Here is a 71,040-nt window from a genome sequence, read left to right as displayed (position 1 = left end):
CGGTGCGAGAGATTGCTACGTACTGGTTCGAGGACCAGCGAACGTGTAGAATTATCTCTCGAACACCAATGGAGGTTGCGGTGCGTGAGATTATCTCTCGAACACCAATGGAGGTTGTGGTGCGAGAGATTGCTATGTACTGGTTCGACGACCAGCGAACGTGTAGAATTATCTCTCGAACACCAATGGAGGTGCTAGAGTTGGTTTGTTACATGTGCGTCTCATGTGGCCAGCATGACTCACACATCCAAATTTTAGCATATCCGGATGTCCGTTCGTAATCATGTCGGGTGATCAAGCCGACGGTGTTCACGAGGAATTATCCATTAACAACCTTTTCTCGAGTAGTCCAGCCATGGCCGGCGCTATGAGATAGGTCGTCGGTCTTCGTTGGTAGGTCGGGGGCGACGACTCTGCATTTGTCGAGATCGTTCTCGATAATGGGGTGTGCTCGACCACAACCTACTCGGGTGCTCAATTGTTCCTGAAGAATATTTTCTAGAAGGCAAAACATATAGCAGAGAATGTCGAGTATGTCTAAAAAGACTGCATGGATCTTCTAGCATTATCAGGATATAACGAGCAGATGTAAATATCAGGCATTATGTAAACCGTAAACAAGCATGATTTATACGGAAGAAAATAGAACGAGCCCCAGCGTTAAACCGTTGTCAGCCTAACACCGGAAACACTAGCATAATAGATATTGTATAAAAAACATGCTCTAGGTAAATATAATAAATTATAGATCTGACAATATTGTATAGATTGGAAAAATAGGTACGATAAATTGTATATAAAATATTGCGTACCTTTGTAGATACATGCCGGATGTATCTACGGAATTAGTAGATTAATTTAAAAAATTAGTCCACTAATTACCTTTGTATTCGTATGGTGGCCTGATGGACGGTGCAATGTGAGATCGATCTCGATTGTTGCCACGTGTGTATATACTCTTGTCTGTTTAGGTGATCTATTTACTTGTCACTTATGTCCTCGGAACGAGCGGTCAGGTTGCCGACTAGGAACTGAATTCTACTAGTGCAAACACATGGACTCCTCAATTCCGATTTAGAACATAGGCCAAGGAACAGATCAATGCCGTGGTCAACTCCAGGTCGTCAGATTGTCGGCAAACGATGAACGCACGAGCAGGTCTGCTATCTTGGAAATCACGCGCTGCATGCAGTCATGCGTAGTCCATGCCGATCCTCGCAGTTGATGATATTAAATCGATGTCTTCTGCTGCGACGAAGGTCTTGAAGCTTGATCGATCTCGCCGGATCGAATAGTTGATGACGATGGTTCCGATTTCGTCAGAGGACATACTCCAGTCGGGTTGAATCTCCCCACAGCCGAAGTCGCCGAGTAGCTTGTTGTCGGAGAATCCATCTCTTGAACCCATCTCGTCGAAATCCTGAAGCACCAAAACCCCCCTATCTGGCGCGCCACTGTCGACGTTTGATGTCGCGATTCCGGTATTTGCATAGTATGGGGATCGTTGGTACTAGGATATACGCGAGACTGAGGTAAAAGAGATAGAGACGAGGATTTTTATACTGTTGTCGACATGGCGGTCTGAAGGTCTGACTCGTAGTTGACAACAGGGTTGTCTTCCTCCTTGAGTTCGTGCCCGGCGAGATCAAAGACAGCGCTAGATCCCAACGTTCGGCCTCTGTATGTACCGCATAGGATCGATCCAGGCATATCTCTGATGTCGATATCCGGCGGCTTGTCTTGGCGTATGTTGGCTTCTATGTTGTGGCTTCTGTATGTTGATTGAGGGTGTGTGGATTGTCCCCTCTCCTCCTAGGGAGCCTTGTATTTATACCCATAGGTGTCCCCTTATCCAAGTAGAACTAGGGAAACCAATATGGATACAATCCGAATAGTCCTTGTTGTTCCCATGTAGAACTCTGGTCGTCTTTCCTTATCCGGAACTCCCCCTATATCCGCAGGTTGTTTCCGTATAGGACATAGTAAGTGGTGGGTCCTGCCGAGATTTAGTCAACTACTATTAGGTATGTGATATCCATAACCCTGACAATTTCATTAATTAGTTAATCAATAAATTAATCAATTAATGATCTAATTATAATTATGTTAAATGATTTGCTTGTTTAAAAATCCTTAAATTATAAATTGTTGTTTAAAAGGAATTATTAGAAATGATCTTAAAAGCCTAAAACAGAAGATCAAATTTTAGTTTAATAAATTCCAAATTTTTTTTAAATACTCCTCTTGTTTCTATAGTTCCTGGATTTTTCTAGGATTTATTTGAGCAAAGGAAGTATTTTTCGTAAATGCAATTTCATTTCATTAAAAATTTAAATAGAAAAAGGTTTTAATCTCCCTTTTGACTTTGGGCTGAAAATTGGCCCAAGTCTCTCTCTCTCCCCGGCCTGCTCGTGCCCGGCCTGAGCCGGCCTAGTCCACCGCGCCCTCCCTTCCTCCTCTCTCCACCGCTGACAGGTGGGACCTACCTATCAATGCTGTCTTCAACCTCCAGCTGCCCTAGCCGTGCCGCAAGCCGCTGATCCCCTTCCAAATCCGGCCGCCTCCTTCCTTCTCCGGCCGAATCAATTGAGAGGAAATAGTCTCCTCGATCTCCTCTTCCTTTTCTCTTTTGGAATCCCGAGCTAATTCGTTTGGAAATCATCGGATTCAATGCCGATTTGGTTAGCTTCTCTTTCCAAAACCCTAGACCTTCCATCTCCTTGCCGCCGGCCATGAGCCTCCATCGCCGTCTCTTAGCCCCTATATAAGGATCCCCCGACCTCCTCTTTTCGCCGCCACCTTCGCCCTAGCCCGCCGTCGCTTGTAGCGCCGCCTCTGCGTCAGCCCGTGCGCCGCCGTTGCCGCGGCGAGTCCAGCCGAGCGCCGCGGCTACTCCAATCGTCGCCGTCGCTCGGGAAGGCTGTCGCCAGGTTCGCAAGGTCGCCGCCGTCCTCATTCCATCCTCCGATTCTCCCGAAGATTGCCGGGAGCACCGCCGCCATCGACGACCCGAAGCGCTCCGCCACTTCAGCCTCGCCGCCGTCATTGATCGTCGTCGTTCGTCGTCGTCCGAGCCATCGGTGAGTTCCCCGTGTCGCGTTCTACCCGTTGGTGCTCTCCGTTCGCGCCGTCGTGTCGTCGTTCGCCGGCAAGCGTGATGTCCCGAGCCGCCGCCGCCGTGATGACGTCATCGTGACATCATCGCTGATGTCAGTTGTTGCCTTGTGGTAGACCGGATCGATCTCGGCCGTCCGATTCGGTCAATTTTAGGTCAATTAAATCTAGACCGTCGGTTCCGTGAACCACTTCTGTGAACCCGGTTTACGGTGGACCGTCTTTGATGACGCAATAAATATCTTTTCCTTTTCAAAAATAATTCTTTATTGCGTCATAATTCAATTAAAATATCTATAAATGATTTAATCCAGTTTAATCTTTAAAAATTCATAACTAATTCATTGTAACTCGGATTAATGTTGTTCAAGTTGCAAAAATTGTATAAAATAAAGATCTATATATTAAAATTATCCATAAATTGTGTTAAATTTATTTAATCCTATTTAAATAGGCTTTAATTATATTAAATCTTGTAAAATTCGTAATTAAATCATATGAAATCGGAATGAGGCTGTTCAAGTCTCATAATTCATCTAAAATTATGATCCTCATGTTTGTTTACTTTCATTACTGTTTATTTGGTTTTTATTAGTCGTTTTCCTCGTTTTGCGTGTTAGCTTATCGTTTCCGTCGTTTTGGAGGTTCGCATGTGCGTCGGAAGTATTCCAGAAGACTTATTGAAGACCGATTATTGCAAGGCAAGTCACACAGATCCCAAACACAATTCCTTTGAGCATGTTGATCCTATATTTAAATTCTCTATTTATTCCAACTGTGCATTTATTTTTGAATGTCATCGGGTAGTGTGAACCTATTCCTTTGTTATGGCCAATTTGCATTGATTGCCCTATTTCTTGATTACCTTGGGTTATAATTTGACTAGTTGGATTTATGTATTGATTCAACTAGATGTATTAGATCTAATTGCTTAGCCATGCTTAGAAACATTAGCACACTATTGGGATAATTAATGTTTCACTATTACTTAATGATGTACATGGTAAAGGTAGCTCACGATGGTCAATCGTGATTGGTTAATTAATTAATGTGCCAACTAAAACTTGATAATTGTGGGTTGTGAGCACATGGTTTTGATGGTCGTATTCATGACAATTAAGGACCGGTTCGCGAGATTCGGTTGTGAAACATTAACCGTGCCAACCACAAGCCAGAATGGGCAACGGCTGGACACTTTGTATAGCAAGGCTCATTGTGGTGTGTCATACTGAGAAGTGGCTGTCACGCCCAGAAATTCACAAGTAATTTCCGAACTAATTTGTGCATTAAAACCCTCGTCCAGGAATCAGCCGAGGTACACAAACTGACAATTTAATATATAGATTCATCAAAATAACTAAAACGATAAATACTTACATAAGAGGCACTTATCCTCACCATGAAGAAAACTGCAGCGGAAAATAAAATCTAGCGAAGCTTCAGCTCCACGCCCACAGGCAGCTCAACTGGGATCTAAGCCAAAGGTCTTCTCCTTCTGGATCCTTTTTCTTCAACTGAGGTTTGATGATTATTGCAAGGTGAGTACATGGAATACTCCACAAGCCACACAGCAAGTATGCAAGTGCACATGGATACCAAAGAATGGCATAATATAGGGTTCACTTGCGAAAGCAGCATTTAGCAAAGATTTAAGAGTAGTAAAACAATAGAGTAATTGATCATCAATATTAATCAACACTGAACAGCACACCCATGCTGCTCAGGCCCAACCAAACCTGAACAACCAACCCCGGTCGTACAGATCAAACCTCCAAACCAGGAATTTACCATTCCAAACCAGGAGTCAAATTAATTATCACATTATTAACATTAATGAGTAGTGTGGGACTAATCATGAAAAACATTGTTAGACCCGCCCATAACCGCAGGCACGGCTATTCGAATAGTTTTACTCTAGCCAGAGATGTACCATTGTACCCACAAGACACGATTCCACACATGTTGCCATGCCCCGAAGTACCACCACGGCACTGCAAAGGGGGAAATCGTGACAGTACCCTTTGCACAACACAACTCACCACAGTGCACCATTCCTGGATCATAATCACCCCCTCAAAAACCAGAGGCATGGACTCCCCAGCGACCCCCATAGACTTCTCGCCACTTCTCAGTCTGGCACCCCGTAATGAACCATGCTATACAAAAGATAAAACTGTTGCCCACGCTGGCTTGTGGTTGGCACGTTAATGTTTCACAACAATAGCTCGCGAACCGGTCCTTAATTGTCATGAGCACGACCTTCAAAACCATGTGCTCACAACCCACCATTAATCATATTTTAATTATCAATTAATTATCATAACACGATTGACCATCGTGAGCTACCATTAAATATAACCATAAGTAATAGTGAAGCATAATTTATCCCATTAATGAGCTAATGTTTCTAAGCATGACTAAGCAACTATAAATAACATCTAGCTGAACCAATCCAATATATAAGGTCCATGCTAGTCAAATTATAACCCATAGGAAAATAAAGTCATCTTCGGCCATAATTAAATGGGAAAGGCTCACCACCTGATGACATTCGAAAACAATGCATAAGTTGAAATAAAACAATAGCTTAAAATGGGTTCAACATGCTCAAAGGGTTGTTTGGGATCTGTGTGACTTGCCTTACAAACAAGCGTCTTCAATTCGTCTTCAGGAACTTCTCCAACGAACGAACGATCCTCCGAAACAATGGAAAACTAAACCTAGAATGCAAAATGAGGAAATACACTAATAAAAACCAAATAAACAGTACAATTAAAGTTCATAAATGGGTAGAGCTTGAATTTAGATGAATTATGAGACTTGAATGACCTCATTCCGAGTTCGTATGAATTAGATATGAATTTTACAAGATTTAATTCCCATTAAACCTATTAAAGAAAAGACTATTCCAAATTAATTAAATCATTTACAAATGATTTATAATGGAGATAAAAGATTAAAGCAACCTCCAGAAAAGATTAGATCATATTTGGTAGATGACATATATTAAAAAGGAATAATATGCCATTGAAAAGAGAGAACGGATTTATATCAATTTTGGACGGCTGAGATTAATCTCGACCGAGTTGACCAAGATCAGATGGCTTGGATTGATCTGGCAAGCGAGCCTCACGAGATACCAACTCAACGAGTCAATTCTACGTGACACGGGATCACCCAAATGATCAACCGAAACCGGCGGCTCTGAACAGCTCTAAACTAAAGGACGACTCCACACGAACGAACAAAGCACGGGAAACACTTCGTTCGTACGAACGAGCGAACGACTCAACAACGGCTTAGCGAGACGGCTAAGCGGCAAGCAGCAGCACACGACTAGGGTTAGGGCGACGGCACAACCTGTAGCGATGGTGCACGGGCTAGGGCAGCAGAGCTGCGAGCAACAGCGCAACCGGCACGGCTGCGGCTGTGGCAAAGCGGTAAACAGCGGCAGCGATAGCGATGCACGACAGCGGCGCGGCGACTGCAGTACGTGCACTAGGGCAGCGGCTACGCGGCGGCTAGCAGCGGACAACAGCGGGTGCGGTGCACGGCAATGACTGGCTCGACGCTAGGGCCAAACAAGATTAGATTAAATTGGATTAAGTCCCTAGGGATAAACTACACCGGTAAACGACATGGGAGAGAGGAGAGCTCACCGGAGAAGACGACGACGACGACCAAGACGACGACGGCGAGAGGTGATGGCTAGCGGCAGCGGTGAGCTAGGGCAGCTACGGCTAGGGTGCTGGAGAAGGCAGCTAAACAGGAGGAGGAGGAGGCTAGGGGTGGCTGCAACACAAAAAAAACAGGAAACAGGAGGGAAGAGGATGGCTTATATAGGGGAAGATTGAATAGGATTAGGTGGGGCCAAGGGAGGCACGGCAGAGGGGGAAGGGCAGGGGAGGCGTGCGCGGCTGGGAGAGGGGAGAGGCGCACGGCTGGGAGGAGGCCGAGAGGAGGAAGGGAAAAAGATACGGGAGGAGAAGGTTGCCTAGAAAGGAAAGGTGGGGGAAACAGATGCGGTGCCATTTTGGGAAAGGAAGAGAAAACGGAACCAGAAAGAGAATAGGACTCGGCTCGTCATACAAAACGAAACCGCGGTGGCAAAAGGGGTCGGCGGATACGACGAACCGTGGTCAGGGAGAGTGAACCGGGAAGGATTGACAACCAAAGGAAGGAAAGGAAAGAATTATTAATTACTGAAATGATGTTTCATTTATTAAAAATACTTCCAATACTCAAATACTTCTGGGAAAAATCCAAAAAATACTTGGGCACAGAAAGTATTTGATGAAATTTTATCTAGCTCATGTTTAAGTTCAAATTTTTCATAGATTTTATTCACACACTTTCTTTAATTATTAAAAAATTTCTAAAAAAATCCTTTTTCACAACAATTTATAATTTAGCGATTTTCAGGGTGTCACAGTGGCGGAGGTAAGCCCACGAGAGTCGCTGGGAAGTCCATGCCTTGTTTTATAAGGGGGTGATTATGATCCAGGAATGGTGCACTGCTCTGAGTTGAGTTATGCGAGTGGTCTTGTCACAATCACTCGCCATGGTGATGTGTCTAGCCGGGCACGGTGACATGACGGTGGGTTGTGTCTTGAGGGTACAGTGGTACACCTCTGGCCAGAGTAAAACTATTAGAATAGTCGTGCCCGCGGTTATGGGCGGGTCTAACAATGTCTTTCGTGATTAGTCTCACACTGCTCACCATAATAAATGATGCTATAACTGGTAATAATTTGATTAGCTCCTGGTTTGGAATGGTACATTCCTGGTTTGGAGATAGATCTGTACAGCTTGGTATGGTTGTTTAGGATGGTTGGGCCTGTGCAGCATGGGTGTGCTGTTCAGTGTTGGTTAATATTGATGATTAATTACTCTACTGTTTTACAATCTCAAATGTTTGCTAAATGCTGCTTTTGCAAATGAGCCCTATAATATGCCATTCTTTGGTATCGTTGTGCGCTTGCATATTTGTTGTGTGGCTTGCGGAGTATTCCATGTACTCACCTTGCAATAATCAATCAAACCTCAGCTGAAGAAAAGTTGCGAAGGAGAAGACGTTTGGCTTATACCCCAGTTGAGCTGCCTGTGGGAGTGGAGCCGGAGCTTCGCTAGACCGTAATTCCGCTGTTGTTTTCTCTTTTCTTTTGTAAGTATATAACATTATTATTATGATGAACATGTATATTAAATTGCCATTTTGTGTACCTCGGCTGATTCCTGGACGAGGATTTCATGCACAAATTAGTTCAGAAATTACTAGTGAATTTTTGGGTGTGACAGGAGGGGAGAATGGAGCGGAGCGGAGCATGAGCTCACCAGCACATGGATGAGGCGGGCCGGGAGCTGGAGACTGAACTCGCTAGTGCATGGAGGAGAAGGCGCTCAGGGAGGTTGCGGGCTAGGAAGCCGGAGCTCGAGCTCACTGGCCCATAGAGGTGGAGGCATTGGGAGAGGCGGAGTTCGATATTGCCGACGTCGCTGATGGGCTCTGGGGTAATGGCCGGGCGGCTTCGGTTTCTCCGTCATGTTTGGGGCAAGCTCTGCATTCTCATCAATGGCGGGAGGAAAGAGGAAGAAGTGGGAGAGGGGCGGTCAGGTGGCTTCGGCTCCACGGTCTTGCTCGTCACGGGATAGTGCATACCAAGGGTAATACCACGAAGAAGAAGAAGTATGCTACCAAGGATTCTGCCTTTGCTCATTTCCTACCTTGCTTGGTGTTGACGGTCGTTAAGTACCAATTTCGACCACCAACTAGCACAATGAATAAAGGAAAAATTAGCATTTTGTTACACATATACCAATAATAAATAATATAATGTAGTTGTATTAGGATTAGAGAATTAACTTGGATATAGGAATTATGCACCAAAGTGAAAGAGAAATAAAACCAGCATGCAAGGAAACACACTTCCAGCGAATCATATGTGAGCACATGGATTGAGTGGCCCATAAGTCGGGCTAAACTGACCTAAAGTGGGGCCACCCAGGAACCTTCATATGGGCCCACCTGTCATCCACCGACCAAAGTTGGTGGAGACTGATGGTTGGCCTGGTTTCACCGAACCCTGGCTGGCGCCGCTCGGCGCGATCCTCCATGTGTCGCTTCCTCCTGCGCTCCTGATGGCCAGTATGCGCGGTGAGCGGACCATTAAACCATCATAAGGATCTTATAAATATAAATAGAGGAGCTCACTTCACTTCACAACATATACCTCAACAAGCAATTTCCTCTTCCACTTTGTATTCTCTGTAGCTCTAGAAGGAATAAAGCTTAGGAGCTTCGGTCCTATCGTCTTCTCGGAGTTTCAAGTATGTCTTTAGTACTTTACTCTTCTTGTAAGACTATAGTCAAATTAATATAATTATCTTCTCTAATTATTTATGCTCATAGCTTATATATTTCTTTATTGAATATATATTCTATGAGTAGTATATATTTTGTATATCTGCTTCATCCTAGGCTAGTCGATCCATGCTGCGGTAATGGTCTAATGACCTTTATAGGTTGCTCTAGCTCCAACTTGTTCATTCATAGGGTGAGAGTCCCGGGAAAGTTACTGATATTATTTACTAGCATAAGCATGATGCTTGGGCTAAATACATGCCATTGGATGCGGGTGTGCCCCACAGCAAGTGAGATAGGCAGTAGGTGGTGAAAGCCATGTCCATCATTTGTATTCCTCCACGTTCGTGTATGACATAAGAATGCGTAATTGCCATAACCACGGTAGAAGACAAGCAGGGATTGGTCTCTCGGTAGTACCTGGGTGCCTAGAACTAAGTCCTATGTTGTAAGCTTGTATATGTTAAGTACATACTAAATATGATTAGTTTATAAGTACATGTGTAATGTAGTTTCCTAAAGCTACCTATCAATTATTATTCTAACCCCTTTTTAGTCTATGGTGAATTATTATAGATTGATTAAAGAGATACAAATTATATATTTATGCTGCCGCCTTCCCTGCGGAAATATAAAAATGATACCCTTGGGAATACTCACGGGTGAAATGCTACAGCGGTATTCATGCGCTTGCGGATTTTTTTGTGAACGTAAGAAATACCAACACTTGGCAGGTGAACTTGATTTCCTTGGTCGTTTTAACCTTCTCTCTGTATCTATTGGGACCTTCTTTGGCTTGTCATCTTGTCCCCCAAGCATTGAAGTCTTCAATGCGCTCTTCTCCTTATCATCACAGTTCTTCTTCTCTTGCAATTCAATGGTGTGTTTAGGAAAAGGTTGTTCATCTCCTTGCATAGCCACAAACTCCAACCATCCTTCATCAATGGCCAGTTGAACTTATCTTCTGAATATGTAGCTATCATTAGTGGCATGAGAATATGAATTGTGCCACTTACAATATGCTCATCACTTTAACTCCTCTAGCAGCGGTATGACATGGCCTTGTGAAAATTCGTTTTGCTTATACTCTAACAGATAATCAAAGATCTTTGTTTCCTTATGTCGATTTTTAGGAACAACAGGCTTAAGGATAGAGCAAACAAATGGTTCAGACTTACAGGTCCAAGCTTATTTAGTTGTATGCACGTCAATCGGTTGATCGTCCAAAGATATAACATCATCAACTATATTGTCGTGGGGATGATTAGACTTGACCTTTTTTAGATCTCGGCTTTCTTGACTTGACTTTCTTTAGCTGGATCAATTTTGATTCTATATCTACGCCGAACATGTTTTTGATAACTTCAGCAATCTCGTCTCTAAGGCTTTGGGGTTTTGTACGTGTATTAATCATATGATTACTAGGAACGGTCAATGTAGGAGTCGATCCTAAAAGACTTTCTGGCTATAGCCTGGGCAGCATTGCCCTCCCGATTGGACCGACCACCACGTCCGATCTGACCGGCAATGTTGTAGCGGTTTGATCGGCCTCTACTACCAGTCTGACCGGCGGTGTCGTAGCGATCTGAGTTGTATTGTGGCGTAGGGATGAATTTAGAATTGTAGGTACTTCTCATAGGCCAATCTTGTTGTATAGGTACTGATGGTATACTATAAGCTGATGAAACACCATACATGCGCTCATTATTGTAGGAAGTAGATGCACCACCAAGGACCGGGTGTTTAGCCGATTCTCTAACTCACCCATGCAAGCATCCATGGTTTTCTTCATGGTAGTACCTAAGGTTTTCTCAAAGAAACTAAAAGAGGTAAATTGATTATTTAGACTAGCAATATTAACATCATCTATTATTTCAGCGACATTATATGCAAGAATGGAGGTATTGCTATGGTCGGTTGTTACCTTAGATGTGGTGTAGACGAACAATGAGAATTCATGTTGTTTGATGACGCCTTGCCTCATCTTCCAATAGCATGAAGCCATCTTTCACTGCAAATCTTCAAGGTGAGCTTCAAACGCTCAACGATCGACTTCCGACTCTCTATAATCCCTAGCCATGATGTTATTTTGATCTAGATTGGTGTGAGAGCACATGGTGGAAAATTAGAGTTTCAGCTATAGCAGCCGAAATAGTTCCCCAAGCGGAGTCGTCAAAAAAAGTATGTTGGCACTAGAATCGTGATGAGGACACAACTAGCTCGGATATGACCATGACTACTTTCAGAAATCTAGAAGGAATCTTGGGGCCCATGAGTACTTGTTAGAAATCTTATGGAGTCTACTTTCAGATGGTTTTGGTCTCACGTCAAAATTCCCACCGAGCTATCAGGAATCTACAAAATAAGACACGTACCTCATCCAGTCCGAATCTGATTTAGGTTTTGGGCCTTGTAATTTTGTCGTGGGCTAAGCCCAATGGGGTGTGCGTCCTAGGGTATCCCTAGGACGTCCCAAATCATATTTATTCAGTAGCCTTCATAGTCTAGAGTCGGGTTTTGCTTAGATTATTTGTGTCATTGCAGTTTCGCCGCTAGATCGGTTTGTGGAACCCCAAATTCGAGTGCTTGATCGTTCATATGCAATTGTGTTGCAATCTATCTTGTTCTTGCTTGTGTTCTTCGATTCGCAATAGCAATTAGCCTTCTCAGCGAGGTCAACCGAATTTTCGCACGGTTGATAACCAGAGGAGACGTGGTGCTGCGATTGCAAGGTTCGCATCGTGTTGATCAGAAGCCGGATTGTGTGTGTCAAGTTTCCACCAATTCGAGAGTTATCAATACTTATCGGTAGATCGGGACCTAGTATCATCATCAAATCACGCCACACACCTTCAGCACATTATGTGCAACCCATAGCACCAGCCGGAGACATGTCGCTGCTGGAAAAGGTAGATGCCACTGAACGAACACCCAGGAGGGACCCCATCAGGGTGAACACACGTCGGTTTGTCCTAGGCTCGACAGGCCAGCTAGGACGTCCTCTAACGCCGTAGAGACGAGTAACGGTGAGCAATTGAGGGATTGAAGGATAATAGACTTGGGAACAGGTAGCATCAAGGAGAAAGATGTATAATATGGAGGATAGGGGTAATAGATTGATTGGTGGTTGTCTCAATTGACCTTGGTCCCTATATTTATATTTATATTTATAGGAGAGGTGATCTTGTGTCGCTCTTTTCCATGTTCTAGTAGGTTTAGAGAAGCTTTATGATAAGGAAACAAACACGAGGAAACTTTAATTGGATTTAGCCTCTATGCTGGACCACCCAAACACATGTGGTATGATCGCAGTTCATTGTCCGGTCAGACTGGCCGCACAACAGCTGTCAGACCGGCCTTTGTGGAAAAGACTGGATAGTTTCAAAATTTTGCAAGAACTTTCCATAAATCCAAACTAGTACCAAATTTGAGTGTAAACGGAAGTTCTGTTTCATTTCATTGACAGAGAACACATTGACCCAAGAAAACGATCGCACCAAGTATTTCCATTTAAAATAAAAAATAAAAAATCTTCAAACTACGTTTCTTTTACTAAATCTTGAGCTTTAAAAATATCAAGATAAATTTAGAGAGTATTTTAAGTCATGTAGAATTTAAGAAAACTATCTGCATACAAAATTATTAAGGAAATATATATTATAATCTCAAGCTATGCTGGCTCAGTCTTCCGGAGATGCTCGTAGAGATGCTCATAGGGGTAGGGTGTGCGTGTGTGGTTCGTAGGGATGAGTGCGCACGCGTTATGGGCGCCTGTGTTTGTACTGTGTTTCTAGAAAAATATTTAGGAAATATTATTTCCCTGACACTTGTAATTGATTTACTAATTAATTAAATAACTTATTAATTAACTTTTAATCTCCTAAAAAATTAGGGTGTGAAATAAATCTCTATCTCTACTACTTAAAAAATAAGAGATGCTTCCTTCGTCCGTCAAAAACAAAAAAAATAGCGAAAAAAAAGGCCCGACTCCTATTCCTCTGGTACGACTCATATTCCTCTCAGAAACAAAAAAAAAAGAGTCCGTCCGTCAATAAAAGAATAGCGAAAAAATAAAAAAAAAAGGTCCGACTCCTATTCCTCTTAGAAAAACTCCGACTCTATATCCGATTCCCCCTTTTAAAAATGAAAAAAAAAAGGCACCACTCCTCTCGGTTTGAGTCCGAGATCCCAGGCACCCTCCTCTTGGTTTCAATCTATACCATGATATCACATACATCTTGGTGAAAAAAATTGATGTGTTGGATTGAAGATTTGTTTGCAAAAATGGAACCTACATGTCGAGAGCATTCCATTTTTATATGATTTTAATTTTGGGGTTTGTACTTTTGCATTCGAGTTCCTGTAATTTTTATATTTACAATTGAGTCCCTATAATCTTGCAATAAGGTACTTGAGGTTGTTTTTGTTAAAAAAATGATAAAAGTGAGAGAACAAAGGCAGAAAGGTGCATAAAAAGAAAAAGAAAAGCCGCAAAAAAAAAAAAGAAAAACAGCAACAACAAAAGTATGTTTCCCCTAAGTTAAAAAAAAACGTAGATCCGAACGGAAAAAAAATCGATTCCTATAAAAGGCAAAAAAAATGGTGAAAAAAAACGCTAGATCCGATTCCTTTAAAAACAGAAAAAAAAGAGAAAAAAAGCGATTCCTTTAAAGGCGAAAAAATCCGAAAAACATCTAAAAAAGTATGTCCGATTCCCTATGAAAGTGGCGAAAAAAATAGTTCGTAAAAAATAATAAGCTAGTTTGTATAAAATAAAAAATACATGTGAGAAAAAAATGGAAAGGGCGAAACAAAGTCCGATTTCTAATCAGTATATATCTCTTCTCTATCTCTAATCTAATCGAACTATTTAAAAATAGAAAATGCATGAGAAAATAAAAAACTGTTCAAAAAACGCGTGAGAAAAAAGTCAGAAAAAAACGCAAAAAAACACGCTAAAAAGGTTTTACATCTTCCATAAAACAAAAAAAAAGCACGAGAAAAATTATTTCCATCGCTGGTAAAATTTTTTTAAAAAAACATGCGAGGAAAAAACTGTCAAAGAACGCGCCATTTCTAAAAAAAAATGGTTTGAAAAAACCGCGCAAGGAAAAGAAACACCATCTATTAAAAAACAAATTGCTCTAAAAAACTGTCAGAAAAAAAGTAAATTGATGGACGCTTGAGTCGGATATAATCCATCGATTTTTTTTTTCATCTACTACACGGCTTTTATTTCATCACATATTCTCCTATATTGGAAAAAAGAAAAAAAGAACATTTGAAAAAAAAACAAGAAAAAAACGCGCGAGAAAATGATTGTTAGAAAAAACATGCAAAAAAACACGCGAGAAAATAAAAGCAAAAAAAAGGGAGAAAAATATGGTTTTCATCGTCAGTAAAAAAAGCAAAAAAAACATGATAGGAAAAAACTATTACAAAGAAATGCGCCATTTCTGAAAAATAGCTTGAGAAAATCGCACAAGAAAAAAACACCGTTTATAAAAAAACAAGCCGCTCATCAAAATACAAATATATATTATCATTAGATTTTTTTTCACCCGTTGCAACGCGTGGGTATTTTTTCTAGTGATATTGAAATCTAAGTATCTCACGGGGACATGTCTAGGATGAAATATGTACTACTTTTCAGGGCCATCGATGGGCACGTGCAACGTGCTCGATCGTGATGGGCCCTTAAAAAATTGAGAGCCCCAAAAATTTTCATTTGTCAATCTAAGCCAATGCATCTTTATACGTGTTTATACATGTTTTCTTTCGCTCTGATTTGTGCTCGGTGATATGATGTGGGAATTGTAGTTTATAACGATGATGTGGGTGTGCGTATTCCATTTTATAGTAAATAACATTAAATCACTATATTAGGACAACTATTTTTCCTAACTAGGTATGAACACCCTGACACATCACTTTACAATTTCTGGAATGATGCTAGCCCCCTTTGAAGTTCAGGGCCGGAACAACTTGTTCAGTTGTGCTCCGTTACTCAGCTTTGCTTAATAGAAGCAAACAGATCCTTGAGAGGACGATTGTGAGCTTCAGCTCGGGTGACAATCTCGACAACTTTGTAGGAAGATTCCTCTCGGCATAACAATGCCTCCACAGCTACTTCTGCGACTTGCTGTCTCGATATGGAGCCCTCGTAAAGTGTATCCTACAGATCGTTCAAAACAAATATCACATATATTGTAGGAAGATAGAAATTTCAACATAATACAATTGTATCAAATGAAAACCTTCTGAGGAGCGCATAAATTACATCAGATGTCCCTATATTAGTAACAGTTTATTAGCCAAGTTGCTAAAAGGACTTTTCGGGCATGTTTCTCAAAAATAAAATAATTGGGCCATTTGATGCCCAAACTAAAAAAAATGATAATGCCAAAATTTTGGTAAAGATATACCAAATCGCAAGCAATTTACCATAATTTTGACAGCAAAACAAGCACCCATGTTTTACCAAATTCTTGGCATTGACCAAATTTTAGCTAAACATAAGGTTCAAATTGGCAATGAACCAAAGAACTCGTTTTGTCATTTTACCATTGGTTGAATATGATTAACAAACAGTGATGCACTGATGTGGAATGACACACGTAGGGACATAGGTGTGGCAATACATCGCGAAGACAGAATAACATGCCATAAAACATACTAGCACACACTATAGATGTGGCAATACATGTTTCATGCCATATATACGTGTAACTAAACAATATTAATTCCATGAAAGAAACAAAATTCATCCGTCCCAAAATATAAGAACTTCTAGCATTGAAATTTGTCTCAAAATATAAGGACTTTTGGCTGCATTCGTTTCCACAATTGGGAACTAATCCCTCCAACACGCAAAACGGAGCAACTCATTAGCAAATAATTAATTAAATATTATCTAATTTTTTTAAATAGATTAATATGAATTTTTAAAGAAACTTTCGAATAGAATTTTTTTTTAAAAAAAAACACCATAATATTTTAAAAATCTTGCGCGCGGAAAACGAGAAAGATAAGTTGGTAAAGGAGGGAGAAGAACACAGCCCTAGAGTACTACTTCCCCACCAATCACTTTTCCGACTCTAACCACCCCTCATTTAATGAAGGCATCATAGTCTTTTCCCTTTATCCTTAATCTCTCCGAAAGAAACTAGAAGTTCTTACGTTTTCGGATGGATGGAATAACAGAAATATGATGATAATAGCTTTGCAAATTCACAAACATCTTAAGAAAATTTAAACTAGATCCAGGTGACAACCAGATATTGATGAAAGCGTTAAGACGCAAATTTATTTTACCTCTGGCTCCATGACTATATTCCCTGTTGGTGGTTGTTCAGTCAGGCCTCCAGGCCTTATAATGGTGTAATTTATTCCTGATGACCTGATATGTTTCTCCGCCTGCAGCTTTGCGACCAGCACTAAACCAAACAAGTTGAGCACAATATATGCTGGATTCAACAGTTGACCCATCGCAGCCCCATTGACCAAAATGGAACTTATGAGTATGAATCTTGTAACCCCAGCCTTGCGGCATGCTTCAACAAGGTTTACTGTGCCAAAGTTGTCCACCTGCAATAAGCAAAATCTTCAACTGGCTACCGCTTGTAAAACTAAAAGAGCACAACTGCATTCACAAGTAACATGACAAGTAACAAGGTAACAAATGTGCATAATTGTCATAAGTTGAAGGAATTTCTTTCTTATCAAAAGTGAGAGTTTTTTCTTTAAAAATTTTTGGCATTGAAGATGCTTTTTGGATTTGCTTCACAAAACACCACAAACCATTTGTTGTTTGCCAATGATTTTCATCAAGGGGGAGATTGTAGAATCAAGGAGTTGATTTAGATTTCGCGATGAAAATATTGGTGGTTTGCTAATGTTAATTTGGAGAGTTTATAAGATGATTGATTTTGTGAAGTGTGTTGTTTCGGTTGACCCTAGCGGTCAGACCGGCTGAGTGCCGCCGGTCAGACCGTAGGTGTTGCGGCGGTCAGACTGGCCAGCCCAACGGTCTGACCGGCAGGATCCTGATCAATGTCGGTTTCGGGTTGTTTTGTTGGATTTGGATATTTCCTTCGGGGATTTGGTTCTAGATGGTTTCTATGCGTAAGGATACTGTTGTTATACTAATGTGAGTCAAGTTGGGACGAACTTGGGCTCGGAATATGGTTTCTTGGTTGTTGCATGTGCAGGTGTTGCTTGAGGCCTCGGGAGAGTGTTGCCGGTGATAGATCGGAGTCAGCTTGGGAGAAGTTGATGTCCAAGGATCATGAGATCATGCGGGATACTAAAGGCTAGAGGTCAATGCACGTGGTGATGAAGAAATCCATATGGTATACAAGAGGGATTGTGTACATATGGAAAGAGGAGTCGAATTTGGAAGGGAGTCCGAATTCGGAAAGTTTGATTGAGATAAGGAAAGAGATAAGATGTTTACTTGCAAGAGAGGGTTTCCTACGTAGTTAGGAGTCCTAAGTTGTGTTAGATTCGTGGGCTTTGCACAGCCTACCTCATGTATAAATAGAGAGGGAGGGTGAGGCCTCCCGGTATCGAGTTTAGAGGGACTAGAGTTGAGAGAAAGTTAGGGTTTCGAGTTTAGTTCGAGATTTTGGTGAGGAGTGCTGTTGGTGCACTTTGTAAACACTAGTTGATGCAATAAAGTCGAATATTTTCAATCTACATCTTCGAGTTTGTCATCTACCGGTATTTCTGTGTCCCGACGGTCTAACCGCAGGTGTGCCTGCGGTCTGACCGGTGGGATAGCGGCGGTCTAACCGCAGGTGTCCGGGCGGTCTGACCGGTGAGGCTTCGGCGTTCTGACTGGCGGCAGGCAGGCGGTGTCACTGGTGGCGACGGGGCTTCGACGTCTACTTCATTCGAGGGTAATCTTTAATTCCGCAAAAGATTTTGGGTTTTTGATTTTCCCTACCATTCACCTCCCCCCCCCCCCTCTGGTAGGTTTGTTTGGTCTTGTGTGATCCTACAACTAGTATCAGAGCCACGTTTTTCTATTTGATCTTTACCGATTTGTTGCCATGGCTGAAAAGTTTTCAAGCAAACCTCATATTTACAATGGAGTTGATTTTTGATTATTGGAAGAAAAAGATGGAGTCTTATATTACATCTCAAGGCTATGATATCTGGATGAAAGTTGCTAGAGTTTATGAGATTCCTGAACGTATTGAAACTATTGCCCAGAAAGCTGATTTTGAAAACAATTGCAAAGCACGAAATATTCTTCTTAGTGGGATTTCTCGTTCTGATTTTGATCGTGTTTCACATCTTGCAACTGCTAATGAGATTTGGAAAGCTTTGAATAATTTTCATACTGGATCTACAAACATTAAGGAGTTGCGAAAAGATGCTTTCAAAAAGGACTATTTAAATTTGAGATGAGTTCTGGTGAATCTTTGGATGATTATTTGGGCCGTTTCAATAAAATTTTGAGTGATCTTTGATCTGTTGATGATTCTTATGATGTTAACTATTCTCAATCTGAAATTGCTCGTCACTTTATGAATGATGTTGATATGAGAGTTTGGGATGTTAAAGTGACTTCTATTCAGGAATCTGTTGACATGAACACTTTGACTTTGGATGTTCTTTATACTAAATTGAAAACCTATGAGATGAATATTCTTTCAAAAAGAACAGATTCGAAATCTACTGCTTTGGTGTCTTCATCTGGATCTTCTTTGGATACTTCTCCTAAGGATGTACTTGCTGTTTTTAATGCCTTGTCCGATGATCAACTGGCTGAAATCAGTGAGGAGGACTTGGTTTTGGTTGCTAACAGATTTTCTCGAGCTATAAGTAATGTCAGGTATAGGAAAAGAGGAGGACCACCTCGTTGCTTTCATTGTGGAGGACTTGGTCATCTTCGATCTCATTGTCCCAAGCTTGGAAGGAGTCCAAAGGAAGAACCTCAAGATGATACCAAGAACACCAAGCAGAACAAGAAGCAATTCAAGAACATGAAGATGAAGAAGTTCTATTAGAAGGCGCTTGATGAAGCATTTGCAGCTGCCCAAGAATCAAGCGATGTTGAATTTGAGAGTGATGAGGATGATGAAGGGGAACAAAGGCAAGAATGATGTTTGTCTCATGGCTAGAAGCGTGGATGAAGATTCTGATTGTGATAATGAGGTAACTCAAATTCCTAGTGTTGAATATCTTCAAGAATCTATTGCTAGACTTGGTTATAAGATTTCTAGATTTGAGAAAAAGATTAATCAATATGAAGCTACTATTGAATCTCTTAATGCTGAAAATTCAAGAATAAAATCTCTTGTTTCTGATAATGATGAGTGTAAATCTTGTGAGGTTTTATTTGAGGAAATTGAAGCTGTTAGAGATGTTAATAGGTCTCATGTTAAAAAGATTAAGAAATCTGAATCTTGTCTTGATATGAGCTTTGCCATGAACACTAGATTGGTTGATGAATTGTTTTTGACAAAGAGAGCTTTGAATAAAGGGAAAATTGCCTTGTTTGCTAGTTCGATGTTTAATGTGATTAGCTCTAAAAGGATTAAACAATCTAGTGAAAAACCTTGTTTGATATGTGTTGCTAATGAGATGAAACAAGCTCCAAGGGCATGGTATGATAGATTGAAAAACTTTTTGCTTGCTAAAGGTTTTACAATGGGAAAAGTGGATAGAACTCTCTTTGTTCTTAAGCATGGTGATGATCAACTTTTTGTTCAGATTTATGTGGATGATATCATCTTTGGTTGTCCATCTTACCCTTTGGTTGTGGAGTTTGCTGAGACTATGCGCAGGGAATTCAAAATGAGTATGATGGGAGAGTTGACTTACTTTTTGGGACTTTAAATCAAGCAAATGAAGCAAGGTAAGTTTGTGCATCAAATCAAGTACACCAAGGATCTCTTAAGGCGCTTCAAGATGGCGGATTGCAAGCCAATTTCTACACCGATGGGATCAACCGCTGTGTTGGATCCGGATGAAGATGGTGAAGTTGTGGATCAAAAGGAGTATAAGAGCATGATTGGATCTTTGCTCTATCTCACTGCTTCCAGACCGTACATTCAATTTGCTGTGTGTTTGTGTGCTCGTTTTCAAGCTTCTCCACGAGCTTCACATCGTCAAGTTGTTAAACGCATCATGAGGTATTTGCAACATACTCTAGAATTTGGAATTTGGTATTCTACATCATCTTCTATATGCTTGAGTGGTTATTCGGATGTGGATTTTGGTGGGTGTAGAATTGATAGGAAAAGTACTAGTGGAACATGTCATTTTCTTGCTACTTCTTTGATTGCTTGGTCTTCTAGGAAACAGTCTAATGTTGCTCAATCAACTGCTGAGGCTGAATATGTTGTTGTTGCTAGTTGTTGTTCTCAGATTCTTTGGTTTATTTCAACTTGTAGAGATTATGGTCTTACTTTTGAGAAAGTTCCTCTTCTTTGTGATAACACTAGTGCTATTAATATTGCTAAGAATCCTGTACAACACTCACGCACGAAGCACATTGATATGCCATTGATATTCGCTATCATTTTTTGAGAGATCATGTTGAGAAGGGAGATGTTGAATTGGCTTTTGTTGATACACAATTGCAATTGGCAGATATTTTCATGAAACCGTTGGATTCTTCTCGATTTGCTTTTCTTCGAGGCGATTTGGGAATTGTTTATCCTTTTGGCATCAATTGAGGGGGAGTTTTGGTTCTATGTTGCATTCATGTTTTCTTTTCTTCTTTTGATTTTTCTTTTTGCATACATGTTTTATTCATGCATGGTGTGATAAAAAAAATGAAAAACATAAAAAAATAAAAAATTGAAAAAGAAGAAGAGCTTTGTTTCTGCCTTAGTATATTCCGGTATATGCTAGCAATACATGTTAGGTGATGTGATGACTAGACTAGCTTGTGTGCATGTTAGTTTTTATATGAGCTTTTGATATTGTCTTTGAGTGATTTGATACATGACATATAATTTTTCACTTGAATTAAGTAAACATGCAATATTGATGCTAGCATATGGTTTGATTTTTAAATGCTTTATATATATGCTGTATTGAATTATTATTCCTCAAATAGCTTTGTAATTGCTCATTGTGCAAGAGAATAAAAAATCTATAAAAAAATGAATACCGAATCCTTGGCAACAGTCTTGGGACAAGGACGTATTCGATGTGAGCAAAAATAATGGGTGCCGAATCCTTGGAAACAGTCTTGACGACAAGGACGTACCCGGAATAAATAAAAAAAAAGAGCAAAAAGGCTCAAATCAAAGTGAAAAAAAATTCTTTTGATTGTTTTTGTACTAAAGCTAATTTGAGAAAGAGTGATAAATGCAATAGGTATATATGTATAGTGTTTATTTTTCAACCTAGGTGCTTGTGAATATACTGCATTATAAATCGTTTGAAGTCATGAATCTTTAGTGTTGATTTGATCTTTTTGACAATATCTTAGGTTCATGTTTACACTTCTATGCATGCTTGTTAACTAGATTGTCATGCTGTCTACCTTGTTGATGCAACACATGTTCTTGAATTACTTTTGGTATAGCAAAGCTCTCCAGAAAAAAAAATATTGATGAACTCATTGTCAAAAGGGGGAGAACAAGGTAACAAATGTGCATAATTGTCATAAGTAGAAGGAATTTCTTTCTTATCAAAAGTGAGAGATTTTTCTTTAAAGGCATTGAAGATGCTTTTTGGATTTGCTTCACAAAACACCACAAACCATTTGTTGTTTGCCAATGATTTTCATCAAGGGGTGAGATTGTAGAATCAAGGAGTTGATTTAGATTTTGTGATGAAAATATTGGTGGTTTGCTAATGTTAATTTGGAGATTTTATAAGATGGTTGATTTTGTGAAGTGTGCTGTTTCGGTTGACCCTGGCGGTTAGACCGGCTGAGTGCCCCGGTCAGACCGTAGGTGTTGCGGCGGTCAGACCAGCCGGCCCAATGGTCTGACCGGCAGGATCCTGATCGATGTCGGTTTCGGGTTGTTTTGTTGGATTTGGATATTTACTTCGGGGATTTGGCTTCTAGATGGTTTCTATGCGTAAGGATACTGTTGTTATACTAATGTGAGTCAAGTTGGGACGAACTTGGGCTCGGAATATGGTTTCTTGGTCGTTGCATGTGCAGGTGTTGCTTGAGGCCTCAGGAGAGTGTTGCCGGTGATAGATCGGAGTCAGCTTGGGAGAAGTTGATGTCCAGGGATCATGAGATCATGCGGGATACTAAAGGCTAGAGGTCAATGCACGTGGTGATGAAGAATTCCATATGGTATACAAGAGGGATTATGTACGTATGGAAAGAGGAGTCGAGTTTGGAAGGGAGTCCGAATTCGGAAAGTTTGATTGAGATAAGGAAAGAGATAGGATGTTTACTTGCAAGAGAGGGTTTCCTACGTGGTTAGGAGTCCTAAGTTGTGTTAGATTCGTGGGCTTTGCACAGCCTACCTCATGTATACATAGAGAGGGAGGGTGAGGCTTCCCGGTATCGAGTTTAGAGAGACTAGAGTTGAGAGAAAGTTAGGGTTTCGAGTTTAGTTCGAGATTTTGGTGAGGAGTGCTGTTGGTGCACCTTTTAAACTCTAGTTGATGAAATAAAGTCGAAAAGTTTCAATCTACATCTTCGAGTTTGTCATTTATCGGTGTTTCTGGGTCCCGACGGTCTAACCGCAGGTGTGCGCGCGGTCTGACCGGTGGGATAGCGGCGGTCTAACCGCAGGTGTCCGGGCGGTCTGACTGACGGCAGGCAGTCAGTGTGACCGGTGGCGACAGGGCTTCGACGTCTACTTCGTTCGAGGGTAATCTTTAATTCCCGTGCAGATGCATTACACACACATGCATGCACCTTGGTCCCACACATGTATGCATGCATCTATACGATCTTTCTTTTTTCTTTTATGTTTTCATCTTAACTAATTTAGGATGTAGTGAAAGTTATCAAAATTTCTATTATAAGATATTTTTAATAAAAATATTGTATATAATTCAAATTTAAAAACTCAAGTTGAAAGTTTTCAAATCGGAGTTGAATGTTTTCAAATCTCGAGTTGAAAGTTTTTAAATCTGAGTTGAAAGTTTTCAAATATCTAGTTCAATGTTCTCAAATCTCGAGTTGAAAGATTTTAAATCTGAGTTGAAAGTTTTCAAAATTTATCTTACAATTTTAAATTTCAAGTTGAAAATTTTCAAAGTTTGAGTTGAAAGATTTCAAAATTTGACTTGAAAGTTTAAATCTTAAGTTAAAAGTTTTCAAATCTAACTTGAAAGTTTTCAATCTATTAGAAAAAAGAAAAAGTTCTTGAAGGTACTAATTATGGTTAGCATTAATCACTAATCACATCATCATTAGTGCTAATCACATGGTTAGCGACGGGCAGCGCACGCGTCGGCCATCGTGTACGCGTGCGTTAGGAATCCCCGACAAAGATATTATCGTACAGACAATTTCCATATGCCAACACTGCGGCCCGACAAAAATTATCTTTATCGGGCCCAAATCTAACCCTGTCATCGATGCGTGTCATCGGTGACGGGCTCAAAATTAGGCCCGACAAAGATGACGGTTTTAGCCCGTCACCGATGTGTGTCGTCAGTCACAGGCTTAGACTTTAGGCCCGACAAAGATAACTATAAAACCCGTCACAGCTACTGATATAAATAATGAGAACCAATCAGGCACAAAAGCATTGGATAACCCCAACAAAAGGAAAAGCATTGGATAAGACGAACTTCAATCAATTTGCGGGCAAACCTTCCATGGAGCAAGGGGATCGAACGACCGCCGGAACCCCGTCGCACAGACGACGGCGTCGGCGCCACGGATCGCATCGACCAACTTGTCTGTGCCCTCCATGACGTCAGCCCTCACCTTCAATTCAGACCACACACATGCATTTCTGCTATCATCACCAACAAATCAAGAACAACAGCACAAGCTGCACGGAACGGAACACTAGTACGTCTCTGCGCAACTCACGAGCTGGAGGTTTGGGTCCTGGGGCAGGCTTCTGCGGGCGCGGCCCACGTCTGTCGTCCCGGCGACCACGCCGAAGCCCCTCTCCAGAAGCTTCTCCACGACCCGCTTGCCGGTGCGGCCCGTCGAGCCGGCCACGAAGACGGTGGTCGTCTTCTTGGCGTCCGACGAACTAGCGGGCGCGGAGTCTATGGTGGAGGCCGCCGTGGAGGTGAGGCTAAGCTTTCTGGTGGCGGGGCGGGGGCCGGGGCAGAGGCAAGCGAACGCAGCGAGAGGAAGGCGGGGGCGGGCGGCGGCGATGGTGTGGAAAGCGGTGGCCATTAGATTCGTGTGGCTCCTGTTCTTTGCTGGTTAGAGATGTTTCTACTATTTTCTACACCTAATTTCTAGTAGTGCTGTGGTGGTAGTAATAACTAAAAAATTGGCTCGCCTTCTAGGTAGCCTGTACGTGCATATGACTTAAAAAAAAACATTTAATCAATATAGCCTCTTATATTAATGAGCTTGTCTACCGTGCTTTCTACTGGTAGTGTTCTACTACAAGTCGAAACGATCTGAACCATCCATTTGGAAGGGCATATTAGTACTTACAAACTATGTGCTTAAGGATAATTTGGGTATTTGTATTTTCCTTTTGTTTTAGTCTCGTATTGCTCCAACCATCTCACCGCATCCATCCGCCGTCCGTTCCTGCACAGCCCGATTCCGGTGGTGGCGCCCATTTCGATCAGCCGGCGTTCATCCTGCTGCCGCCGTTTTATCTCGCCGTCGGTGACCTCGATTATCCTGCCATCCTCCGCCCCTGGTATTCCCGCCGTCGCTGATCCCTGTCTAGCCACCACGGCCGTGCCAACTGACTCCTTGCTGGCGACCACGCGCATCTGCGCCGATCTCCTCCCTATCGACCACGGCCACGCCGATTTCTTCTGCCCTGACGACCGCGTCCACATCCGCGTTGACCTCCTCCTCCAACTGAATAGCTAGTATTTATTTTCGATTATCATGGTACTTGTGCGTTTGCTCCAAATCGAATTTGATTTCTTCGTTGTTGATAAGAAGAGGAACCTGCTACTGCTACTGCTGCTAGATTGCATATAGCGTTGTATACAAGTTCCAATTCGAGTTATTGGATGTCAATTGATATGGATGGATGCTGAATTTTGATTCGGGCTGGATGCAATATATTAATTCTGAAGATGTAATGTGCTAGCTATTATAATACTGTATTATTTGAACAAAATACAGTTCTAACTGAATCTCTGAACTTCAGAGTATGTATAAAATACTATTTTGACTGTTAATATCTGTTATGGTATATTTCTAAAAATCTAAAAGTATTGTTTGAAAAGAAAATACTCACAATTTTAGGATCGTTGACACAGTTCCTGAGTTTTCATTTGAGGGAACATTTCTGAATTAGAAACTCAGTTCCTGAGTTATTTTTTTGGAGCAGTTCCATATAGTTACTAACTCATAGTATTAATTACTAATTTGTCCATGAATGTCCACAAGCATGCTCATAAATTATCATGATATATATTCTTTAACTGCTGGTATATCTATTATATTATTAAAGGAATAGAAAAAAGAGCCTCCACGTTCGCTCTCATAGCCTAGAAATTCTCACATTAATCGGAGAAAAAGAAAAAGCAGAATCCATATAGAAATACAATTAGAAAATAACTGAAGTTCAGAATTAAAAAATAAGGAATATTAGAAGAGGAGACTAGAGTCCATATAGAAATACAATTAGGAAATAGTTGAAATTCGGAATTAAAAAATAAGAAATATTAGAAGAGGAGACTAGAGTCAATATAGAAATACAATTAGAAAATACCTGAAATTCAGAATTAAAAATAAGAAATAGTAGAAGTAGAGTATAGAGTCCATATAGAAATACAATTAGGAAATAATATAAATTTTTAATTAAAAATAAGGAATATTAGAAGTAGAGTATAGAGTCCATATAGAAATACAATTAGGAAATAATATAAATTTGTAATTAAAAATAAGGAATATTAGAAGTAGAGTATAGAGTCCATATAGAAATACAATTAAGAAAAAAATAGAAATTCGGAATTAAAAAATAAGGAATATTAGAAGTAGAGTATAGAGTCCATATAGGAATTTAAAACTCCCTGAAATTTGGAATAAACATAATAAAATTAAAAGTAGAGTTTAGAGTCCGTATAAAAATACAATTTACAAATAACTAAAATTTGAAATTAAGAAAAACATGGGAAGAAGAGTTTAAGGTCAATATAGGAATACAATTTAGAAGTAACTAAAATTCGAAATTAAAAATTAAAGAATATTGAAAGATGAGTTTCGATTCCACATAGAAATACAATTAGAAATAATAAAAATTCAGAAATAAAAATAAATAATATTGAAAGAAGAGCATAGAGTTTATATAGAAATACAATTTACAGAAAATTCGGAATTAAAAAAAAAATATTAAAAGACGAGTCTAGAGTCTATATAGGAATATATATAATTTACAACTAACTAAAATTTGATATTAAAAATAATTAATAACTAACACGTATATAAAATATAATATGAATATTACACATTAGTAGTTTTGTAAAGTTATTGCAAAATTTAAAATTATGTTGTCATTTCAATATATTTGAATAATATAATGAGAAAACATATATGCTATTATATGAGAGAAAATATAATGATGCTAGCCGTGTAATCTGCGCGGGACACCATGCTAGTTTTCATTATGAGATGAGATTTTAAAACGGTCGCGATTGCCAGATTCACTTGTATCATAGAATTTTTCACTTTCCTGCACATGTTTGCAACTTGCGAAGTAATCCCCAAGCCAGAGCTATGAGAGGGAGCGTGTGTAAGAAGCATCAACACAATTGAAGGTTGGGGATGGATGTCACATCCTGATTTTTGTCTTAGGATTTATAAATTATTTAATAAATTATTATTAGAATTTATATTAAATGTTCATTAATTTACAAGTGAAGTTAAATGTGGGAAATAAAATTTCCTAAATGTAAAGCATGGATGGATTTAATTTTTATTAAATTCTCCATGGTTAATTATACTATCTGGAATTTTCTCGGATTTTTCGGAGCTCAATTCTTAATTTTAATCATACAAAGAGCAGTTCAGCAATTATTTAAATATTAAATTAATCATTAAATGATCTTAGTTTTAATTTTTTTAAATACTTTGAGTGTCCAAGTATTTTCAGGATTTTTCTTGAAATCATTTGAGCATTGGAAGTATTTTTTAACAATTCAAAGATCATCTCATTGATTAATTTATTATTTTGGAAGTCCTTTATTGTTCCCTTCCGGCCCAGCCCAAAAAGTCTACTTTACCTCCCCGTTACTGTTCATCTTCCAGCTCTAGGCAGAGCCCGAGCTGCCGTCCTGTGCCTGTGCCGTCGCCTCCTCCTCCATCAAATCCGGTGCATCCGTTGCTTCCCTTCCAAAATTGATTGCAAAAACGGATTCCTCTCTATCTCCTCTACCTAATCCCGAAGAAACCCCCATCAAATTCGTTATCTATCTCACGAATTTTTGCCGTTTTTATTCGGGTGAACTCGGATAAATCCTAACTTCTTTCACCAAATCCTCTCGTTTGGAGTCCGATCTCTCTAATCCAAGCCTATAAATAGCACCCCCTAGTCGCCCTCTTTCGTTTGCCCCATCTCCCGAGCTCTCTCGTCAACCGTAGCGCCGCCGCCACGTCGTCTTAGCCGCTGCCGTCGCCGGCCGACGAACAGCCGCCTCGCGCCGTCGTTTTAGCCGTCGCCGCCGCCTCCTCTCGCTGCCTTCAGGTGCGCGTGGAAGAGGGGAAGCTCGGCCGCCCCTTCGCAGCCGCCGAAGACCACCGGAGAGCCGTCGCCGCCGTCGACCGAAGCCGCGCCGCCACTAGAGCTCGCCGCCGGCCGTCATCCGTCGTCGTTCGTCGCGTTGGTGAGTACCGTGCAGTTCGTCTCGTCGTCCTCTACGCGTAGGTACCCTTGGTTAGTCCGGCCGACCACCCTAGCTCCGGCGAGGTCGCCACCCGTGCCGTGCCTGCCGTCGATGACGTCATCATCTCCTCTTTTTCAGTTTTTTTTAATAGATTAAAACTTCGGAAATTCATAACTAAATAACCGTAGCTCCGATTCGAGTGGTTCAAGTTGCTAAATTTTTCTAAAATCGAGATCTACATGTTAAAAATATCCACATGTACTGTTTATGCTTGTTTTTGTACTGTTTTGTTGATTTTGTTCTTTCGCTTTAGTTTCCGACGTTCCGGAGGAGAGCGTTTTCGTTGAGGAAGGTTCGTGAGTGCGTCGGAAGAGATTCAGAAGATTAATTGAAGACCAATTATTGCAAGGCAAGTCACACAGATCCCAAACAACCCTTTGAGCATGTTGAACCCGTTTAAAGCTATTGTTTTATTTCAACTTATGCATTATTTTCGAATGTCAGGTGAGCCTTTCCCAATAATTAATGGCCGAAGATGACTTTATTTTCCTATGGGTTATAATTTGATTAGCTAGAACCTTATATATTGGTTTGGTTCAGCTAAATGCTATATATATATAATTGCTTAGCCATGCTTAGAAACATTAGCTCATTAATGGGATGAATCATATATACTACATTATTATTTATGGTTATATTTAATGGTAGCTCACGATGGTTAATCGTGTTATGTTAATTAATTGATAATTAAAACTTGTCAATGGTGGGTTGTGAGCACATGGTTTTGAAGGTCGTGCTCATGACAATTAAGGACCGGTTCGCGAGATACTGTTGTGAAACATTTACCGTGCCAACCACAAGCCAGCGTGGGCAACGGCTTTATCTTTTGTATAGCATGATTCATTATGGTGTGCCAGACTATGAAGCGGCGAGAAGTCCGTGGGGGTCGCTGGGGAGTCCATTGCCTCTGGTTTTGAGGGGGAGATTATGATCCAGGAATGGTGCACTATGGTGAGTTGTGTTGTGCAGAGGGTATTGTCACAGCCTCTGTTCGGGTACTTTCTAGTATCGCGACGCATGGTAGACATGATGTTGAGGCTGTGTCTTGTGGGTACAGTGGTACATCTCTGGCCAGAGTAAAACTATTCCAAGTCCAAGTCCAAGTCCAGTTCGACCTCCGAAAACAACACTGACTCCAAACAGATCTAGCGCCTTCATGCCAACTCCAATTTGAGTGATTTTAGACTTGATGGAAAGCTTATCTCGCTACCTTTCAAACGCAACCGGTCTCATATCTAAATTCATTCCGAGTCAACGGGAATCGTCAAAACAAAGCAGTGTTGTTGCTGAAACTGAACTTGTGACTTGGGCCTTGTAAATTGTAATAGATTGGCCCATGTCGGAAGTGTCTCTCTCCACCTTGTAGGATCGAACACAAGAAACCAAGCCTACCAGAGGGGGGTGAATGGTAGGAAAACCAAAAACCCAAAAACTTTTAGCGGAAATAAAAGTTACCCTCAAATCGATGGAAATCTCGACGTAGTCCTGTCGCCGTCGCCGGTCGGACCGCTCGCACGCCGCCAGTCGAACCGCTTGCACGCCGCCGGTCGAACCGCCGTCTTGTCGCCTGTTGAACCGTCGGTATGTCACCGGTAGACCGCCGAACCCGATGAAACACAAATCGAAGAACTCTCAAAGTAGATGACAACTTTATTGCTTCTCTCTGTGTTTACAAAGTGCAACAACATCACTCCTTACAAAAATCTCGACTAAACTCGAAACCCTAACTAAACTATCAACTCCACGCTCTGAAAAGCGATACCGAAAAGCGATACAGGAAACCTCACGCTCCCTCTCTATTTATACATGAAAATCCCCTACTCAAAGTAGGTGTAGAACTCCTATTCCCAATAGGAGTCAATCCCTCAATTCCGTTCTTTTTTCTCCGAAACTGCAGCCGCACCCAAGTCAGACTCCTCCTGCCCTCGCTGCTGCTGCTTGCCGCCTGAGCCGAGTCGGCTTGTCACCACCGAGCCCAACTCGGTCGCCCAGGCCAGACCAACTGCTGCTGCTTTTGGACCACGTGCACAGCACCTGCGCACACCCAAGCCCATATGCATGACAGCCTTCGTCCATCCAATCGGCCACACATACGTGCCCAACCAATCTCAGCACATACATACGCATGCATGTACTGATCACACATGTACAACACACGTACATGTATCCTGCTACAGTACATCGCGTACTGTAGCACATATTTTCTTCTTCCAGTTTTCTACCTCCAATTTCCTTCGCGAACACCGACGCTTTCACGCACACCTCGTAAAGCCCGTTGCGAAGATCTCTCCCATACGATGTCCATCTATCGTATGCTATCTCGTATACAACTTCGTCACCCGGTATCCTTGACCGTCTGGACCTCAACTTCTCCCTGAGTTTTGTCCCGATCCCCACCGTTGACCGAAGTTGACATCCAAGAATCCGGACTCTAGTCACCTTCTCACATGGTATCCCGACCGCACTAGACCTCTGTTCCTCCCTGAACATAGTCCCGGTCCTCACCATTGACCAAGGCTGACCTCAAGTCACCTGCACACAATCAGACAAAACAACCGTTTCTGGGCACAGATATCACAACCTGACCCACATTAGTCACACGCACTCACACCAACATCCACACATCTTTTCAAACCAATTCACTGATTAAATCATTTGCATAGCCATGTGTTCATCACAAATATTAATCATGACAATGATTTCACAATCTCCCCCTTGATGAACACATTGGCAACATCTCAAAATGCAAATTTGTGTTTTAGAAAAATAAAAACAAAAATCACAAAAGTGAAAAAAAACTCTCCCTCTTTTTAAAAGAAAGAATTTCTCCCATCAATTTGCAACCAAAGCACAAAATCGACTATTTTTTAAAATCGAAACAATTCAATTCTCCCCCTTTCAAGAAGCATGCATTTTGTATATTTCTCCCCCTTTGACAATGATTTCATCAAGAATGCAAAAAAGAAACAATAACCAATAAAGCACCAATGCAATGATGTCATGATCACCACTTGAAATAACCAATTTTTATTTTCCATATTCTTTTTTTTCCGAGAGCTTTGAAATGTACCTAAAGCAATTCATGATCATGTTTTGTAAGATAAGGGAGATAAATTCATCGGCTAGTTAACAAGCATGCATCATAATATAAACATGAATCAAAGATATTACAATTAAGCTCAAATCAGCAATAAGGATTCATGATTTCAAATGATTTATAATGCAATATATTCACAAGCACATAAGTTGAAAAATAAACACTATACATATATACCTATTGCATTTATCACTCTTTCTCAAATTAGCTTTAGCACAAAACAACCAAGAGAATTTTTTACTTTTTCTTGAGCCTTTTGCTCATATTTTTCTCTTTTATTCCGGGTACGTCCATGTCGTCAAGACTGTGTTCAGGGATTCGGCACCCATTATTTTGCTCACATCGAATACGTCCTTGTCGTCAAGACTGTTTCTAAGGATTCGGTATTCATTTTTTCATATTTTTTATTTTCTTTTCACAATGAGCAATTAAAGCTATTTGAGGAATAACAATTCAATAAAGCATATACATAAGCATTTATAAATCAAACCATATGCTAGTATCAATATTGCATATTTTCTTAATTCAAGTAAAAGAATTAGTGTCATGCATCATCTCACTTAAAAGCAATATCTAAGCTTCATATAAAGACTAAAATGCATACAAGCTAACATAGCAACAAATAGACCTCAATTATTTTGCTAGCATGCACAAGAATATACTAGAGGTATAAAACAAAGCTCTTCTTTTTCTTATTTTTATTTATTTTCAGAATTAGAGCAAATGCATAAAAATAAACATGAATTCATGAAAAAGCACAAACTCCCCCTCAAATTAACCTCCAATTCTCCCCGAAGAAAAATCAAGAAGAAATTAAAGATTTTGAAAAAGACATCCAATTGCCAATGATATCACCAAGGTTCTCATGAATTGACATGTATCCACTTATATTAACAAAAACTACTACCTCAAACACTAGCATATGAAAAGCTAATAATCGAGAGAGTAGAACCAAAAATATGTCAATCCAAAAGTAAATTGATGTGACCATGAAAAGCAATCGTCATCTCAACGTTGAATGCACATGGGAAGTATGCCACCAAAATACCTACGAACGAGAAGATGTCGAGGCCTCCGTGTTGGGGTTAGAAATAAGAAATTTTGGAATCCAACACTGAGTCACACGACCACTAGAACCAGTAGGTACATATGCACTAACAAAATCAGAACCAGACTTACCTGAAAACTTACCTTGTCACATCACAAAAGTCCGATTTGAATTACGTGCAAAATTGCCCCGGGGCCGGTCTGACCGCCGCTGTCCCTGCGGTCTAACCGGGCCTGGCAGCCGGTCTGACCGCCGGTTTAGCTGCGGTCTAACCGTGATCCTTGAACAAAAACCCGATTTTTGCCACCGTTGTTTCGCAAAAGCAATTTCTCTTTCCTTTTTCTGTTTGCGGGCAAGTCGAAAACAAAAACCAACCAAATGTCCATCTTTTCCACAAAAAGAACAAGTATACTTCTCACGACAAGTTTGTGAAGTAGATGGTTTTGAAATCAATGGTTTTGCATCAACAGAAGGTTTTACATTCATAACATTTGATTTCGAAGAAGATGCATTCAAAGAAGACATGATGCCAGCAGATTTAAACACAGTGTTCTTAGGCTCAGTTTCAATTAAAATTTCACCTCTCCTAGCAGCACCCAAAACAGTAGGAGGATGTCTAGCATGATAAGCATAAGAATCAAAACCTAAACCACGATTGTGTGTGCTAACTTTAGATTGATCAAGAATCATGTTGAAGTTCTTTTTATCATCAGAAAATCTTTGCAAAGAATTTTTCAAATAAGAAACCTCCTGAGTAAGAATAGCACAATTTTTGCAAGCATCCAAAAGACCTTTTTGTTTTCTACAAGTTGAGCAAGAAAACACCTCATCTTGTTTAACAATCTCTTCCATGTATTTAACATACTCTAAAGCATCTTTCAACTTCAACTCATTCAAAACACACTTTGAACAATCTTGAGAAATAAAAGCACCATTGTTTTGTTTTGCTTTATTTGCACATGAAGCATTGACTAAAGAACTTGCACAAAAAGCAACTTTGTATTTTTTCAAAACGTTCTTTGTCAAAATCAACTCATCAACAACACGAGCATGTAAAGCAAATCCAAGAGCAAAAGAAGATTCCAACTTTTAGATTTTTCAATCTCAAATTCCAATTTTTTGCAATTAACATAATTGACATCTCACAAAGCATTAATTTCAGAAAACAAAACTTCACAAGATTGACAATTATCATCATTAGGAATCAAAGATTTTAATCTAACTATTTCAGCATTAAGAATCTCAATAGTATGATCCTTCTCCTCAAGCTCAATAGAACATGTTTGAATTTTCTTAGCAAATTTATAAGCAGCATATTCTAATTGATCATAACTAAGCTTTTCTTCATTATCATCATCAGATTCATCAACATCAGAACTTGCATTACGAGCAATAAAAGCTAGATCAACAACTTGCTTACCTTTGCTTTTGCTCTCATCTTCATCCTCCGATTCCGAATCAATGTCACTTGCACACACCTGATTATTCAAAGCTAGAGAAAATTTGTTAGTAAGCAAAGCCAAGTTCTCCTCTGAGATTTTCTCGAGTTGATCATTGGACGTGGCCATTAAAGCGGGCAAAGCAAACATTGACAAAGAATCCAAATAAGAACTCGATGAAGAAACTAAGTGTTCCATCTTTTCTTTCCAAACATGAAAATCAATTCCATCAAAAACATACGGCTTGGTTGAAATTGTTTTAGCCATTGGAAAAACTCAAGATCGCTAAAGAGCAAAAAGAGCAAACGTGGCTTTGATACCACTTGTAGGATCGAACACAAGAAACCAAGCCTACCAGAGGGGGGTGAATGGTAGGGAAAACCAAAAAACCAAAAACTTTTAGCGGAAATAAAAGTTACCCTCAAATCGATGGAAATCTCGACGTAGTCCTGTCGCCGTCGCCGGTCGGACCGCTCGCACGCCGCCAGTCGAACCGCTTGCACGCCGCCGGTCGAACCGCTGTCTTGTCGCCTGTTGAACCGTCGGTATGTCACCGGTAGACCGCCGAACCCGATGAAACACAAATCGAAGAACTCTCAAAGTAGATGACAACTTTATTGCTTCTCTCTGTGTTTACAAAGTGCAACAACATCACTCCTTACAAAAATCTCGACTAAACTCGAAACCCTAACTAAACTATCAACTCCACGCTCTGAAAAGCGATACCGAAAAGCGATACAGGAAACCTCACGCTCCCTCTCTATTTATACATGAAAATCCCCTACTCAAAGTAGGTGTAGAACTCCTATTCCCAATAGGAGTCAATCCCTCAATTCCGTTCTTTTTTCTCCGAAACTGCAGCCGCACCCAAGTCAGACTCCTCCTGCCCTCGCTGCTGCTGCTTGCCGCCTGAGCCGAGTCGGCTTGTCACCACCGAGCCCAACTCGGTCGCCCAGGCCAGACCAACTGCTGCTGCTTTTGGACCACGTGCACAGCACCTGCGCACACCCAAGCCCATATGCATGACAGCCTTCGTCCATCCAATCGGCCACACATACGTGCCCAACCAATCTCAGCACATACATACGCATGCATGTACTGATCACACATGTACAACACACACGTACATGTATCCTGCTACAGTACATCGCGTACTGTAGCACATATTTTCTTCTTCCAGTTTTCTACCTCCAATTTCCTTCGCGAACACCGACGCTTTCACGCACACCTCGTGAAGCCCGTTGCGAAGATCTCTCCCATACGATGTCCATCTATCGTATGCTATCTCGTATCCAACTTCGTCACCCGGTATCCTTGACCGTCTGGACCTCAACTTCTCCCTGAGTTTTGTCCCGATCCCCACCGTTGACCGAAGTTGACATCCAAGAATCCGGACTCTAGTCACCTTCTCACATGGTATCCCGACCGCACTAGACCTCTGTTCCTCCCTGAACATAGTCCCGGTCCTCACCATTGACCAAGGCTGACCTCAAGTCACCTGCACACAATCAGACAAAACAACCGTTTCTGGGCACAGATATCACAACCTGACCCACATTAGTCACACGCACTCACACCAACATCCACACATTTTTTCAAACCAATTCACTGATTAAATCATTTGCATAGCCAAGTGTTCATCACAAATATTAATCATGACAATGATTTCACACACCTCCACGAATTAACACTTAACCCTAGATTTATTTTGCTCTATAAATGTCTATATACACCCTCTAGAACAATTGGGTTTTGTTTAGTTGAATTTTTCCAAGTGCCATTCATCCTGTCTATAGTCCTCGCTCGATTAGTCGGTGACTATTGATTCAGAGCCCCTAATAGTTGGTGTGTTCATTTACCGGGTCGATTAGATCTACCACTTCAATCGCAACTATTTCTTTATGCTTAATTACCTATTCGCAATATTTAGATTGCATCTTATCTTGTTCTTGTAGTGTTTTCTTGTTTGCTTTGCATGGATCATTAACCGCATGTCACGGTTGGTATGTCATCTTTTGTGGTGTAGCGATTGCACGGTGTCTTGAACTTGTTCTGGTTGGTAGCCACATCGCAAACGTTGCACTCGATCAAAGCGAGCGTTATCCCCCTCACCAAAAGATCGGGCCACGAGAGAGAGAGCGTCATCAGTTGGTACCAGAGTTTCGGTTGCTTCGTGAGGATTTTAGTTTTATAGATTTATTTTTCCTACCCATCACCTACAAAATTGCCGCACCAGTTTTTCCATCTCCAAACCTTAATTTTAGGCCTTGCAATTTTCATTTAGTTCTGTTTATTTGAGTTTTAGACCATTGTCGTGTCGAAGGTGCTGGTTTTAGTCATATCTCATTGTTTTGAGTCTTTTGTAAGTCGGGGGAGTTGCTTGTCTTCGCATCATCTAGTTTCTAGCCGGCCGGCCAGGGTCCTTGCAAGTGCAGCGTGCGGCTTGGTCTTGTGTCACGTTGAAAAAAAAATAGCAGATCAAACCATTCCTGATTTGGTTTGTTGCTTGAAATATAGGGATCTGTTTCCTCTAAATTTTCAGTCAGTTTCCTTTTCGTTGGGGGATATATCTCTTTTATTTTCCTCCTGTTGTGCGCAACGCAAAAAATACTGAGTGGGTCCCTTGCTTATCTCGTGCATGCAAGACCGGTTTCCTTGTTTCTTCGTTTGATTAGGCTTTTCACAGTGCAAGCACCCCAAACCGGAACCTAGCCTAAAAAGTTGGTTCGAAGACACTCATCCCCACAGTGCAAATACCCTCTTTTGTGTGGCTTAATTGGATAAATGTAGTGTGGGAAGAAACCGAGCCCACAGTGGGCGTGATCTCGGGCTTGTGGACATGGGGTAGTGGGGCAAAATAATCTCCCCACCTACCCTCAACTCGTTTTCTCCTCAACCTCCCCTCCATCGCTTTCTCCTCCTCCCGGTCGCCCTTCCCGTCGCTCACCGTCGCCTCCTCCCCGTCCGGCGCCGGCTCGCTTCTCCTCGCCTCCTCTCGCGTCGCGTCTCGTGCGGCGGTGAGTTGCGGCGGGCGGCAGTCGTCGGCTCGGGCTACGACGTGTGCCGATGCATCTCGGGCTTGCAGGTGGCGGGGCGCCCAAGCCGGGAGGTCGAGGTGGTGGTGGTGGTGGTGGTGGCGCCTCCTCGCCCACAGTGCACGCTGCGGCGGTGAGGAGGAGGAGGTGGAGGAGTAGATCCGGCGGGCGGCGGGTTCTTGGCGGTTGGCGGCCGGCGGTTCTTGGCGGCGGTGGCGGGTTCTTGGCGGCAAGCGGCCGGTGGTTCTTGGTTGCGGGAGGAGAGGAGGACGCCACCGCTGTCATCCATGGTAGATGCCGCGGCCAACTCGTCCTCCCCGGGCGCTCGTCAGGTCCCACAGCGAGGGCGGCCTAGGCATGGCGTTGCTGCTCTGCCGGTGCCGAGGCCAGGCCACGCCGGTGGCGGCGGCAGGAGTGAACGACGCTGTGTTCTGGATTTTGCACTTTCTTGTTCTATCATCTATGTTCTCTTTCTCAGATTTTAATGAAGAACAATTGTGATTCAATCTGTTTCTGTTCTTGATTGTTCTTTTGAGATGGATGTTTTTTCTAATCTGAAATTGCTAAGGATTTGGGGATTTTGGAGGGCGATTTGGGGATTTACTCCTCCATTGGTGTGTGAGGTCACGATTCCGTCGGAGCAACGCACTCCACAGCGCAGCACATCCTCCTTTTCCTCGCCGCCCGTGGACTAGCGAGAGCGAGAGCGAGGTTTCGCGTCGCTCTGCGTAGGGGCGAGCGGCTCTGTTGGGGTGCGCTTCCTCGCTCCACACAAGCCCACATCCGAGCTGGCGAGGTGGAGCACCGGTCCAGCTCACCGCAATGTAAGAGGCCTTAGTCAATCCCTGTAACTATATCTTGTTGTGTTTCCTTTTCTTTAGCCCATGCGTGCAAATTCCTTACATCCTGTGATATTTTCTTCGAGTAATAACTAGCAGCGTGTATTTGTGCATGCGCACGCGCACTTGGTCACACCTTCGATCTACCCAATTATATAAAGTGCAAGCATGCTGCATGGCAGGTTCTACTAATCACTAGAAAAATTCGAGCGCCTATTGACACGCTTAGTAACTTAACCCATGTATAATTTTCCTAATGGCACATGCGAATACTATTTAGAGCTTTTTTGTTTTCATAAATGTATACTTTAATCTATACTAATAATATAAAAATAAAAAGTAGTTTTACCTCCCAATCCTAGTGGTGAAATCATCCTAACTCATCTCCTCGTCCATCCGCGTCGCACTAATCTCATCGGTCCATCCACCCATAGCATCACACCCGTCCCTACCACCGATCGACCCCATCCTCTCCACCGCAATTTCAGCCCGCACTACCGCCATCGCGCGATGAATCCTCCCCCGACTCTGCCACCGTGCGATGGTTCTGCCGTGCGCTACTCACTCCCCGCCCCCCCCCCCCCCCCCCCCCCCCCCCCCCCCGGGCGCCGCAATCTCTCCTCCTCGGTCCGTGCGATTCCCCGCCGCCGCCGCAGTCCACTACCGGACCAGCGCCCTCGCTGCCGCTCCTCCGCGCCTCCTCACGTGTCCCCGCCCGCCGCCGCACTCCACTGCAGCCTGCCCTCACCGGCGCCGTGGTGGTTCCCTCTTCCGCCGGACTAGCTCCCAGGACTGCTCCCGAAGAAGCCAAGGTTGTTCCCCGCCGCTGCCGCCGCACTCCACTACGGCCTACCCCCATCGCCACCGAGGTGGTTTCCCCCTTCCTCCGAAGCCTCGCCCGGGACTGCCCCCGACGACGCCGGGGTGGTATGCCCTTTCTCTAGATCCGTTGCGCCACACGCCGTGCTTGTCTGCGAGTTTCCTCCCCGCCGGGGAGATGGAGGCCACGGCAGAGGAGCCTAATTGAGAGGAGTTTATAACATCTTGATTGGTGTAGTAAGTGCTTGATGGAATCCCCCAGTGAGCAAATTTGTTTGTTTTGTACCAGAGTGCTATCATGTAATTAAAATAGGGATTTCTATATATGCATTGCTCTTTGGATTTACTAGGGATGGCAGCACCTCTTGCCACAAGGTTTGGAGGAGAACAGCAAGCAGATGCACCAAAGGGGGCTCAAATCTGAGGAATGATGTGGCAAAAATGAGCTTGCTGAACAAGAATCCTGGTAGGATATGACATGAGTTCATAAAGCTAATCGCTACTGCAACCATCTCTGGTGAGTTTTTTTTCTTGTTTTGAGAAATGTCACAGAGGAAATGGAGGAGATGAGCACTTCTATCTGCAGATGCTTAGGCGAAGTTTGGATTCCATACAAAGGAAATGGTATTTAACTTCACAATCTTATATATTAACTTCTGTTGTATGAATTGTACATGCACTAAATAGCATATTAATATGGTCTCTTATGTGTGCTTCCCAAGTTTGAGAAATTGCACCATTTTTTAAATACCTGCAGGATGCCATGATCCAAGTATACATTTATTTTTCTACACATGTTGATATTTCGTAGGTAAATCTAGATCAGTTTATTGTGTTTGTTTTTCTAAAAACATCAGGAAATCATGATGATCACAGTGACAATAGCATCACACAGCTCTATAGCAAATGTTGATATTGATTTTTTTTTCCCTGTTGACACTCAGGAGATCCATGATGATCACAGAAATAGACACCGACAGTGCAACACATTAGCCCCAATTTTATGTTTTGTTATATTTTTCCAGTTTGCTTTTGTATTGGTTACCTTTGTGGTTCATATGGAATCTGACAGTTATTTGCACTTCAGAGATATGATTCATCTAAATTCAGCCTCTATAATTCTTAGCCACTTATACTCCTATCTACATTCAGTGCTTATTTTAAGCATTGAAGCTTGAGCGATTGATTAATTCCATAGAAGTATGTTTGTTCCCGATCCTTTTAGCTATACATGTGAGTTTGCTGGGAAGTCTTAGCTTACTGCTTTTTTAGAACTAAAGTGGAACAAGACATTTTACTCAAAGTAACAATTTTTTTTCTGTTCATGAATGGCTTGACAAAATGTTCATAAGGTTCCATCGTAAATTCTGAGTATATATGTTATAACTTGATTTGGTATCTTCTAATAATAGTTCCTCCGCACCTCAAGTCTGCCAATCCGTCTCCACACTGTAACTCAGATATGTTCATTTACATGTGTGCACTGACTTTATTTTTTTCCCTGGTCTTGCTTGAAGCAAAAAAAAAAAATATTATGCTCATTGGATCATTTTTAGGCGTACTGATCATACTAATCCAGATTAGTACAGGTGTATAACATCTTGCTGTTAAGGTATTCTTGATGCTCATTGATTACATGGAAAGTTGATGCTTTCAAATTGATGAGTTTGATTATGTCAGTTTACATTATTAGTGAAGTAATTTATAATTGACTCATAGCACTAATAAGTAGTCTGCATCTTATGTTTCCTGTGAACTTCTCTCTGCGCTCACTTAATTGAACTAGAGGGTGGGGCGCGCCAATGGCGCGCCGCCTAAAGACAGCTAGGGCACAATAATAGGGGAAGAATAGAAAACCAAATAAGAAGCTCACAAGAAAGAGAACCAAACAAGGCAGATAGTGATAGATAGGTTCATTACATATAGATAACAAGGCAGATAGTGATAGATAGGTTCATTACATATAGATAAATTTACAGGCAGCAGTCTGTAATAAGGAGCAGATATATAGATGCTGTCTTGTTTCGTAAACCCGTTTCTGTCTGGTTTCGCTGCAAGCAGTTTAGTAAATTCAGGAAGGGCTTCTGTTTGTGCAACCCTTAATGACGGGTTTCTTTTCAGGAACAACAGTTTCAGATCCTGCAGTAGATTGGGTAGACGATGGGCTTTAGTAAATCCTGGAGGAACATCAAGAGAAAATCCTGGAGGGGTATCCAAAGGAAGGCTGTGAGAAGAGTCTATGTAAGACTCAGTAGTTTCTCCTGTATGAGGGAGATGATGAGCTTTCATGAAGCCAGGAGGTACATCAAGAGAAAGCCCTACAGGTATGCCCAAGTTAAGGCTTGGAGATGAGTCTATGTAAGCTCAGTGGTTTCTCCTGTATGGAGGAGAAAATGGGCTTTTGTGAGGTCTGGAGGGTCATCATGAGGAAGCCCAGGAGGTGTGTGCAAAACAAGCTCTGAACCAGCAGGAACTCTAGGAGCAGATTGACAAGTAAAATCTGTAACGAGAGGAAGTATAATAAGCCAACCATGGATCAATAAAAAACAAATCAGTGGAATAATAAGATGTGCCGGCTCAAAGAAAAAAGCACTCGTACCTAAAGAGCTTGCCGCAGCATTTGGATCAAGAGTCTTCAGCATTTTCATACATTTGTTGATCCTATCTCTTTACCTGCTAACTGCCACATCCAATTTATTACTAATCTCCCCACATTTTCCCTTCTCTGTTTCTCTGTCTTGTGTCTCCAAAATCTTGCCAGTTTCCTTACATTTGTGCCTCTCAATCTCTTTGCATCCTATTGCATCAAATGACACCTCAACCCCACATTTGCCTCTCTTTTAACTCCCACATTTGCCTCTCCTTAACTCTTTGCCGTTTGTCAAGTCCAAGTTCATGCCAATATCTTCAAGTTTGTCTCACGAGTCGGTATTGCCAATCTTAACATTACCTGTTTGATTATAGTATCTGTGCAGCTCTCGGAAAACGCCCCAAAAGTAAAACTTATTACTTTTCCTGTTAAATTGGTAATTATACAAAAAAGGTTAGATGATAAATTTGTACATGCACACTACTTTTTAAAATATTTAACAGGGACTGTATAGCTATGCTCATGCAAACTCCATGTGATTTCATCTGGTTGTAAGAGAAACTATTGCGACAAATCAAAAACAGGTATTACAAAAAAATTGAATTTAAAAAATATTCATACAAATAAGATTACCAAATAGCAACTTTGAGAAATGGATGCATCACAGTATCAGTTTGTTTAAGCATACAAGTCCAAGCATTGTCAGTTATGGGGGAATACATGACATGGTTTATAATGGAAATGGGACAAAAAAAGGATCATGGAACATATTTTGGTATTCTTGGGTAAGCAATTTGGATGAAAATATCAGCACCTAGTAGCACCAGCCTTGGTTCGTAACCCAATATGCAAAGAAATATTTTTCAGGAGATGGTCAGAACTCCCGTTTGGTCTGCAAAGAAAAAGAGAGAAAACACACAAATGCAGATAAGCTTCATGCACACAGCTACATCCTGTAGTTGATAAAAAGAGTTCAAACTCCAAAAGAACTCGCATTCATTTTTTCAGGATAAAATGTTGAATTGGTTTTCAATTGCTGGTAACTGAAATGAATACTCCCTCCGTCCCAAAATATAGTAATTTCTAGCATTCGTAATCCATCACAAAATATAGCAAATTTACCACCTACATCCTCTCAACCAATCAAAACCTTCTCTGTTTAATTTCTCCCCCTACCTCCTTTTTCTCAACAAATCATAACATTGACCCATTTAATTCCACCTACTTCCTTAATACTCGTGTTTAACCCCAAAACTTCTTATATTCTGGGACGGAGGTAGTACTTGTTAGTATATGACAAATGATATAACTGAACCCACTAAAATCATTGGTGATACTTCTGAGGATTAATTTCTATCATGCCACCAATTAAACATCTGAAAACTTCCTTATTTTATAAATAATGAGATGGGTCCACACCAGTAGGTCCACATGCCATTGAGACAAGTGAGAGGAACAAAAGGAAAGTCAGTAGAAGCATCGATTTGAAGGGTCATACCTTTGAAGAGAACTAATGAAGCACAGTCCAATATCTTGTCCTTCTGGAGGTTTCATCTTGAATGTTTTTGGCCACAGATGAGAAAGAGATCTAGCCTGCAGCTTTAATATTTCGGCCATTAGTTTTGAAGGCTCATATACTTGGGCAGAAATTTCGAAAGGGAAATGGGCTTCAAGTCCATCACAAATATGTGTTAGCTCTCCAGTCACTTCAAATTTACCCCTAACGAACAGTTGCGACTATATAAATGGAAAGGATTGTTTGTACTACCCGTGGAGATCAAGTTATCTAAAAAACATCTTTGTATGTATATAAGCATTAGTATGACACTTTGTCGTTGTGCAGTTAATTATATGACACCTCAACTATAATATGCACAGTCAGCAAAGGCTTTGATCCACCTATCTAGATATTTGCTTTTAATCTGGAAGTAGTGTGTCAAAGAAATAGTGGATCTATCATTAACTATGTTGATTGTATAGATGATCTTACAAGCCATAAACTTGAGATTTTAACCGTACTATATAGAACTACTAAATCCATACAGTTGTAGAAAATCCAACAAGCGATGAATTATTGTATGGAAGGACATGGGTTGAATAAAGGTAATTAACTTGAGAATCCCATGCAAAAAGGAACCGAACACATTTAATTTGTCTAAAACACTAAATTATATGAAGGACTGAATTAGACAGATTCATTTATATAAACTCGCATTTAACAGGAATAAGGACCATAATAAATCAACTCAACTTGAAACAATGGGAGCATAAAATTAACAAATCTGTAGTTCAGTGACCTAATGACCAGGAATACTCACCTCTTGATCTGTGAAAAGCCCAATAGTACAGCCTTATACTTCCGCTTTGGCTTCTTGCATTTACCATCCTACTGCAATGGTAGAAAGGGGAACACTCACAACAATAGTAAAGCATATATACTGGCTTTCATAGTAGTCAATGCTACCTCTAATAAATCAATTTTCTGGTGAATACATTCAGATAACAAGTGCATCCCCTAAAGTAAAAGAAGGAATGGAGGATAAGATAGTTAATCAAAACAAATCAGCAACACAAAAAAAAAATTTCACACTTACATAATTATTTTATAATAATTTAATAGTTAATTAAAATAAATAAGCAAAATCTTATCAGAGCTGATGGGGAGACCAAGATTAACTAAAGAATTCCCAGAGGATAATTTAGTATGTTGTGGCAGTACATGCACTGATGATCTTGCATGATACAGGTAAGCTAGTGATGTCATTTTATTAAGTATGCGCTTGTTTGCAGTGACCTGATCGCCACCCAAAAAAAAAAATCAAAAGTAAGGTGTTAAGAATATTTAATATATCACTGCTTAATTTTTTGTCAAATATCTGATCATTGCTTAGTAACATAACATAGGATAATGGCTCGAATGTTTTACTGATCATATTCCTCATGTAGAGCTCCCAAAATAGATATTTTTGAGTTGTGTACAGACCCTCAAGCTAAAGTACAATCTGCAGATATAATTGTGCCATAACGCCGCTTGTTGCAACTAAATGGACACCCACTTAATTGGAAGTAGTCAGTGCCTATCAACAAAGATAATGCAGGCATTAGGTGAATTTACAGATCTGACTGCCGAGGGCAAAATGTGCAGATAAATGAACTTAACACATTAGCAGTATTTAAAAGAATATTGATCTACAATTTTCATTACTGATGAAGGGGAAAAGGGGGGTGTACAGAACAATATATTTAAGTGGATCTGAAACTACTACCTTTCACATAGAGGTACCAAAGATGTGACCAAGAAGCAGCTTCATTCAGTAACAGCTGTGCTTTTTGTACATAAGCTATCCTCCACCGGCGAAGGTTTCTTGTCCCAGCAGACCTGAATATTGGATGGCGTTGACCAGTCCCAGATACCAAAGATTAGGCATCAGAGCTATGATAAAAATATTCATCTCCGAAACTTTCAGAATTTAGACACCAAGTATATTTTTTAGATAATGGAAGCTTCATTGAACTGATCATTAAATTACATCGAGATGATACAACTGTCCTAAGAACAATTCCGACCTCTGCATAATTGAGATGCATACAGCCAAGACACCAAATATTTGGACAGAATCTTTTAGCAGTCCAAAGGATAAGATTCCTTCACATATATATAATCAAAAAGTCCATGATCGATAAGACATAATGATGCTATGTACGAATTGATTACTACTGTTGTTAGACTTCTGTCCATGCAAAATGCAGAATCATCCTAAGATATTATCTGAAAAAGATGAGCTCTGGTGATATATGACGAGCTCCAAAACTTCTAAATGAACTCAACAAAACAAAATTAGTTCAGTTTAGTATTTTCAGATTTACCCAAACAAATAGTTAAGCAAAGGCACTATCCTGTCATAGTATTCATATTAGCAAACAGTTTGAAAACAGATGTAACGATGATATAACAGACTCAGCAATTTGTAGGACATAATCATATAAACATGGATTAGTTTGGTAACAAAGATAGTAAGTTTCAAACTTTAGGAAGTGTGCACCACGACAGTTCAGCTACAAATAAAAGATAAACAGATAAAAAATGATCATGTCGCCTAAGCCAATTGCATGATTAAATTCTGAACTAAAATCTCCTCAAACTGAAATTCTAAGTCGGCAACTCATAAGATTAATCAAATCAGGTCGTATCTGGACCAAGTAGTAACCAGATTTCCTCTTGGTCTTGCCTGCAGTTAAGTCAGGCTAGCTAACAATATTTTCAGGTCCATTTGGCACAGACGACATTGCACCCCATCAGCATGTGTCAAATAGCACAATAATTTACCTCCCTGGAAGTATCACCACCAAAATCCATCTTTGTGGATCAGGCCATCGTCGATGATGGAGCTGCTGATCTTCTACTCCAACTCCAATACCACAAAGTTAGTGACTTGCCCTGAAAAAGAAATAAATCTAGAAGATATAAAACATATTTAGAATAAAAGGATGCTAAAATTTTTACCAGAAAGAGCTGACTTCCTAGGTACAAATGTAGTAGTACAATTTTATTACTTGCAAGCCGAATCCTCCTTAACCTCACAATCAGAATAAATAATCAATGCCAATATATTTTGTTCCTCTGAATTATGATCAGTATGTGGATAAATGTATTACCCGGTAATAATCCGCACATATTTACTAACCCACCCGTCATGATTAGTGAAACATCTAGCAACTGATTTCACAATAGATTACTAAAAAAGAGGATATTCCTGTACAGTTTCATCAAGCCACTGAATTATCTTACTTTTGTCCCAAGATAACATACATGGCATCATCTACTAACCACTTATAGTAAAAGTACCAGACAAAATTGAATGTCTAGGTTTCGGTATAAACAAATAAAATGGCTAGGTTTAAGAGGTATAGAAGGATAAGCAGTCAGGAAATGAAGACATTACACCATAATGGAGTGTTTCTTAAGCATTGTATTACTACCTAATAGTTTGTTCTAGAGTGAAAAAACTGTTGTTAGTATCATCTAAAACTTTTATCTGGAAATCATCAATCAAGCAGAAAGCAAAGGAAAAGGCACAAAAATATTTCATCACATGAGCACGTATTAGCTAAGAACTGCATTGATTTATAAAGTGAGTACATAGTATATCCCTTAAGACATTAGCTTAATGACTTGTTACGGTCTTATTTGTAATAGGAGCAGTTCTAGGGGCTTCTCTGATGTACATTTCCACTGTTACAAGAATAAAGACGGCGGATGAAGAAAGTACATAAAAGATCCATGTGGAATCAGAATTATCGGTGGTCAAACGAAAAAATTACAGGGTAAGGTAAAGATAATTGTCTATCTTAGAAATGGAAATTGGATGTTTCTGGTGAGTTCCAAATCCTTATAGAGATCATACAAATCAGATTAGACCTTTTCTCTGATATTCTAAAGATCAGTAGTTCTCCGTATACATTTCTATTCAGGGGGCGGGGGCGAAGCAAAAAGGAAAATGCATGCAACTCTATAGAAGAAAAAAGAAAATGAACCTGCACAATGATTATGCATACCTGGTTCTTCTGTAGTTAACATCAAGCTTTTTTCATGTCAAAGAACTACATTAGTTCAAAAATATGATTTCATCAAGATCAAATATAGTAGATCCATCTATGATTCAGCAAAAGAGAAAACTGGTAAATGATATATTTTTACCATATCCACGCAATTTATGATGCCATCATTGACTGCACAAATCTTGAAACTTTCCATCAATGCCTGAGTAAGAGTAATCCCATTATATTGCCATTCATCATGAACAAGAGCAATCAGATAAAATGGTTCTAACCAACACCACTCAAAATTCAGAACTTACAACTGAGGTCAGCCATACCAGAGATAAAGCACACTGTATATGTTAGCTTTTAGATGCTGCACCGTCAGGCTGCACACACAGTTATAACATTAGTAAAAATGAGCCAAACTAATTTAGATAAAGCAGATGATATACCACAAAAGGTTGTGCATACTACCTCACAAGTGACGACCAAGTGACCAACTAACCAGTAGAGCAGTTGACTGTAGCAGTGCTCCAAGAGCCCTTCCTTGTATAGGTTCTGTCAAGAGATCATCAAGTTATGAGTGTTTTTAACAGTTCAACATGCAAACATTTAAGTATTTAACCACCATAGCATTTCCTTCAAAATATTACAAAATTTTTCCCCTGGGATAGTAGATTTCTTGCTTAGAGGTCCCTTTATTAAGGCTATTATTGATCATACAATTTTTTGAACTTCTTAGTTCTATTGACATGGACAAATACATACGATCAGTGAAATAAGGTGTAGCAACTCCGTGATGATACACAATAATCCAAATGCTAATAGCTTAGGAAAAATAGCCTATCCTGCATTAAATAGAATAATGAATTATAACTCACCTGAAAGTGGAGGATTGATGGTTTCACTAATCTAGTTTTGCAGCGAAATTCATAATACTTGCTGCTCTTATCCACTTGCTTGAAAAACTGCATCACTGCATCAGCCATCAGGGGAAAAACAATTTAAATCAAAGGCAAAACATTTAGATCCTTGGAGGTAAAATTATCAAGGTATTTTTAATCGAATATTACAGCCAAACTTTAACAGTGAAACATAATTGGTTGTTTGCTTAGCAGCCGCATAGAGCACACTCACACAATGGATGATCCTTTTCGGCTCTTGTCACGCATCGATCATGGACATATGCTGCAGGTCGAGACCGCCGCAACTGTGATGAATCACCACACAGACACTTCCTCCTAGTTGACCCTAAACAGCAACAGCTGCAGAAAGAAGACATGAAACATGGAAGAAACATGTAGAAAAGGTGCATCTAAGTTTCTCTAACCATTGAAGCAAGGATTCACACCTCTAGCAACCGTAACGCCACCGGACCACCGCACTGATCCGGCCGCTGTAGAGCTGCTGCTTCACCACGGTCGCTCCACGGCGATAGCCCGACTCACCTGCAGCCCCCTCACACGTCTTCGCGCTAGGGCCTTGGATATCCGGAAGTAGCCTCAAGGGAAGGCAGGGTACAAGAACTCAGATCATCACAAGATCAAATTAATACTGCATATCAAAATCTACCTTTTTCTAACTGACTAATCCAGTCAGCAAGCACCAATCTCGGATCACCTAACCACGGGCTCTGAATATAATCGAACTAATTTTCAGTCAGGACACAATTAGAATAGGAAATATTGCCGATCCCTAACAATTTTATCCATGAAAAGAACAACAATGGCAGCCTGAGAGAGAGAAAGATTAATCTAAGGAGAGATGGGAGAGAAAGGGGAGGAAGGCCATCTCTCTGCTTTTGCCTGCCGGAGCATATGCCATGGTCAACCGCCGCTGGAGACGGCTGGCCATGACTGTGGAGGCAGCGAAGACGGTGGAGACGGCGCTGGGTAAGGAACTAACGGCGGCCGCCGGGCATGTTGCCGCCGAGCTCGTTGGCAGATTAGTGCCATTATCAAGCTCTATCCTGGATCCACGTTGCCGTTGAGGTCGCCATCTGCTTCGAACCGCCATGGAGCTCGTCGGCCAGACCTGCGCGACCACCAAAATCCACGCCGCCGTCGATTAGATCTGCGCTCGCCGGCGCTAGGGGTGTGGGGCGGGCAACGAGGGATGATGGGAGCGGCAGGAAGAGGTCCCCAATAGATCTTGAAAGGCACATGCCACCTGTCCAGCACCGGAGAGGGCCAACCTAGAACTGCATCAAACAACAATGCATCACAAAGCAGGACATGGCCGACTGAAAACAAAGCGTCACACAGCAATGCATCACAAAGGAAGCCTCTCTTTTTCAATCTGGCCTCTCGGGAGCGAATTGGTACCTCCTGACCACCGAAGAGATCGAGCCGGCCGACCTCCCCACCACTGGCGCTAACCCGCTCCCGCTCCAGGCATTCTTCTCCAGGCAGTGGTCGACGGTCAGCAGCTGCACCTCACCACCCTGCGTGTCAAGGATGCACCGCGAGTCCCCGACTGACTCCGCCGTGACCGTGAATCCATTGATGACCACCAGCGTTGCCGTGGTCCCCGACACCTCCCCCGAGATTGCCATGAGAGAGTGCGCGGGTCGTCGCCATCACCACCGTCTCGCTCTCCCGCCGCTGCATCTGCCTCCTCCGCCGCCGTCGCCGTCACCATCGTCGTCCTCTTCGCCGACCGCCATCACCACTGTCTCCATCTCCCACCGCCGCGTCCGCCTCCTCCGCCGCTGCCGCCGTCGCCATCGTCGTCCTCTTCGCTGACCGCCGCCGCCTCTTCTCTTCGCTGATTTATTGCTTCCTTTTTAATACAGGCACAGACAGCAGTGGCTGTGGTGGAGGATGTGCTCACCAGGATGGATGCGGCGGAAGCAGCAAGATGAACGACGGCGACCCTGCTCGGTCTGGGAGGGAGGCGATACCTCGGTGATCGGTCTGGTCTCAGGAGGAAGACCACAGCGCCGGCACCGCCAGTAGCCCCCACCGTCAATTTAGCTTGGAGAACAGAAGAAACTGCATTCCTTTAGTAGTAGGAAAGCAACAGAATTTGCAGGTTGCAATAACTTACCAGTCAAAGCTAAAAAATGATATCCACCGCAAGTTACTTGGATTACATGGAGATTTTTCAAGCTGGGGACAAGCTGTGACCTCCAGTCATAGCATATGGAGGTTAAACAAAAAGCATATGGAAAATTAAACTAAAAACATCTCCAGAGAGCGATGAGTAGCACATTTCAGGTGATTCTGAATGTTTAGAAATTCTGAATCTAACATATTGCGATTCCACTTGCATCATTTACAAAAATTGATGGGATTAAAAGTGGAGATTCTGGGACCACAGTCATTGGAGAATAGATGAAAGCATATCAAACTCAGTTTGTTCTTGAGATGTGTTTTGAATTTGGGTTGCTTCACAAAGAGAGCCAACTGAAAGCATGGAGTGCCATGTCAAAGACTGTTCAATACACATTACGAAAGCTTGAGATCATTGTAACAAAACTATTGAGCCGTAATAACTAATTCCCAGTCTATGAACAAAGGATCTGATACATTACGGAAGCTTGAGATCATCGTAGTAAAACTATTGAGCCGTAATAACTAATTCCCAGTCTATGAACAAAGGATCTGGACATGCATATGCCAGCTAGATAGATGAAATTTTATACTGGCACAACATTTCCCAGTTAGCACCTTGCACAATTGCCTTGCTGGTTGTTAAAGAAAAAGAAACACTAATCCGATAAGAGAACTAAGCAAATTATTCCGACTGTTTGTAAGAGTAAGGATGCAGATAAATTTGTATACTTTTGCATCATTAGTCAATGTTTAATAATGTACTAACCTCCCCAACTCCATAGCTGACCATTAGGAGTAAGCGCCATTGTGAAAAAGCCACCACAAGCTACAGCAGCAACCTGAACAGGCAGAGCGTTCACCTTGGAAGGAACACTGAGAGAACCAGCTTCACCAGGACCACCTCCACTTCCAAGCCCCAACCTACCATCACCTTCATCACAACCCCAAGTGTAGAGCTCACCTGTTCGCAAAGTCCAAAATATAAGTGATGAGGGGGTCCGACAATCGCAAAATGCAAGTACTCCACAACAATCAATTGTGCAGATGATCCATAATGTCATCACCAATCAGCATTAAGCACGAACCAGACCAACCTGAGTCGGTGATTGCCGCAGTATGTGCTCCACTGGTAGCAATGTGTGATATCTTGCCTTCCCAAGGACCATTCACTTTCCTTGGCAACAATTCCCTATGGTAAACATAATGTCCCAAAGCTCCAAATCCACCATAACCCCTGCAGACTACAGTAAACTGAGTGATGCAGCAGCCAAATCCATAAATTTGCAATGCATTCTTCTTGCAGTTCATCCAGCGAGCACTCACTCAGGCATCTATTATTATTATTATCTAATCATACCAAAAGGAATTTCAAATGAGCAATGTGGTGGTGGTTTCCTCACCAGGTGAAGACTTCCTCGGAGGCGGTCAGGGCGGTGGTCAGTTAACCTTGAATTCACAAAAATTGGTAACCTTGATAATATCTGGCTGATACAAATAGATGCCAACACATTCATGATAGGGGTGTTAACAATAACATATAATTCGTTTGAACAATGTCCTAGTAAATAAAACTGATAAGCAAAGAAGCAAGAGCAAGCAGGAATGTAATACCTGATTACATGAGTTAAGTGCTCAAGGATCATGTTACACAAGCATTAAGAAATTACACTTTCATGTAAAAGCATATGATTAATTGTTTTAATTTGTCAAACAGCTTCATAATTATTTTCATATAATTGGGCATAATGTTGATCCAAATTAAGGCACAACCAAGAACACATATAGCGAAATCATAAAAGGACAATGAGATGATTTGGTTGCAGTACCTTCCCTCCAATTTTGCTTGCCAACTTAACTATTAAGTGTGGCGGGCTGGGCGGTCAGGGAGCGATGCCACGTCAGCGTTTGCTACAGTACTACAGTTCTCAGGTGGATTTTTGCGGAAAAACCCTCCTTTTTTCTTTAATTGCGTATATGCCCCTTGCGATCAGTACTAATAGAGGAGAATCCGCGAATAAGGACCTATATGTAAAAAGCGGAAAACGTATGGCCTTTTTCGCAAAATGGCGCCCACTACCAAACACCCCAAACCCTATCCGTTGCCGCCCGCACCCTCTCCCTCTCCCTCTCCAGCGCCGCCACCGAGCGGCTCGCGCCGTCGCCTCCGCCACCCCTCGCGCCGCCATCTCCGCCATCGTCGTCGCCGTCGCCTCGCCTCGTCACAGCCGCCTCCGCCACCCCTCGCGTCGCCACCTCCGCCATCGTCGTCATCGTCATCGTCGCCGTCGCCACCCCTCTCCCACCGCCGCTTCCGCCATCGTCGTCGCCGTCGCCTCGCGCCGCCACGGCCGCCGCCGCCTCCGACTTCCCCGTCGCCTCGCGTCGTTGTCGCCGTCGCCCACCCCCGCCACCATCGCCAGCCCCCCAAACCCTAGCCGCCGCCGCCCGCTCGTTCCGATGGGGATTCGGAGGGGGTCGAGGGGAGGCAGAGGCGTAGGCGGCGGTGGTCGGCGAAGAGGACGAATATGGCGACGGCGGCAGTGGCGGAGGAGGCGGACGCGGCGGTGGGAGAGCGAGACGGTGGTGATGGCGGTCGGCGAAGAGGACGATGATGGTGACGGCGGCGGCAGCGGAGGAGGCGGTTGCGGCGGCGGGAGAGCGAGACGGCGGTGATGGCGACGACCCGCGCACTCTCCCATGGCAATCTCAGGGCAGTGATCGTTCTTCCTCTTCTGTTTATGCTTGTGTATGGGCATATGGCTGTGGGGCTGTCGTTCCTGGTTTCAGCTCGGCGTCCATCGGATAGTCTCGCCGACAGCGCGTGGCACTTCCCCATCTGTAAGTGGGCTTCGGGGTTGCTCTCTCCCTTGCCTCTTGCCTAATACTACAGAATCTTCTAATCTGTAAATTTGTTTTTTTTTTTTTCAGATAAGATAGGTGGAGTGGAAAGGAGATGTTAGATCTGACAGTAGGAAGCTGTTAACATGCTTGGGCAGTAAAAGGTTAATTTCTTTATGGTCATGGCAAATCAGAAAATGCACAGCTTCTTTGTTCCTTGGCCAGGAAAATGATGTTGGCCTTTATGCTTTCTTTTGCTGCAGTTCTGAAAAGGTCAAAGCCAAGAGTTATGGAGGATATGACTGACGAAAGTCAATAAGCAATGCATCATTACCCCTATTGTATTCACGCTATGTATTTGTTTGTATCATGCAGATAAATACGAGAGTAGCAGAGAACTAATTAATCAACCCTTTCTTTCAGTGAAATCAAGTATATTTGAGGATCCTGTTGGACTAATTGGTACTTGGTGGTGAACTTATATTAGATTCATCTGTACTCTTGAAGAGTGAAAGTTATGTATTCCTGAAAAAAGAATGGAAGTTATATTTTATTCTAACAAATATCTGCATAAACATGTGATTGTTAAGCACACAATGCCATGTATACTTCCATATCCCAGATATTCATGCCTTAGATAATGACAATTATTTACTTATCTGAAAATAGTTTATGAATTTTAGTTGTGCATGATGCTAAAAAATGTTAATAAAAGATTATTTGTTATGCCTCATTTTGACTGCTTTTATGTAAGAGAAGGAAAATGACGAACCTATGTGTTTGGATGGAGGGATATGGGTGGATAGGACATGGCCGCCCATTTTTTGTATGTGTTTGGTTGCTGGGCAGGGGTGGGATGGGGCGGCCCGGGGAGGAATATTCCCCCCAGATGCTGGATGGGGGGATCCGGCCGATTTGCCCGGATCCAGCCGCCCGAGCGCCTGGGCGAGCGAGGGAGGCGGTCGTGTGACTCGCGTCACCCCGAGCGAGCGAGGGAGGGAGGCGGTCGCGAGCGGGATGCGGGCGCGGCGGCCGGCGCGAGATGCGGGCGCGGCGGCCGGCGCTGGCGCGGCAACGGGAAGAGGGACGATGGCGACGGGAGGAGGCGACGAGCTCGGAGACGCTGGCGGAGACGACGATGCGAACCGGCGACGACGACGATGCGAACCCGACGACGACGACGACGGTGCGGGCGGCGATAGCCGCGTCGGCGGGAGGCGGCGGCTGGCGGGAGGAGCCGGCCAGCGGGAGTAGGTGGCTGCCGGCGGGAGGAGGCGCGAGCTCGGAGACGCCGGCCGGTGACGACGACGACGCAGACCCGACGACGACGATGACACATGCCCGACGACGACGACGACGCGGACGCCGACAGCCGCGTCGGCGGGAGGCGGCGGCACCTGCCGCCGGCAGGAGGAGGCGGGCGACGGGAGGAGGTGGCGGCGGGAGGAGGCGAGCAGCGGCCGCCGGCGGGAGGAGGCGGCGGCGGCAGTGAGGAGGAGCCCCAGATCTAATGTTTTTTTCATTTTTCATTTTTCTTTTTTTTCTATGTGTATTTATAATATGGAGAGGTAGTGGTGTAAAATTGCTAGAGAATTTATAAAATACATTATGCATTAATTTGATGGGGGTATATTCACCATCTCTAAGTGAGAGGTGACCACACCTACAAATCCAACCTACTCCCTCCAACCAAACAGAAAATTGGATCACCAAATCCACCTTCATCCCTACAACCAAACAAAAAACTGGATCGCCATATCCACTCCACCAAACAAAAAACTGGATCGCCATATCCAGCAAAATATGGATCGCCATATCCCATCCTACCTTGACCGTGAACCAAACACACCCTAATAGTTTCTAACTAGAGGACGGGGGGCGCCATTGGTCGCCGCCTGATCACATGTCATGTATGTACCAAGCTAGTTACTGGAGCATCAACTAATTTAGAGTGCACTGAAGGTTACAAAGCAAATTCGCAGATTAAAAGCAGAAGATAGTAAGGTGGTTGTTTATAGGAAGCATGGCGAACTGTTCATCGGCTATAGTTACAATGAAAATTACCGATGGCAGTAACAGCCGTACGCATGAGTTCTATTTGTTGTTGACAATATAGTGATCAGCATATCTTAACTGACTTGAATTTAAATTACCAAATCATGCATTAATTTAGTAAGTTACAAACCAAAAAAAAATGTCAATAAAAAAAGATTACATTTCTTTACAAAGTAAATTTCAGAAAACATTTGCAGGAACTTTGCAAATATTAGAACTTTGCAGGAACTGCTTCCATCCAAACCTCTAACCTTGCCTAACAAAGAACCTGCCGCATGCAAAATTTTTGACGTGTCAGTTTATAAGTGATATAACAAATTATGAATTACAAATTATTTGTAACACCAGAAGATCTACCCGATATGCTTGGCGGGTAGCAGTCAAATGTTCGAGTTCATAAAGCAAAAGTAATGAAATGTATACATAGATTCGGACATGTGGGCATTCTGCTTGATAACCCTATAATTTTACCACCAAAAGTCTAAACAGATCACATGAAACACCAAACCGTAAAATCAAATTTGGCGAATAGAGTGACATGGATATAATTAGATAGATTGACATTATACTTAACCAATGTCATAAGGGATCAATGAGAAGCTAAAATTGGAACATGTAATCTTCTGTAAGTAAAATAACAAACAGTTGACATCTTCCTGTAAAATCTATGTTCTGATATGAAGGCATGAGCTTTGCAAGGTTGTTTGTTATTTACATGGATATAATTAGGTGGTTTTAATTGACGCTCAGGTAACAGAAAAAAACATCTTAGTTTTGTGCATGTGAACTACATTTATATACATTAACACCTAAGCTATTCTTGCGCATGAAACTCACATAATAAACCTAAAATTAGTGAAAAAGGAGCTGGAAGAAAAGGAAAGATCTTCACGATGGAGTTGACAAAGGATGCTAGAGATGTAAAAACAGAGCTAAACCTACACCTCATGCGTGTCAGAAGGAAAACAAGCAGGGAATCAATTTATAACCTCCTCTTTTGATTCTAGAATGTTACATTAGCAAATACAGAAACACAGATTTGAACTGAGGCTATTGCAACTCCAAAGGTCATAGAGGAAAAAAAATGATCATTGTTATAAGTGCCTCATTCACTAAAGAATAATTCATTCAATTACAAAGTTAAGAAGAGTGGAAATTGAGGACAAGTGAAGGGAGCAACCTCGCTGTTGGCAATGACAAATAGCAGTTCCTCGTCAACGAACTATCGAATATAATTCCTTTAAAATCTCCTGAGTAAAATTTGAGGAAAACAGAAAATGTGAGGCGTAAATCGTGATTTAAATGTTGATTGGAACAACTCTCCTCAAGTATCATGTCGGTGGCGCTTTTGCTTCCACATTTCAGTTAGCAATCAGGAGTTAAGCACATCGGCAATACATTAGTCACCTAATAAACATCAGGGAATTAATCATTTCATACATCATACACACACAATACTCATATTACTGATATTTATAGACTGTGAGATCCCATAATCAAATATTGGCTAAGCATGAAGCTTATTTGTGAGATCCCATATTTGTGATGCAGATAATTCTTAAGGCTCAACTACAAACTTCTACTTAGAGCAATATAAAAACACAATATCAAAATATGTATCAATCATATAGAGTTTCCAACCAAGCGAGAAATGGGAATTAGAATACATGAAGAAAAGATAGCCCCAAAACCATAACTGAAAAGGTAAGATAATAAACATGCTTTGGTCATTTTAAATAAGTATCAAAGACAAGTACTATGAGGAACCACACTACACAGTTTCTTTTTTAACGTTTCAACATGTATCCAGTTAAATAGATTGATTAACCATACAGTTAATCAGATCATCTAAATATAATTATAAACTTGACCTATTTCAGCAAGTAGAGCGTATAGAAAAGAAAAACAATAGTGAATATACATATCCTACATTTGTTGATCACAGACTTTCTCGGATTTTCTATGTAATAGTTCTTAACGGAGTATCCTCTGTCTTGATTTTTCCTGTCTAAAAATTTCAATATTCCAACTTGAAAATAAACAAGGGGAAAAAAAGAGGGAAATCACAGAGATGTGATTGAATTAGTCGGTGACTACAATCACAAGCTAAACAATCTCAGGGCACGAAGAATACGGCACATATGCAAACATGTGAACATAGTAGTGGCTTTTGCTTACGGCTGCGGGACTCATCTGCGAGGTTGAGGAGATGTCAAAAGGTGAGGCGGCCATCGCCTTGGCACCGCACGTAGACGGTGATGGGCATATGCCTACCGAAGCAGTGCGCGGCCGCGAAGACGACCGCGTCCAGCAGGGCGAGTGGCAGAATCAGCATCATACACGTGACCTGTTACTGAACAGGAGCACTTCTGTAAAATCTGTGACTGAATTTCACAAATAAAAAATTACAGCCAAGAAAATGGTCTGTAAGATCTGTGACTGAATTTCACAGAGCAATTCTTCAACCATGAGTCTAATCACGAAGTCAGATTGACAAAAAGGTAGCTAACCTATAGATTAGATCAATCAACAGGGAGTCAACAACGAGTAGGATGGGCTTGCCTTGGCGTGCAGAATCTATGCTCGTGTGATCGCCCTTGGACTGCACAATTGAAATCATGTATGAGCATTGTTCTATGTAGGCTAGTTTATATGGTGAATAAGATATTTGTTGTTAAGTTTAACAGGTAGTGTTGATTTGCCGTGGTCAGCTTGACCATGGAGAATGTCAGTGGATCCATAATTATAGCTGCAAAATATGTTGCAAAATGAATTTGCAGGTATGTATTTATGTTTTAGTTCCTCCATAGTTTCAGTACACCGTGTTAGAATAAAGTGAATGAAATTTGGGAATGCAGTAATAACTAAAGGTGCAGAAGGCAGGTTTAAAAATTAGGTATGTATTGTAAGCGATGATAAAGTTAAGTATTAAATGGTTGTTATAGTGGATCATAAAGTTCATGCACACACTCATTGTTATGGATATTAAATAAACACCAGGGTCAAATGAATATGTACATATGACCTTAAATTTTCAACAGAGAAACATGGAACGTATTACTTTGTAGGAAGCAGACACCATAGAGGGCTTGAGGTGGAAAAAACAAAATTCTATACATACAAAGGTACATGGTAGTTCTAATCTTAAATTAACCTTAGAGAAAACTTGGAAAATACGAAGCCTAATTCCAGTATGCATGTTCTCAGATGATAAAATCCATGGCAAAATGATGCAACCACATTTGCCTATACCACACTCAATGAACTGGGGGAAAAATTGACTTCCCAAAAAAATTAAATCACAAGAATAGTCTCTCAAAGGTGAATTTAAATTGTAAAATCTGCGCATAATTATAGAGCTAAAGGAAGTGTTAAACTCATTGGAGTGCATTAAACCTCATGAAGGTGTTGTTTGTACAGATAATCTAAGGGCTCATTCGGATTGCAGGCTTTTTACGGGAATTTCATGGGAATACTGTTCACTTGGATATTTTTCCTATCCTATCGTTCGGATGGTAAAAAGTGGTTGTGGGAAAACTGCAGGGAAAAATCCTTTGCTACCGATTCCACAGGAAAAACGGAGGAAAATTCCATCCACTCCAAGCTCTTGTTCTCTCCCTTTCCTGTAAACCGAATGCTCTTAGCTTCTACGTTCCTGTGTTTTTCAATCCTCTGTTTTCTACGTGATTTCCTTTCATATTCCTACGATTTTCCTATCCTGCATTTTTTCCTACCCTGTAATCCGAATAGGCCCTAAAGCAAGAAGTAACTAAAGTAAGAAAATATATCTCAGCTACAAAGATAAGTGATAATTTGAAGTATTCAGAGCTAGGATCACTCGAAAGTACTTTCCTGGTTCAATGAGCAGAAAGAATAACTGCCAAAGTTTAGCATAAGTTTTTGTATATTCTAATCTTGTAGTTTTCTCTTATAAATATTGCTTTCTATATATGTTAAGATAGGACAGTAGGAGTGTCTCAAATCGTAGGAATGAGTTTTATGATGTGAGGCATGATATAGGAAATAATTATAAAATCAAGTCGAATATGGTGGGAGCAAAAATACATAGTGGCTGTATTGTTGGTTAAAAAGGTTTGGTTTTGAAGGGTGCAAGGTGTTTTGCAATATGGTACTATTCCCATTGATTGCACGTAATGCAGTGAACTGGAAATTGACATATATATAATATATATATATATATATATATATATATATGTTTAGATCAAAGCATCTTGATCACTATTACATATCAGCACATGGCCCAGCTTATTATTTGCCCTTCTTAGCTTTAAAAAAAAAAACATGGAAATAAGCAAGCACGATAAATATGGTTATAGCCTCAATAATTATATGATCAGGAATTCATCACTTCAGAAAGTGATTCTTTAGTTTGACATCACAGCAAAGCCAATCTTTGTATATTCTCCAAGAACACTACCCAACCATCACATCCTAAGTCAATATTAATTGTACAATAAGTACATGTCCCTATGTCAATTAAGAACCAAACCTCACACAAAATATGATAAGCATTCAGGTGAAAACCTAAAATGAGCTGCTCTAAAAACATCACACCATCCAAATCTAAAATATGTAAATCATAAAGCGCTGCGAAGGACATATCACCTGTATTTGTAGGAGACAGGCAATTTCCTTGCTTTTCACACATAGCAATAGCATGCGTTATGTTAAATTTGCATTACTGAATAATCATATGTAAATCAAACAAAAAAAGTTAACATATACCAGAACTTTGCAAGAATTGCTTCCATTCAAGCATCTAAACCTTTTTCTGTCGGAACTCTGCAAGAATTGTATCCAACCAAGCATCTGAACCTTTTGCTCTAACTCATGATGCCCCACCAGAGATCTTGAAGCATACAAAAATTGGAATTTAGCAATTTTGGATGACATAAAAGGATTATAGATTGTTTGCAACTCAAGCAGATGTACATGTTATGCTCAGCAAGTAGCACTCAAAATATCAGAGCTCATGCAACAAAAATTATGAATCATGTACATATATTTCAGCATCTTGATAACTTTCACACTGGCCTCTAGAATTCTAAAGGAAAAGATGAAGCAGGAAGGTGTGCAATAACGATGCGCACAATAATCAAGTAAGCTTACATAGTGCAAGCTTTCCCACAGGGATTCCCATAACCTATATATGTTGCAATTTTCAACACACATGGAAAAAAACACTCATGTTAAGCAGCGAAGTAATAGCACTTTAAACAATCCAAAGGCATGAAGGATCCTTATCAAAGCACAAATGTCAGGACTAATTTACTGACCTGGCAACCAAGATCCCCGAGACCTAAAATGTGCTCACCATCAGTAACAACAATAACCTGAATGCTCTTCTCTGGCCAGTTCCTCAGTAACTCGAACATTCTCCCCCGGTACAAAAGCACCTCGTTTTAGATAATTGAAAATGATTTACAACTCCAACTTCTGCCATAAGTTTGTTCAAAAGAAGTAAAAGCAAATATAAGGTGAAGGGGCAAACGACCAACAGAAATGAGCAACAGATGAAAATAATGGAAGATACATACTTCCGTTGACCCTGTGGTTGTCTAAAGATTGACCCGTACTTCTGGCAAGCCTTGCCCACCGTCGGCGTGTACACAACGGGGAGCGATTCCTCAACGTTGTTGATCAGGAGCTTGTAGAAAAGCCTCTCATTCCTCTCCTGCAAACCAACCAACCACAAGAAAAACAACATGACATACTTGCCTAGTAAGCTGCAACCCATATCTAGTTTTCTACAGTTCCGACATTTTCTCTGAACAAGATGAAGCCAGAGCTCACCTGAAGGTCCATCAGGGCCATGTAACGCGGGCGGGGAAGAGCAGCGGGACAGTGGCGAGGCAGTGATTTCTGCAATGGGAGAAGGGGATCGGCCGTGGTAGTAGCCGCCGGCGGACGGGGGCGGTCAGATTCGCATCCTCCGACCACATGGAGGCTGGATCCAAACGCTGGCGGCCAGAGGCGGCGGTCGGCAGCGGTGGCGTGAGGCAGAGGTGGCGCGCTTCACGACGACGACGGCGTGCCGCGAGGGGGAGGCGCTCGGCAACGGCGACGACGGCGGCAGCTAGGGCTTGCGGGTGGAGTCGGAGGCGCTGGCGGAGGCGGAGGCGGCGACGGCTAGGCTTTTGGCGGCGGAGGCGGAAGCTGAGGCGCTCACGGAGGCGTAGGCTAGGGTTTCAAGGTGGCTAGGGCTAGGTGGAGGCCGCGGCGCAAGGGGGAGGCGGAGGAGGAGGCGGAGGCGGTGGCGCTCGGCGACGGGGACGGCGATGGCGACGGCGAATGGGGGAGGCGGAGGTGGCGCTCGGCGCCGGCGCCGGCGCCGCGAGGGGAGGACGGACTCGGCGCTCGGTGCCGGCGGTGGGAGAGAGAGAGGGAGAGGGAGAGGGAGAGGGAGAGCGTGGAGGGAGGGGTGAGCGGACCGGCGGCGGCGGAGGAGAATGGCTGAGGGAGAGGGAGGGGCGGCGACGGCGGGCGCAGCGGCGGCGTGAGAGGGAGGGCGCGGGACGAGAGGGAGGACGGCAGTGGCTAGGGCTGGGGATTGGGTGGGTTAGTGCGCGTAAATTTTCGAAAAAGCCCCTCAACTTTCAAGTTTTACAGCGCGGTCCTAATTGGCGATTTTCCTCTCCTTCGCATGGAATATCTGGTCTTAGTAAGGGCCCAAGAGTAAAATTACATCTCAGGGTGTACTGTTTGTGAGGAACCTCTATCTAATTACGTGTGAATCGGAGGGCTTTTTCGCAAAAATCCACGTCGCGCGAACTGTTCCTGGCCGACGTGGCATCGCCCAGCGGCCTCAGGGCGCCGCCTAAAAGGGTGTGTTTGGTTGGGTGGACGAGCCTGGATAGGAGATAGCCGCCCGATTTTCTATGGTGTTTGGTTGGATGGCAGGGTGGATGGGGCGGCCCAGAATAAGGAATATTCCCTCAATATGCTGGATGAGTGTATCCGACCGATTTTGCTGGATGAAGCCATCCAGTTTTGGTCTGGGTGATGTGTCCTGTTCTGATTGGCTGTGGTTGGTTTGATTTTCTGTTAAGCAAGCTCCAAATGATTTTTTCTCCTAAACCGTTTATTTAATTTATGATTTGATTACACCATTATATTTGTTACAATTAAATATTTAAAACAAGATCTCGGATGATTATATTTTGATAAAAAAATATATATGACAAATGGGTCCCACTAACTTTTGCCTTTTTCCATCCATGCTATATCCTCCAACCAAACAAGAAATTGGATCGCCATATCCATACAAACCAAACAAAAAAATAGATCGCCATATCCAACAAAATATGGATGGCCATATCCCATCCATGCATGACCGTGAACCAAACATTTAATTGAATGTTGGGACTTGGGATTATAAGCTCTGTTCTAATATGCCTTCTCACCTATACAAAATTTCAACAAACTCCCAACCTGTTATTCATCCGGTACATAACCTCCACCGGGAATTATTATTCACATTGCTTTTCATGTTTTAAGATCATGGTTGATAAAAGTTTCCTATGGTTATATATTAAAATTTCAAGTCTCTGATAATTTATTCGAGGGTTCATAAAAGCCAAGCTGATTATTTTCTTTAAAGGAAATGTTTGGTAAGAACTACACATTTTGATTTTATTTGCTGAGTTACATAAAACTGATGAAGTGATACTGAATTTGACAAGGTGCAAACCTACAATTATTTTCTTGTTTAGTAAATCATAAGTACATATATGGGGCAATTGCATCCGTGCCCCCACTTTCGAAGCCAATTGCTGTTTTACCTCTACTTTTTAGGGTTTGCACTTTTACCCCCACTTTTTGAATCTAAAGCAGCCATGTACCCCCATTCCTAACAGCCATAACTAACGGTGTTAGTTGTAGAGAAAAGGACATATATACCCTTGGTGGTTATTGCAATTTTGCCCCCATTTTGTTCAGCTTTGTGTGATTTTGCCCCCCATTTTTTTCAGCCTGTGAGTGTTATAATGTGAGGCTTTGAACGGCCTAAGCACGTGCATTCACTATGAACCGCTAAACTACAGGTCAACGCCACATGGATAATACAACAGGGCTGTGAATTGTTCCAAAAAATAATACAACAGCAGCTCTGTGTCCAGTTCATTGCATAGAGCAACAAATGAGCAGTCCATGGTAAAAAAAAATAAAAATCACAAATATGAGGCAGTTACAAAATTTGAATAAAATTTCGACAACATTTCGGCAGCATTTCGATAGAATTTTGACACAATTAGCACAAGTCACATATATAGCAAGCATTACATAGTGTCCCATAGAAATAAGCCACGATACATATAAGTCGTCGACCACAAACATTACTTAGTGTCCACAAACATAATTGCACACATCACATGTCCACAACATAGATACACATTACCACATATTACAGTCCACAACATAGAAGGCACATTACCACATATTACAGTCCATATATGCACAAAAGTGCACAACAAATAGATGTCCAAAATCATGCAAACCATGAAGCCTCTTCCTCCCCTTCCCCTTCCCCCTTTCCATTTGCACTTGATAGTTAAGAAAGAAATTAGCAATAACAAAAATAAGCAAAATATGCATATAAATAGAAGAAAATAGCAATATATTACTCACTTTGATATGGCTGCAGCACTTGGGTCGTTGCTACAAAATCATGCAAACCATGAAGCTAGCCTCCCTCCTCTTCCTCCCCCTCCCCTTCCCCTTCCCCTTCTCCTTCCCCTTCCTCTCCCCCTTGCACTTGCACTTGCACTTCATAGTTGCATAAAGAAATCAGCAATAACGAAATAAGCAAATTCTGAAGATAAATAGAAGGAAATAGCAATGCATGACTCACATGGAAGTGGCTGCAGCACTTGTGTCGTTGTTCCCATCTCCTGTCCCAATTTTTGAAGATGAGTGCATCCTCTTTTAACTTGCCGTGGGACCTCCTTGGCAAGTCTTGGCCGTGTGGCCTAGCTCATTACATTCAGTGCATTTCTTTCTCTTACTAGTGCCAGCCTCATCACTTGCCTTCATCCTAGCCACTCGTGGCCTCCCAGGTTTCCTTCTCAATCTAGGCTTCTTTATTTTGTAGCCTAGATCAACATGTGTCCATCTATCCTTCGATGTCATTGGATTAAAAGTCCCTGCATATGCCTTCTTGAACTTCTCAACGGAGAAGCAATCATCCACAAAATCATCCATATGGACATCCGTGCTAAGATTTGCAATGAATGCTAAGCTTTTGGCAGCCGCCCACTTATTTTGGGCAAATAGAGGGCCACGGAACTTCTTCTTCATGTTCTTCCACAAGTGCCTCATACATTCTCTATGTTCCACTCCTGGATAAACATCATCTACAGCACTTTCTATTCCTTTGCCTGCATCCGTACTAATGACCAAACCTACAATAAGAGTATAGTAGGTGGTTAGTCAAATATGAATTGAAATGATGGAGGATGCAAGAAACAACTTTAAGAATAGACATTCCTTTTGGAGTACCAATAGCTTTCTTCACATTCTGAACAAACCAAGTCCAGCTTTCCTTAGATTCTGTCTCAATCACCCCATATGCCACTGGAAATAGCCTGTTATGACCATCAATTGCAACAGCCGAAGCCAACTGGCCTCTGGACCTTCCAGTCAAGTGAGTGGAATCCATAGCAATGTAAGGCCTGCATCCTTCCAAAAACCCATCGATACAGGGTTTAAGAGCAACAAAGAACCTCCTAAAGTAGACATCACCATTGCACTCTTTAGTGTCTAGCTCAACTACACTACCTGGCACTGATCTCAATAGCTCTTCACGATAGGTAGGCAACAGATCGTAGCTGTCATCCCACTTTCCATTTATAATGTCAAGTGCTCTCTCTACCTCTGAAGACCTTGAAATATGGGATATCAATCTGATGCTTCCTATTCAACTCCTCCTGCAAATCCTTTGCTCCCCTTGAGGGGTTATCCCGCAACAAGTCCACCACTCGATCAGCTACCCACTTAGTGGTGACCATTGTTTCACCACACTTATTGAAAGATCCACAAGTGTGCTTTGGTCCACTTGTCTTGACCTACAAGCAAAGAATAAATAGCTCATGTTTCATCTTGAACAAAAATTCCAAACAGAATAACCATTCATAAATACGCATGTAAAAGTACCTTGCATCCAATGTACTTAGGGCTTGTAGATGCAAAAAAACACCACTTGCAACCCTCTTCTGCTCTTTTGCAAATGGCTCTAAACCTTTTCTTGTCTTTCTTGACAGTTTCAAAAGCATGATCATTCAAGATATCATGATGGGTAACTGCTAACTTGCATTGATCCACATCTGCGAACACTACACTAACATCAATACAAGGATCCTGAACATCATATGCAAAGACAGGTACATCATCATCATCATCCTCATCAACAATTTCTTGATTAGGATCAAACAAAGGGTCAGAACAATCAGAGTCGGAAGATTCGGCCAAATTAGAATCATAGCTGATATCACTATGTGCCACAAGTGATTCGTTGTCAGAGTATATGCCCTCATCATCAATGCCTACTGCATCCTCATCATTTGACCCCTTTTGTTTGGAATTCTTGGCTCTCTTTTTTTTGGCTCCCTTATTAGTGGCTCTCTCATTTGTGGCTCTCTGTTTTTTTGGCTCCCTCATTAGTAGCTCCCTCATTTGTGGCTATCTTTTTTTGGCTCCCTCATTTGTGGCAATCTCACTTATGCATGCTCTAGACCTTACTGAAGGATGAAACCTACGCTTTGTGGGTGAAAATTGCAATGGACCATTGAAATCATTGATTTTGGCATCAATGCACACAACCCCCTTATCTATATTGAGCTGAAACCACTCCCGCAAATGTTCATCGGATTTTATCTCAACAAAACCATCATCCAAAGAACACCACAAACTCACATATTGATTAGATCCCCACGTGTAGTGTTCAGTAATGAAATTAACAACTTGCAGCAGATCATACTTATGCATGTCAATATTTTGGGTTGGCAAGGTTTTACCCTGGAGGTATTGCTTTGGACCTCCATCCGGCAAACTGAAAAAAGACTCAACTCTAACAACTAATTGCAAATCGCTGTGAGTAGGCCTACAAATCACAACACAAGTGGCACATTTAGGTAAATCGTCCTAAATAGCAAAGTTATATAGAGAGACGAAAAAGCAACCGTACTGAATGCAGCCCCAAGATTAAAATGCATACTAGCTGGTAGTTCAAGTATATCTAAGTATCTAACTCTAAGTTTCATCTAGGTTTAGCTAGCTCTAAGTTTTCATGTCCATTTTCATTAGATAGCATGACAAGAATCAAATTACCTGTTGAACTCTTCCATCAAAATTAGCTCCATTGATATGATTTCCTCCATTGCCAACAACTTCCCCTTTTCTGCCTTATCTTGCCCTCGGCTGTGAGAGGCCACCTCCACGTGGAAGAGAACTGGCCACCGGCTGTGAACCTCCTGCGAGCGGGCGCCGGCGCACGCCCTCGGCCGCGGCCTCGCACCGCCGCCGTCGCCTCCTCGCGCGGCCGCCGCCTCCCCGTCGCGCGAGCTCCCTCCAGCGCGTGCCTCGGCCGCCACCTCACCGCCGCGAGAGCTCCCTCGCCGCCGCCTCGCGCGCCTCGGCCGCCGCCTCCGCGCCGCGCGGGCTCCCTCGCCGCCGCCTCCCCGCTGCGCGCGCTCGCCGCCGCCTCCCCGCCGCGCCGCCGCCGCCACCACCGCCGCGCTAGCTCGCTAGGGTTTTGAGTTGACTTGACTCAGGGAGTCCCGACACACGGGAAGAGAAGAACCCTATCCATTCACTTTCCCTCAGGGGTAGAAGTGTCATTACATAATTCCTAAAACCTTTTTTAAATTTCTTTTTGTATTTCTTTAACACATAATGTGGGACCCACCAAACGGCTGTCACAAATGGGGGTAGACGGCTGCTTCAAATTCAAAAAGTAGGGGTAAAAATGCAAACCCTAAAAAATGGGGGCAAAACAACAATTGGCTTTCAAAGTGGGGGCATGGATGCAATTGCCCCTACATATATTTGTGACATTCTCAAGAACTGGAGTGCGCTTCAGGATTTGTTAGCGGCAACAATAAGATACTTTTACAGGACACTGAATTTGACAAGGTGAAAGACCATAATGATCTAATCTGATTTTCTTTTCCTTGTGTTGTTTATGTAAAAAATCCTACATAACCCAGTATGATCAAATAGTTAACAGATTTAATCTCTGTATGTTCTATATCTTAGTGCTAGAGATACATTCCTGTTATTACAGTAATGAGGTGCTTTTAGTTCACAGATATAGCTAGGGGTCTCACATGTTCAGAATAGAGTTATGGAGATATTAATTTTCTGGTTGCAGATTGCTAAGGCGAGAGGATCGTTCTATAATAGCATTTTTTTTAAGAAGGAAAGTTATTTTGTAACTATCATCAAATGAGAATGGAAATAAACTGACAATTTGATATGTTTCTATTTGCAATAATATACGTTGATATGTTTCTATTTGCAATAATATATGTTACGAAACGTGCCATGCATGTGCATGTTCACTAATATTCATAAATGTATATAAACATTGTACTCACTCCGTTTCAGGTTATAAGACGTTTTGACTTTGGTTAAAGTCAAACTACTTCAATTTTGACTAAGTTTATGCACAAATATAGTAATATTTATAATACCGAGTTAGTTTTATTAAATCAATAATTGAATATATTTTCATAATAAATTCGTGTTGAGTTGAAAATAATATTTTTTCTATAAAATTAGTTAAACTTGAAGCAGTTTGAATTTGACCAAAGTCAAAACGTCTTATAACTTGAAACAGAGGGAGTACATTTAAAAGTATACTTTGATTTTTTTCAGCTTTATATTTGTATACTACTGAGAAAAAAAATCAAAATATGATAGTAATATGTGCTATAAAAATACCGGTGAAGATGGTATTATAAGGATATAAAAGTGTATTTCGTAAATATTTTATCTTACTTTCATAAATATAGAGGTATTGAATATATGCTATTCGAATTTGTAAAATTAGGAGAAATATTTGTTTTTTCTTTTTTTTATACTCCATCTTTTTTTAATAGATGACTATCGACGGTGGATACCCGTAGACCGGATATAGAGGGTATTGGGGTACGCTGGTACAAGGATCTACGTAGTATGGCATCAAGCAAACAGAAAACAGGGATTATACTGGTTTAGGCCCCTCGATAGGTAATAGCCCTAGTCCAGTTGGTATGGGATTATATGATGAGAACCACATATTACAAAGGGAATAGCAGAACTCGATGATACCGACAAGACTGTAGTCGAGTTGGTTTGACTAGATCACCCGACGACTTGGCTCCTGTAGGCTCCGACTTCGTAGGCTATGGTGGTTGTGTTGGCGATAAGATTCGATGCCTTAGGTACCCCCGGGGGGTCCCTTTTATACCGTAGGTCAGTTGGTCTCCAAGTAGAACTCGGGGACATCGGACCCTACACGATACAGTGACGACCCAGTTCTATCCGAGTAGGACTCCTTCCGTCTGTGGACTCCGTGATGGATTTCCTTTTCGTGTACAGAAAGCGTCCATATACGCGCAGGTATACCATATTAGTACACGACGTATATCCAAGGGTAGAGGGTATACCTTATCCGTGACCCTAACAGTAGCCCCCGACTTCTACTTAAATGAACTCATGTAACCGATCGCAACTTCTGATGTCGGGGTTGTTGTCGTTCTCGAATGGTTGATCTCGGTATGAAAATCGTAGAGGCAAAGAGTAATCGACAACACCATGTGGAGTTCAACGGTCATGAGTGAATTTAAATTGAAGTCCGAAAACTGTTGCGCGTAACGGACCCAGACATTTCCGGTGGCCATCTCTCTCCCTTCCTTTGAATTTGCACCGTCGGTAGTGCGTCTATTTAAGGAAGTTTTGGGGATCCATTTTGAAGTCTGCTTAGTGCAAAGAAAACTTTCCAGCCTCCAAGCTCCTCGTCTTCTCCCCTCCCGCAAAAACCCTAGCTTGCTCATCTTAGTCCCTTCTCCGGCGATCTCCGGCGGCAATGGATCTCGACAAGTCCACTTCCACCAGCACGTCCCTGAAGAAGTTGCAGGATGACGGTGCTCTCCCTGGCTATGGGACCATGGAGAGAGAACCAGGAGGTATTGAACCCGAACTTGTCCTGGGCCGCATGGTTGCGGTTGAGGATTATATTCTTTGTGGTTTTCTTCCTCCGCCTTCCGAGTTTCTTCTCCTCGTCTTAAACTTCTATGGTCTTTCTTTGCTCCATTTGAACCCCAATTCCATTGCCTTCCTCAATATCTTTTCCTATCTTTGCGAGGCCTACATTGGGGTAGAGCCGTTTCTTGATCTCTTCGCTTCTACTACGAGTTGCGCTGGATGGAAACTAAAAAGGTATCCGGATGTGTTTGTTTCCGGCTTCGGGATGGCCTGAAGTCGTGATACATCCCCTTCCAGTGCCCCTTTTCTCGCAGCAAATGGCGGGCGAGGTGGTTCTATCTTCAGATAGAAAACTCGGATCCAGTCTTTGTTGTCCCTGAGGAGCAACCAGACAAGATTTCCGAATGGACTGCCAAACCCGCCCTAACCCCTTCCCTTCAGTCTTTCATCGATGTCATCGATGACCTCCGAGTACGAGGGTTATCGGGGTATGAAGTCACTGCCGACTTCATCGGTAGGCGGATTTAGCCGCTCCAGGCCCGAGCCCACCCAGCCTTTGACTATTCTGGGCCAGAGGACGCGACCCGGGTTACTCCTCGGGGTATTTTTCTTGTATTTCGGAATATATTCTTTATTTGCATGTTCCTCCTGACTTATCGAGTTCTAGTCCTCGATCTTACAGGTTTAAACAGCGAAACCGTGGGGCGCCGCGTCGGTCAGGTGATGATCAGCGGCCCTACGATGGTGAGCAACGTCCTCGTCCCTCTTTGCGAGAAGGGGAAGGCTGATCGCGAGGCTGCGATCAACGTGAGTGTATTTGAGAACTCCTTTACTTCTGCTTTTCTGGATCATACTGTGACTTCATGCGTGCAGGCTCTCCCTCTGACTGACGTCATCGGGCCGCTCGTGGACCACCAGACAGCGGCCTCGTTGAATAAGGGCGTCGCCAAGGAGGCGTCCGACATTGCTGCTGCCGCTGCTGTTGCTACAACGAGTGGCCGCAACATTGCGAAGAGGGGGAGGAAGTTCTCCTCCGTGCTCGGGAATCGTCGGAAGGCGCCGACCCCATCGGTGAGCTTCTCTGGTCCTTTATGGCGTAGTCGGAAGATCTTGACCTCACACCGTGCTCATTTCACTTAGGCCTCGGACGCGTCTCCCCCGCCTCAGCGACCGCAAAGGCTGGTGACGCTTGGCGAGAAGTAAGTGGATGAATTTGAGGTCTCTTAATTCACATAATTTTGGTATCCCGTCTTCATGGAAGTCATGGAAATCCTTCACAGGGCGGCGCGGGTGAAGGCGGCGCATGACGGGTCTGGAGGAAACTCCAGTGCGTCTCCTGCAGCGGCTTCGGCAGATGTCGTGGTCGTGCCCAGGAGCCGTGACGCGACGCCCAGCGGCCCTGCCGGCAGCCTTGTGCCTGCTCGAGGCCCGCCCGTTGACGTCCTCACCTGGGGGGAGCTCCAAATCGAGATGTAGCGCATCCTCCAGGCCGGTGCTCGCGGCATAGGGCGCGAGATTGAGGAGGCGAAGGCGGCGGCGGCGTCGTCGGCGAACGAACGCACCGGCAAACTGGCGCGTGACCTGGCGGAGGTCCGGGAGGACCTCTAGAAGATGAGAGAGCTGGTGGCTGGCAACGAGAGGCAGCAGCAGGGGCTCGAGCACCACATGTCGGGGCTCGAGAACAACTTGTCGGAGATCCGCGGCTCGCTGCGGGTCACCTACACCGGTCTGGACCAGCTCACCGGGGAGTGCTGCGTCACGACCACCATCCCGGCGAACCCTGATGAGTTTTCGTTGACATCCTCACTCGCGGAACTGGCCACGGCGATGGAGGAGATTCCTTCCAAGCATGCGGCCAGGATTGGGGTGGAGACGTCCAACGGGATTTATACCGGGGTGTGCCACATCCTCGCGTGCGTAAGATTGGCGCACCCTGAACTCGATCTCCAGAGGATCTTGGATTAGGGGGCTGCTAGTGACGCGCGCAAGGGCGTGATGGAAGAAGTTGGTGACTTGGGG

At 42.2% G+C, this 71,040-nt stretch overlaps 4 protein-coding genes and 4 long non-coding RNA genes across 20 annotated transcripts; 2 read left to right on the top strand and 6 right to left on the bottom strand.

Moving 5' to 3' along the window:
* Positions 1-15,196: 15,196 nt before the first annotated feature.
* Positions 15,197-24,837, bottom strand: LOC127776872 (uncharacterized protein At2g34460, chloroplastic). Its single transcript, XM_052303441.1, has 4 exons — positions 24,459-24,837; positions 24,234-24,350; positions 16,790-17,062; positions 15,197-15,650 (listed from the first exon to the last, which is right to left on the bottom strand). The coding sequence occupies exons 1-4, from the start codon at positions 24,774-24,776 to the stop codon at positions 15,483-15,485; spliced, it is 876 nt and encodes a 291-aa protein (XP_052159401.1). The 5' UTR covers positions 24,777-24,837; the 3' UTR covers positions 15,197-15,482.
* A 13,690-nt stretch (positions 24,838-38,527) lies between these two features.
* LOC127776938 (uncharacterized) lies at positions 38,528-70,497 on the top strand. Its single transcript, XM_052303493.1, has 7 exons — positions 38,528-38,976; positions 39,090-39,205; positions 39,292-39,363; positions 69,704-69,828; positions 69,895-70,092; positions 70,162-70,220; positions 70,302-70,497. Exons 2-7 carry the CDS (start codon positions 39,181-39,183, stop codon positions 70,495-70,497), a joined length of 675 nt encoding a protein of 224 aa, XP_052159453.1. The 5' UTR covers positions 38,528-38,976; positions 39,090-39,180.
* On the bottom strand, positions 40,616-49,343 carry LOC127775886 (uncharacterized). Of its 7 annotated transcripts, none has more exons than XR_008018056.1 (16): positions 49,195-49,343; positions 48,222-49,070; positions 48,008-48,135; positions 47,752-47,846; positions 47,345-47,428; positions 47,188-47,256; positions 47,028-47,090; positions 46,886-46,930; positions 45,657-45,767; positions 44,596-44,708; positions 44,313-44,406; positions 43,648-43,718; positions 42,828-42,922; positions 42,144-42,221; positions 41,339-41,754; positions 40,616-41,239 (listed from the first exon to the last, which is right to left on the bottom strand). It is a non-coding gene; the product is annotated as an uncharacterized LOC127775886 (long non-coding RNA). The 7 variants fall into 7 exon arrangements; XR_008018059.1 differs by lacking the exon at positions 49,195-49,343 and adding an exon at positions 43,794-43,844 and having other exon boundaries at positions 48,222-49,143; XR_008018058.1 differs by lacking the exon at positions 49,195-49,343 and having other exon boundaries at positions 44,256-44,406; positions 48,222-49,143.
* Positions 49,489-50,831, bottom strand: LOC127775889 (uncharacterized). Its single transcript, XR_008018071.1, has 3 exons — positions 50,693-50,831; positions 49,703-49,845; positions 49,489-49,636 (listed from the first exon to the last, which is right to left on the bottom strand). It is a non-coding gene; the product is annotated as an uncharacterized LOC127775889 (long non-coding RNA).
* LOC127775888 (uncharacterized) lies at positions 51,774-53,174 on the top strand. The gene is made up of 3 exons (XR_008018070.1): positions 51,774-52,764; positions 52,855-52,928; positions 53,028-53,174. It is a non-coding gene; the product is annotated as an uncharacterized LOC127775888 (long non-coding RNA).
* LOC127775887 (uncharacterized) lies at positions 54,803-61,381 on the bottom strand. Of its 7 annotated transcripts, none has more exons than XR_008018066.1 (7): positions 60,634-61,381; positions 60,378-60,514; positions 60,117-60,276; positions 57,330-59,983; positions 56,998-57,172; positions 56,000-56,226; positions 54,803-55,087 (listed from the first exon to the last, which is right to left on the bottom strand). It is a non-coding gene; the product is annotated as an uncharacterized LOC127775887 (long non-coding RNA). The 7 variants fall into 7 exon arrangements; XR_008018068.1 differs by having other exon boundaries at positions 56,000-57,172; positions 57,330-59,476; positions 59,566-59,983; XR_008018069.1 differs by having other exon boundaries at positions 56,000-57,172; positions 57,330-57,421; positions 59,446-59,983; positions 60,634-61,380.
* Positions 63,763-64,495, bottom strand: LOC127775885 (uncharacterized). The gene is made up of 2 exons (XM_052302196.1): positions 64,336-64,495; positions 63,763-64,238 (listed from the first exon to the last, which is right to left on the bottom strand). The coding sequence occupies exons 1-2, from the start codon at positions 64,493-64,495 to the stop codon at positions 63,763-63,765; spliced, it is 636 nt and encodes a 211-aa protein (XP_052158156.1).
* On the bottom strand, positions 64,692-65,700 carry LOC127775884 (uncharacterized). The gene is made up of 2 exons (XM_052302195.1): positions 64,990-65,700; positions 64,692-64,901 (listed from the first exon to the last, which is right to left on the bottom strand). The coding sequence occupies exons 1-2, from the start codon at positions 65,506-65,508 to the stop codon at positions 64,692-64,694; spliced, it is 729 nt and encodes a 242-aa protein (XP_052158155.1). The 5' UTR covers positions 65,509-65,700.
* Positions 70,498-71,040: the final 543 nt, after the last annotated feature.

This window comes from Oryza glaberrima, chromosome 6, assembly GCF_000147395.1.
Source record: "Oryza glaberrima chromosome 6, OglaRS2, whole genome shotgun sequence".
In the NCBI taxonomy this organism is placed as follows: Eukaryota; Viridiplantae; Streptophyta; class Magnoliopsida; order Poales; family Poaceae; genus Oryza; species Oryza glaberrima.
Note: the sequence above shows the minus strand (reverse complement) of the source record. Positions and strands in the feature narration are given on the sequence as shown.

Bases quoted from the DNA above. Each gene is read 5' to 3' on its own strand.
- LOC127776872 (XM_052303441.1), bottom strand. From the start codon at position 24,776: ATGGCCACCGCTTTCCACACCATCGCCGCCGCCCGCCCCCGCCTTCCT. The intron at 24,351-24,458 runs GTGAGTTGCGCA...TCTGAATTGAAG, and splicing joins AGGACCCAAACCTCCAGCTC to GTGAGGGCTGACGTCATGGA. The intron at 17,063-24,233 runs GTTTGCCCGCAA...TGCTTATTGCAG, and splicing joins ATCCCCTTGCTCCATGGAAG to GTGGACAACTTTGGCACAGT.
- LOC127776938 (XM_052303493.1), top strand. From the start codon at position 39,181: ATGAGCTTGCTGAACAAGAATCCTG. The intron at 69,829-69,894 runs GTGAGTGTATTT...TCATGCGTGCAG, and splicing joins ATCGCGAGGCTGCGATCAAC to GCTCTCCCTCTGACTGACGT. The intron at 70,221-70,301 runs GTAAGTGGATGA...AATCCTTCACAG, and splicing joins CTGGTGACGCTTGGCGAGAA to GGCGGCGCGGGTGAAGGCGG.
- LOC127775885 (XM_052302196.1), bottom strand. From the start codon at position 64,495: ATGGATTCCACTCACTTGACTGGAAGGTCCAGAGGCCAGTTGGCTTCG. The intron at 64,239-64,335 runs GTACTCCAAAAG...CTCTTATTGTAG, and splicing joins GAATGTGAAGAAAGCTATTG to GTTTGGTCATTAGTACGGAT.
- LOC127775884 (XM_052302195.1), bottom strand. From the start codon at position 65,508: ATGAGGGAGCTACTAATGAGGGAGCCAAAAAAACAGAGAGCCACAAAT. The intron at 64,902-64,989 runs GTACTTTTACAT...CTTTGCTTGTAG, and splicing joins CTAAGTACATTGGATGCAAG to GTCAAGACAAGTGGACCAAA.